General features: G+C 33.0%; 4 protein-coding genes across 10 annotated transcripts; 1 reads left to right on the top strand and 3 right to left on the bottom strand.

Moving 5' to 3' along the window:
* Window positions 1-6,562: 6,562 nt before the first annotated feature.
* Window positions 6,563-11,155, bottom strand: LOC120080821 (nuclear transcription factor Y subunit B-1-like). Its single transcript, XM_039035471.1, has 7 exons — window positions 10,930-11,155; window positions 10,603-10,835; window positions 10,392-10,521; window positions 10,153-10,158; window positions 9,933-10,016; window positions 9,796-9,837; window positions 6,563-6,981 (listed from the first exon to the last, which is right to left on the bottom strand). The coding sequence occupies exons 2-7, from the start codon at window positions 10,821-10,823 to the stop codon at window positions 6,940-6,942; spliced, it is 525 nt and encodes a 174-aa protein (XP_038891399.1). The 5' UTR covers window positions 10,824-10,835; window positions 10,930-11,155; the 3' UTR covers window positions 6,563-6,939.
* Window positions 11,156-15,014: 3,859 nt separating this feature from the next.
* On the bottom strand, window positions 15,015-19,700 carry LOC120080860. Of its 7 annotated transcripts, none has more exons than XM_039035514.1 (9): window positions 19,454-19,698; window positions 19,079-19,161; window positions 18,681-19,012; window positions 18,287-18,404; window positions 18,055-18,176; window positions 16,773-16,858; window positions 15,801-15,910; window positions 15,666-15,698; window positions 15,015-15,367 (listed from the first exon to the last, which is right to left on the bottom strand). In XM_039035514.1, the coding sequence occupies exons 1-9, from the start codon at window positions 19,542-19,544 to the stop codon at window positions 15,311-15,313; spliced, it is 1,032 nt and encodes a 343-aa protein (XP_038891442.1). In that variant the 5' UTR covers window positions 19,545-19,698; the 3' UTR covers window positions 15,015-15,310. The 7 variants fall into 7 exon arrangements, 6 of the variants coding, with proteins under 6 accessions (XP_038891442.1, XP_038891446.1, XP_038891443.1 ...); XM_039035518.1 differs by having other exon boundaries at window positions 19,449-19,668; XM_039035515.1 differs by lacking the exon at window positions 19,079-19,161 and having other exon boundaries at window positions 19,449-19,700.
* Window positions 19,701-36,388: 16,688 nt separating this feature from the next.
* On the bottom strand, window positions 36,389-39,775 carry LOC120080856. Its single transcript, XM_039035509.1, has 7 exons — window positions 39,245-39,775; window positions 38,758-38,866; window positions 38,511-38,670; window positions 37,837-37,985; window positions 37,595-37,746; window positions 36,899-37,013; window positions 36,389-36,781 (listed from the first exon to the last, which is right to left on the bottom strand). Exons 1-7 carry the CDS (start codon window positions 39,715-39,717, stop codon window positions 36,644-36,646), a joined length of 1,296 nt encoding a protein of 431 aa, XP_038891437.1. The 5' UTR covers window positions 39,718-39,775; the 3' UTR covers window positions 36,389-36,643.
* A 22,649-nt stretch (window positions 39,776-62,424) lies between these two features.
* On the top strand, window positions 62,425-62,997 carry LOC120081061. The gene is made up of 2 exons (XM_039035741.1): window positions 62,425-62,501; window positions 62,571-62,997. The coding sequence occupies exons 1-2, from the start codon at window positions 62,425-62,427 to the stop codon at window positions 62,995-62,997; spliced, it is 504 nt and encodes a 167-aa protein (XP_038891669.1).
* The last annotated feature ends 9,092 nt before the right edge of the window (window positions 62,998-72,089 follow it).

Here is a 72,089-nt window from a genome sequence, read left to right as displayed (position 1 = left end):
TGTTTAGACACTTCTCAAATTTAGACATTACTAGAAATAATGTTTAAATTTGTATTAAATATAAAGTTGAGTGAATGTATTCTCTTAATTGAGAATGTTAGAGTTAAAGTTGATGGAATATAATAAGAATTAAATTTGTTATTTATTTTATAAAAGAGTATAAAAAAGAAGTATTAAAAAAATGTGTAAGCAGAGGCTTGAGCAAGGGGTCATGTTCCTTCTGAGCTGGCTATTCTCTTCAATTTTTTAATATTTTTTTTCTCTCTTTCTCTTTGGTATTTGCTAACTTCCAAACAGCAACCTTTTGTGCCTAAATATGCTTTCTTTGAATGATTTGTAATTGTAAGTTATGTATCATAACAATGCAACAACGGGTCTCTTAACTTTCATGAAAGTAACAATTTAGTCTCTGAAATTTAATAAGTAATGATTTAATCCTCATATTTTACGATTTGTAACAATTTAGTCTCCATCATGAACAATATTCATACGATTTGATGAAATTTCTTATATGTATAGATTGATGAACTAATTGGTAGTTGAAGTTATTTATGTACTATAAAGACTAAGTTACGTAACAAATTTATGTACTGTAAAGACTAAGTTACGTAACAAAAACTAACATCAAATTTTGATGAAAAGTTTCATAATAGGGATTAGAACGTTACAAATTGTAAAATAGATAGGACTAAATCATTACTTATTAAAGTTCAGGGACTAAATTGTTATACAAGAACTAAACTGTATTGCCAAATAAAATCCAAGAACTAAGATCTTGTTTAATAACCATTTTGTTTTTGTTTTTATTTTTTAAAATTAAGCCTATAGACACTACTTCTACTTCCAAATTTCTTCATTTGTTATCTAATTTTCACCAATGGTTTAAAAAACAAAGTCCAAATCTTGAGAACTAAAAAATGTTGTTTTCAAAATGTTGTTTTTAAAATTTGAAATTTGACTAAGAATTCAACCATTATATTTAACAAATATGCAAATCACTATAAAAAACGTAGATGAAATAGATTTGATTTTCAAAAGAAAAATAAAAAATGAAATAATTACTAAATGGGGTATAAATTATTAAAAATTGATTGACCATTAATTTTATTATTATTTTTTTTTTTAATAAAAATGAAAAACTATTGCTTGTAGGATTGGCATGCTTAGTCTTAAAATGTATTAATATACTTAAAAGTATCTTTTGAGAGAGATTTTTATTAGGATAAAAATAATTAAAGGGACAAGTGTGTGTCATAGATTAGAAATGTTAGAGGCTTTAAGTACTTTGATTTATGATAAATCTATTCATATTCATGTGGTGGGCCATATAATAAATCCTTTGCTTTGCAGGACCGTATGATTTGTACATGCAAGTGGCAATTGTAGTGAATACTGAAAATTGAGAATCTATCCTTAAATTTACAGTGTGGATTTAATTTGAAATGATGAAAAGTTTAAATGTCTGCGTTCGTACGTGCGTGTGTATTTTAAAGTTTGATGACGAATCAGATGGTAAGATTCAAACATTTAATCTTTTGATCAATATCATGTGTCTTAACTAGTTTAGTTATATTAAACGAATAGATTAAGATAAATGAATTATGTTTGTTGTTGTTTACGATGTTTTTCGTACTTGTATTGACACGTGGGATCCACAGCCAATCTATAATAAAAATAAAATACAAACTGTTTGAGCAGTAGAGAGTGATCAATTGGTTTGCTTTTCGAAATTATGTTCGCATTATTGTTAGTCTACTGTTACCGTGTAAGAAGTATGAATTTGTCATATTTACTATTCCTGTTATTACCATTATCATTACCGTTCAAATGGTAATAATAACGGTAACAGTAAAGGTAATAATAAATGTAGCTAATTCATAATTCTAAATAAACATGGTCAAAAGTAATTAATTACGTTTGCGATTTCATCTCATTATGATTGATCTATGAATGGAATTCCATTACAATTACATCAATTTTCACTATAAATTGATAAATGTGACCTAAGTGCATAACATATCAATCTTAAAAAAAATACCACGAAAGACAAAATTCTCATCTAACTTAGCATTATAAAATTCTCTAGTATCTTTTTTTGACAAAAAGAAATTTAGTATCTTATTTACCGTAAAAGTATAGACTATCAATTTAAATGGATTTTTTATAGGGATTTATTTTGTTAATGTTTCATGATGTAATTCTTTAATTTGCTTTTAATCTTCTTATTTCCTAAAAAAAATTATCTATTACATGGTGGTCAATATGGGAAAATTTCCTATGACCCATTACATATGGTCCATGAGGAAACATCCGTAAATAAGTTAATTACTTAGATTTCGTTTGTTATGCATTTAGTCCTCAATTAATAATGATTTCGTTTTTAGTTTGCTGTTTATAAAATTTGTGCTCAATTTCTCCTAATTTTTCTATTTTGGGTTCACCTATTTTAAGTATTTGAATTCCTAGTCAAATTCAATCCTAAAAACAAAAACAAGTTTCTATGATTGGAAGTAATGATAATAAGCTTAACTTTTAAAAACTAAAAATCAAATGGTTATCAACTGAGACTTTAATTTTTTGAAAATTAAGTTCATAAATACTTCTCAACTTTTCTTTTTATCCAATTTCTATACATGTTTTCAAAATTCGTGTTAAGTTTTAAAAACTATAAAACAAGTAATTTTCAATTTTTTTAATTTTATAATTTGACTAAGAATTTAAGTATGTGTTTTTTTAAGAAATATGAAATAATCAATATAAATTTTAGGGTTAAAAAGACATAAATTTCAAAAGTAAAAAACTACCAACAAAATCTTTATCGAACTAGCCTAAACTAGTTACTTGAATTCCTTCCACTTTTTACTTCTATTGAAATTTCAATTAATCTAAAAATGTCTTTTAATATATATGTTCCATGGCGTAAGATAAGTATTTAAAAACCAATAGTTCTATTTAATTCTCTTAATTATGACAATTTCATATGACAATAGCTCAATTTAATAAATTCAAAAAAAGAATATGTATAAACAATTTTTTTTACTATATAATTTTTAAAATGGATCATATTAGTACATAAAAATCATAATTTTAAACATGATAGGAATATTTATTATAGACAATGAGATTGATAGAATCTTATAATGTCTCAAATAGACTAATAATTGTACGTTCCTCAAAATTATCAAAAACAAGATACAAGAAACCAAGACAAATTTTCCAAATTCCTTTTTGTTTGGTTTATGTTAATATAGTAATTTGAAAATAATACAAACATTCTTGTCATGTTTGAAGAGTAACAAAAATTTGACTCAACAAACATTATCACTGCCAAGTTTTACTCTAATCTATCTTTTCCTATTCAAATCAAAATAATGCCTTAAAATTGTCTTAAATTCGTGTCTTTACAACTTTCTTATTTCATTAAGTTTTTATTGCTCCTCACTAAAATGATAATAAAATTTCTTTTAAAATAGGAAATTTGCAATAAATGGTAAATCCAAAATGTGTAATAAGGGGCATACCTTCAACATTTGAAAAATTGTAGATATGGTAAAATTTTCAATTTTAAATGTTCATTTATTCCGTATTTCAATTTTGCCCTTTTAACAAATCTACGTTTTTTTTTTTGTATATCAGTCAACTAATATACCACATTTAAAGTATATAAGTTGTATATTTTTTCCCCTTTGATATGTATACTTTTTTTTTATTTTTGTTTATAGCAATATGAGTTATTATTCACTTTAATTTTTGTATTTGCTACATTTTTTTTTTCCTTTTGTAGTTTTTTCCTTTTTAAATGATGTTGTTTCTTTCATTTTTAAATATTGTACAATAGGCCTAGGAAGATTCAACCTAAAGTTCACCATACTCAGTTTGGTATACTCATTTTGACAATTTCGTCGTGTTTGGAATAACCAGAGAAAAAATATTTTTTTTAAAAAAAAATCATTTTTATGATTTTTTTTAAAACATTTAAATAACTAGTCATTTTTAATTATGTATCTATATCAAGTCTCTATCAATAATGTATCAAGTATATGTCAGAAGTGTATCAAGTGTATATTAATAGTGTAACAAATATATCACGTAGGTTGAACTTATTTTTTTACTGTTTTTGCAAAAATAATAAGTTTGAATTATGGATCTAATATTTTAAATTTATGTTGTCAAATCTATCCAAAGCCTTTTAAAATAAGGTTGAAGCATAAGGGGAGAGGGTGAAAGGAAGTTAATATTTTGGAAAGGAAATATAATATTTAAGACTATTTGTAAAACTAGGATAATTTTTTATTACATATAAAATCGTCTTCCAAAAGACACATTATCGTAATTTTTTCTTTTTTTTTTTAAAGGACCACATAAATTGTTATATCACCAAAATTACCGCATTCTCTAAATACTAAAAATTAAAAGTATCCATTACTTTCTTTAAGAAAAAATTAATTTAAAAAGAAACCCTTAATTATTTGTTATGTGATAATAAAAATAAGGCTAAACTATAAATACAGTCCTTACCTTTCAAATGTGCTAATAAGATTCTGATGTTCCAATTTGGTGCGTAAACTTAAAAATGGCTATAGATTTTTAAGCTTTCAATTTATGTCTATTTAATTACAAGACTTTAAAAGATGTCAAATAAATTCTTAAAATTTTCAATATTTTATCAAATAAACTCCTAGATTTTGTATCATATAAGCCCAGGATCAATTCAATATTCTTTTAAAAGAAAATTCACAAATCTACAAAACATACCATTTTAAAATTTTAAAGTCCAATAGACAAAATTCAATTTTATATCTAATAAACGATCATTAATTAAATTTTTAAAAAGTGAATATTTAAAAAACCTACCAAATACAAAATTAGAAATATAGGGATTAACTAACCACGAAAGGTAAAGATTAGAGATTAATTAGATCAAAACTCGTAGTTTAACTTGAAAGAGAATATGCGATGGTTGTGAGATGAGAGAGAAAGGGGAAAAGGGTTTAAAGAAATCAAAACAAAGAAGGGATAAAGTGCTTATTGCTTAATTAGGAGAAAAGGAAAAAGAAAAGATTAGCAAAAAAGGATAACACTTGGGTGCATTCGAAGATGCACATATCTTTACATCATTTTTTACCATTCACATAAAAAAATATTAAAATATTTCAAAAAAGAAAAGAAAATCAAATATACCACATGATAAATGATGGTCGGATAATTTAATGCCTGAAATACACCAAAGTATTTTTCTGAAGTTCCGTACCAAGTGTGATATGTGGGAATGAGTTGTCCAAACCAATTGGGTGACCAAAGTGGATTGACAGATATGGAAGAGATCTCCACTGGTTTTAGATAGAGAGAAGATAATGTTTTCTCTGACTCTTATATCTTACATCACGTGCTACTCATGTGACTTCTACTAGCTTCATGACTTATGTCCACACCACGTGCTCCTTCTTTTTCTTCTTCTACACTACACTACAATCAATAATAGTAACCTTGCCTTCAACTTCTTCTAGCTAAGTTATAACATCACAAATGCCTTGAGTTTTCTTTATCCTTCTCCAACTAATGTACTAAGCCTAATGGTAATTTACCTATAATGTTGTGGGCAAGTTCGGACATGTGAGAAGCTAAATTTGAGGATAAAACTAGGAAAATTGCCTCATCCCGAATAGACTCAAGACAAATAAGAAATAAGTTTGCGATGAAAGATGCCAACGAAGAATAGGCAAAAGCTCAACCTCGAAATCTGAGATCAAGACCGCCTATTTCTTTTGGATGAATGTCAAAGAAGAGAGGGTAAAGCAATCAGCCTAGCTCGACCTCAAAAGTCGAGGTCAAGGCCAACTTTGCCACATTCTTTGGAGTCTATTCTCAGTAGGCCCCTTATTTGGCGCCATCGTGTGATCCGATCTAGTCTTTGGAAGTCCTATTCCTAAAACAAGGAAGGAAATATGAGTTATTTTATTACAAGGATGAAGGAAACCCTAGATTTAGTCCCACTATATATATAGAGTATGATAGTTCCACATCACTTTCTTCCTTAAATTGATTTCTCTAACCCTTAGACTGAAAAACTTGAGCATTGGATGTATGTGCCAAACACCACACCGGTCTGTTATTCTAATTGTCCCCAAAATATAAATTCAGTATCGGCAACAAGTGACCCTCATCATCTAGATTTTTCCCATCAATACATACTGCTTCAAATTCAATCTATAATATACCAATTTAATTTAAAAGGATTTTCTAAGTGGTTAAAGAAAAAGTGTAGCATAGTATGATCTCACCAAAATGCTACTTTGATTGGTTGGTTTTGTTTTCCTTTGGTTTGAGATTTGTTGGGTTGGGTTTGGGGGAGCCGAGCAAGATGCTTGTTAAAGATGGCAGAGTCCACAATGCCCTGTCGCTCCCACCAAGTCAATGAAATTTACAGTTGGCCTACAGTCAGATTCTGGTCAAATAATTCTGATGAAATATCAGTCAACAGAATAAATAGGCATATTATGGAATCTGTGCTTTAAGATTTGTATGTACAGAGAGAGAGAGAGAGAGAGAGAAGACAAGTTCATGGTAAAAGGGAAGGGGAGAGGGATATTATGCATCACTTTCTTAATCAGTGGGGGAAACAAAACAAAAGAAACAGAAGTGGGGGAAAGAGGATAATATTTTCCAGTTTCCAAATTACCAAAGCAACTATACTGAATTGAAGTTCCCAAATTTACAATGACTTATAGCTGACGAGACCATCAATAAAATCGAAGCCCACTTTAAAGCCTAAACCAAAATCAAATCCAGAACCAACACAGAAACCCCAGAAATATGTATTATAATATCATCATTTCATAATAAAAGCAGCCAAATCGATTGTAAAGATGCTTATGTAGGTGTTGAAAGCTTCTACCAGCCTCAGAATTCAGGCAATCCAAGTGGAAATGCAGGAAACTCCTATTCATTGTTCTGCATTGAAGGAATGATCATATGCTGTCCCTGCAAAACATAAGGATGCACGAAGAAATGTTAGCCATGTGTTTATAGATAGGTAGATGTCAATGCTGTACATTTGCAATTGTAGAAAAAAAATTATTTTCATCTGAGACCGTCTAAAAGCATTTATCAGACAACACATTCTAGCTCCTACAAGATATTACAAGTTTTTGATAAAGATAAATAAATAAATAAACGTTTGAAGATGTTATAAACTTGTACAAGTTTATATCCAAAATCTCATGAATGTCCCGATGGCATTGAGGCTCATTCCACAAAGAAATCTTAAAAGAAACTAATTGCATAAACTTGTACAAATCATATTTCCCTTGATGATCTCAGCAGTCCATCGTTTCTCCTCAAATAGAATAGGTATTTTTCAAGAATAAAACGATATAAAAATACCATACAAACGTGCAGAACACAGGAATTTCTTCCACACATTTTCTAAAGGGAAAATTTGCGTTGACACAGTAAGTATAGGAGAGGGGAAAGAGTGAATTTGAGATATAACCCCTGATAATAAAAGCCGTATGTTTATTTGATCAAATATAATGTACCAGTAAGCATAAGAATCGAACAGCCAAATTATAATAAACATTTGAGTCACCCTCACGCAGACACCTCAGACTGCATAAAAGTTTCACCCTAGTATTTAAAATTAGCCACCAGATTTCATAATCCTAAACTCAATTAGTGTAAAGAGAACTTTTTGATCCAAAGGAGAGAGTTGGGAAGGGTATAGATATCAATCAAATAAAAGATAAAATTGACAATCTACTAGCTGTTACTCAATTCAAAAATCTCGTCGAAGTTTAAATGAGCATAAAAATGCTAAAATCAAAAGCCTGCTAAAATTTCATATTTCAACACTTATTTTCATTCTTAGCCCTACTGACAATATACAGATTTCCATCTATTTTAACAAGAGTCTACCGTGCAGACCCCTCAATTTTAGTACCAAAAAAGGGAGCTCATAAGACATTCGTTCATGTATGCCGCCATGAGGATTTGTATTCATAACCATTACCCTGGTTCTTCAAACCGTGAAGCTCAAAGTTAGCAAAGGCAGATTATGTCATCATAAATTAATAATCACTGCATCAACGAGACATCAAATCAAAAATTGATCAACCAAAGCCAAGCAACTTCTTTGACTCCTTGGTAAAATGCCATAAGGCTGGTTTCAGAGGCAGGACTCAGTTTAGAAATCTGGCCTGGCACAAACTACTTGATACAAATGTAAGCCTTCTTCACTTAATAACGTTTTAGCAAGCTTGGCATATATCATTTCCAATCCTCTGTAGTCTTGTGCCCAAATATAGCCTGTTAGAATGGAAGTTTGGAAGACTTACAGGGGAGCCCTTGCTTTCATGGGGAAAGGGAGGACTCTAGGTTGATAGGAGTTCAAGTTATCATTCCCATGATAATTAGATGCATGATTGAGAGATTAAAACAAATGTCTTTTCACAATGAATTTGATGTTCATGTGAGTAACAACCTCAGGGTGGTAGCTGGTCCTAATAATTTATCCTCCTTGTAGAGGTCTATTTTAAGTCTTGCAACATTCAACTATCTGAGATTGCCAATAGTTGGTGGGGTTAACTATATTTATAATTAGAGCTTTTTTGTATAGTTCTATAATTCTATTGATATATTTGGAATGAATTTAGGGATTTAATCCCTCCGACTTGTTTAACCCATATTCTGTTTGTATTTTCATTTTGCTAAATTGAAAGTCAAATGTTATAATGAAATAATTTTTTAAAAAAAAGAAAAAAAAAGGATAAAAAAACACTAAAGCCAGTTTGTTCAAAACTAACCATTTAACCATCATCATAGAAACAAATTTACACAACCTCCATGGCCTCCTTAAAAGATTTAATATCATTGCATAAAGAAGAAATTATGATATGACTAACTACAATGGTATATTCTAGAAACTACAAATTTATGAGATAGGTAAACAGGCATATTCTCCTAACTAGGACAAATAGAAAGAATAATAGTACCAATTCAAATTATGTTCAGTTCAAAAGACTGCAGTGAATTGATGTAACGAGTAAGCATGCATATCCTCCTCACACGAGACCCTATTATGACAGGAAGCAAAAAAGCTAATACAATTCATTTTCTTTTCATCCTAGTAAACCAAGAAGGCGGAACTATGAAAGAGCAATAAAACATTGTATTTAAACTTTATTTCAAAATAAATAGATAAAGATAAACCAATAACTATCACATTCAAGAAATGTTAGATAGAACACTGTTACATTCTTCAATTACTGAGAATTTTCTGAGACCATGAAATCTTCTTTTCTGAACAATGGAACTGTAGGACAAGTTAGAATATGTCCAGAAATTCCTCCGAGGGAATGTGTGTAGAATTTTTTCTTAACCATGGGGTGTTTGAAAGGTAGAATAATCAATTTCTTTTTCTTTAATAATATATCTTCATATAAACATTAAACGTATATCACTTAAATATCAACTACCAATGGTTGGCTTTGGCCTGGTGAACATTAGACATGTCGAAAAAAGAAAATGGACTTTGGGGGAATGGATTTGATCTCCATGTTGGCCCCCAACCACCTAGTATGAAATCCTACAAGTTTCTTGAGAAGCTAACTTTGTACTAAAAAAAACAGGTAGGAGATGTATCTATATATGTGGGATACATTCAACAATAAAAGACAATACTGGCAATAACAAGAGGAGAACAATAAACAAAAATTTGAATCCAATTATTAGCAATGAAAAAGAAGGTATTCCTGAACAGCATGCATGTTGACAAGTTTAGAGAAGAGAGATTATTACTTGAGTATTTATGTAGGTCAATGCTCCCGGCTGCATATATTGCTGCACATCGTTACACCCAAAAAAAATCAATTCATGTGTCATGACGATTAATAGAATTTCTCTGTAAACAAAGATTCCAAAAAAGCAAATAAAACCTGGGAATTTTGACCAGGCAAGGCTCCAACTGCATCTCTTTTAGCAGATTCGTCACCACCCCTAGAAGATCCTTTAGCATCACACTGGAAAAGTTTACATTGAACCAGAAAAGTTCAGCCGATACTTTCCTCTCAAAGAAGGCTCAGGTTATAGAAAAGGGGGGGTGTGGGGGTACAATAAACCAGTAGAATACTAGGTTTAAGAGCTGGTTTCAATTACCTCCAACTGAAGCAACACCATTGCCCCCACCAAAAATAGGGAAGGAAAAGAAAACAGAAAACAAATGTGAGCACATCGTAGTGATGAGATCAAACAAATTCATAACCTCATTATAAAAAAGAGATCAAACAATTAATTCAAGTTCTAATTGCTTTATTCATGGACGTCGACAGCAATCCGCATCGGTGATATTAAGTCTACATAATAAAACCAATAAAAAAAATAAAAGACAAATTTACCTCTCTGTATCTAGTAAGGTACGACTTAAGCGGATCAATATATTCCTCAAATCCCAACGTCGCCATTGCCCAAAGCAAATCATCACCATTAATAGTCTTCCTCTTCTCCTTCTGACACTTATCACTCGCCCTACACGCAGCCAATCCAATCCAAACCAATCGAGACATTTAAAAAAAAAAAGAAAAAAGAAAACAGATCAAGAAACCATACTCGCTAGTAACGAAGCTAATGAATTCGGAGACACATTCCTGGACGGTATCTTTAGCGTCTTTAGCGATCTTGCCATTAGCAGGTAAGGCTTTCTTCATGATCCGACTAATATTAGCGATCGGAAGGAATCGGTCTTGTTCACGAACACCACCTGTGTTAGGGCTCTGTTCACCGCCGCTTTCGTGGCTGCCGCCGGCAGGACTGGTGGGAGGCTCCGCCATAAGAGGGAGATCCTGAAGGAATGAAGAGGAAAAGAGTGAGAAAGAAAGGCATGGAGATGGAACCCTAAGTGAGAAGAAATGGAAGAGAATTGAAGAAGAGAAGTACCTGAAGAAGAAGAAGAAGAGAGAGAACAAGAAAATTTTTGTATTTGGCGCGCTTGCTTGTATAAAGGGAAGGAGATTGTGGATTGGTCGAATGTTTTTTGGTTTTTATGAGAAAAAATTGAAAGATCTGACGCTGGAGAAACAAAGAACACAAGTGAATAAAATATGAATTTTTCTTTTTTTTTTTTCTTTTAAAAAAATGAAAAATATTGAGTGAGAACAGATTCAAGAGAAGAGAAAGGAAGAAAGTTTTGATTTTCTTATAGATTTCTTTTTCTTCTTCTTCTTTTTTTTTTTTTTTTTTTTTTTTTTTTTTTTTTTTTTTTCTGTCTTTCTTTTTTGCCTTTTTTGGTTTCATTTTTATCATGGCGGTTGCCTTCACTTTTTACTATTTTTAGAATTTTTTTTTCCTTTTAAAAGAAAAATTAAAATATTAATTTCATTACCTACTTTCAAATCATTCCACTTTAGTTCTTATACTTGATTTATGAAGCATAAATACTTCATGTAAGGCAAAGAATCCGTATCAGACATGTATCAAATACCGATACTTCCACATACTTATCTGACGAGCGATTTGATGTATCTATTTTTACGTTTACTTTTTTTTATAAAAAAAAAAGAAAAAAAGACAAACGACTCATCTAAGTTTTTCATAACCTCAAACTAGGCGACATATTTTTTTAAGTAGGAGAAAATGTACCTTCAATGTATTAATATCCTCGTTTTTTAGAAATATATATTAAAATAATATATAAAAAATGATGTATCTTTCACCGTATCCGTATCTTAGTTTTTTAGAAATTGACGAATCGTCGTATCCAATCATATCCATATCGTGTAGCCGTATCTGTGTTTGTACTTCATAGCTTTTGATAGATCATAAATTTAGTATTATTGTTGGTTTATTGTTGAGTTTTAAGGGGAAAAAAGCTTTGTTATCTATTAGTATTCTCACTATAAATTTTGAAAATATAAACATTTGTTTGATGGGAAATTCTTATATATAGAAAAATATTTATACTTTATAGAAATTCTTACAAATATTTTTAAATATTTTTTATATTTAAAAAAGTTCCAACATTTATTGTATTTCATTATTTAAAAATTATTATTATTATTTAGCCAATTTTGATATAAATTATCTTCAAACAACTAAAATATTTATTAAAAATACGAAAATAAAGTATAAAGGCTAAAATTGAATAAAATACAAAATACTAATACTTTCACGGGCATGTGCGCCTTTAATCCCTACGTGGTACCATTCAGCAACTATACTCATATTTGCTAAATTGATTGAATGCCTTTTTTTTTTTTTTTAGTGCAATTGGTAGAGATTAATATCAAACCTAATACTTCTCTAATAAATTGTAAACTAAAATCAGTCGTGCTTGCAAATATATATGTAATCTTAGTAAGAAAATAATAATAATAATAATAGTAATATATTGTGTTTTTAAATTTACAGTACTATAAATATTTATATTTATTTTAAAGTTCGTCAATGCAATCCAAATTATTGGATTAATAAGTTGGGTATAAAATTTAATGATGATCAATGAGTTGGTTTAATGAATGAAATTAATATAAACTCAGTTGTCAGTTAAATGGTTGTTATTATCCAAAACTAAACTTTTTTTTTTCAAAATAACTTATTGTTTATGCTGACTTTGTCATACAAAAAAAAACATATTATTTAAATATGACTTCAAAGTCAATATTATGTTGAAGAATTAGGATATTAATGTCAAATAAATAATAACAGACTTTTTTTTAGGCTATTTTCACCAATACCATAGATAATGTCTATTAATAGTTATATACATCTCAAGATTTCTAGTTTGAGCACCTTTCTTATTTATATAATTGTATGGTTTAAGCTTAAACGTTATCTTGGTCTTTATACTTTCGATTTTGATCCATTCATTTTTATTTTTATCTAATTTCTTTCCATAAAAAATTTTAGAAGGTCAAATTTCGTAAATTATGGTTATAAATTTATATTAAATAGTTTCTATTGCATTTACTGTTTGTGTTAAAAGTTTAAAAATAAATATTAAAATTGACATTTTTTTAAAAGAGTGAACCAAAACAATTTTTTTTTTTAAAAAAAAAGTACAATAAAAAAATATTTTTAAAAAAAGATCGAGAAAGACAAATAAATAAAGTATTTAAGCCTTTTATTACATAAACGTGATATTGTCCGGAAAAAAAAAAAGACACTTGGATTTTATTTTATTTCATTTTATTTGGAAAGCTAAACTTCTTTTAAGGAATATTACCTACAAATATTTACAATTTTAAATTGTAAAATAATGACAGACATATAATATAATATTTCAAATTTAATTTCTTTAAATTCTTGATGCCAAACATAATTATAAATAAATAAAAATATTTCAAATATTAGTAAATTAGTTTTGATAACTAGTACCACGAAAAGAAACTATGTTTTTTTTTTTTTTTTTGCAAGGACATTGTAATTAAAATGTGTCGTGTGAAAATCGAACTTCTGACCTCAGAGTCGTTGATATGAACACTATGCCAATTAAGTTACACTCATAGTTATTTTTATATAGCACAAACTACACTTACAATTTCAAATGTATATTAAAAAAAAAAACAAACTTTTTATTAAATAAACTAATTAAATTATATTCAATTGTCAACATGAAGTTATGATTCCTCAATTGTTTGCCTCTAAATTGTCAATCTACTCATATTTCATTAACTAAACATCGTTATTCGTTTTAAAAATTCGTAGAATCGTTGACATGAACACATCTCAACACTTGAAGTCGGAGGTTTAAATATTCACCTCTACCTTTGTTATAAAAAAAAAAAAAAAAAAAAAAAAAAAAAAAATAGCAATAGTTACCTAAATTCCTAACATCTAATTTATTTATTTATTTACTAAAAAAAAAAAGAAAAGAAAAGAAACGTCATTGATTGGTGATATCAACACTGTGTTAAAAGGTATTATTTTCCATTTAAGCCTTAAAAAAAAGTATTACTTAAATGTTTATGTTATAGGGGTTATCAATCAAATAATACATGTACTTCTAAATTTTTAAATACTTAGAATCAACCCAAGCTTGATGCAAAGGCCAAGATTTAAAGGGGTTTTCTTCTTCCTCCTAACATTACGTACAAAAGTGAGAGATTTAGTACTTTTGGCTTAAACATTAATATCGTCTTAATTATTTCAACTATGCTCACGTTAGCTACTACGATATTTTGCAAATAATTCAAGGGTAAAGAGGAACTAAAAATAAAATAAAAAGCAAAAAGAAACAAAATCAAGGGTAAAGAGGGTATAAAATGTGGAGAATTAAGAAGGAAAATATTTAGATGGTCCTATATCCAATCATTAGAATCCTTTAATCATTTTCCAATCTAAAAACATAATAACGATATAAATTATACTTCTATTCTATAATGGTCCTAAACTTACTTCAATTTAGTTCTCTTTCAAATATTTCTATCTTAATTCATAAACTTTTGTACTTAGCTTAAATTGTAGAAATATGATATATGTACAGTTTTTTGTTCATTTACTTAATTGATAAAATATCTATCTGAAGTCACATCTAGTATGTTAAGGATTAGATTTCTTGTTGATTTGGATTCTTGAACAAAAAGGATTAATATTTTTTTTTTCTAATGTAGAGTTAAAAGATTAAAGTAGAACTAGAAACTTTAAAAATTAAATGACTAAAATAAAAAATTTAAAAATGAGGAACCTAAATAAAATAATACTTTACGAGATTTTAAAGAAACAAGATTTAAACTTAAGTAATAATACCAACCAAGCATTACCCTAAGAAGCATGGACAAGTTAGTTTGGCTGGTGTGTGCATGCCCGACACGTGTCTCGACACATGTCGAATTGGACATTCCAACACTTGTAGGACACATATTGGATACTTGTTAGTGCAACAAATATGTTAAACATGCATTGAATACTTATTAAGTAGATTAAAAAGACATATATTAGAATAATAATTAATTTTGAGTATGAAATACACCAAACCAAGATTTTTATGTGTAAAAATGCTTAATACATCAACCCATTTACTTTGATTTTTTTTTTTTTTTTTTATAAAAATGATATATATTTTAAATTGTATATTTTAATAAATGTGTCCTGTTGTATCCTAGATTTTTAAAAGACATGTCATCATGTCCATGTATATCTATGCTTCGTAGGCATTACCATTATGTCCATTTGTTTTTCCTAAATCCTAATTCCAGCCTTAGCATACCCCCCCTCCCCTGAATTTGTTGTCAATTTTATTTGCAATTTACAAACACACATCTATCCTCAAATGCAAATAATTCACCATATTCTAATCTACAAGAGTTGTTTATAGCACCTTTTATATGAAATAACCAATGGGGAATGCTTCTGCAACAGCTTTCTCCATTATATCCTTCTGTTCCAAATACAGAAAAATATCTGCATTAGTCATGTCACAGTTACAATTTCCAAACAGAGTATTTGATGTAACTATGGTATGTTTGGGAATGATTTTGAAGTTGTTAAGATCACTTTTGTCATATTCAAAATCAGCGATTATTTTTAGTGATAAAAGACATGTTTTGGAATGATTTTAATCACTAGAAGCATGTTTCAAATAAATTTTGAAGATCATAAAAGAAAAAAAAAAAAAGTGATTTTAGCCCTTTCAAATTCACTCCCAAACATGCCCACTAGTAAGGGAATTGTTTTACCTGGACTATGCTTGAGATCAAACCAGGAGCATCCTGTATTAATCAGAGAAAAAATCAGATAAATAAAGGGAAAGCATATTACTAAAAACCAAAGGAAAAGAAATTTGTCTTTAAGGAGTTGAATCTTTTATGAACCTTAAACGACTTCTTGTTCCATGATATTTCACTCCATGTTTTCGAGTTGAGCAAGTTCCATATGCTAGGGATGCAAATAGTATTCACATGCTCCAAGATTCTCAAGCTACCTGTCTAACACGTACACTTCAAACTCCTTCCAGTATATTTACTAAATTGCACGCACTTTACAAAGATATCAAAGCTTCTACAATTCAAAACAAACTTGAAATGGTGATGATGGAGCTGTTGTAAGAGAAACAATGGATGGACTTTCAGAAAGTTTGGTAATTGACATGACCTTCTTTCCTAGAGGTTGAAGGTTCGATCCCCATTCCCGAAGTTATACTAAAAAAAATTGAAAAAATGTACTACTAGAACAAATAACAAGGAAGAAGCAGCTATGACTTTTGTCCAGAAAATGGACAAGATTCTATAAAATCCCAAATCCATTTGTATCATCCAGAAAAAAATTTGAAGCAAAACAGCTCCAACATTGATTATATAAAGTACTCTTTTGGAAAATTCTCCTCCACGCCGTCTTAATTCTTAACGTATTTGCTTTATCTCCCTCCATCTCTTCAAAGATCTGCCCAATGTCACCGAGGGGTATATGCCCAGTTTATGTGTCACGATGATAAACATATAGTACTTAATATAAGGTTATGCAAGGGTAAAAAATTGTTCCAATTTATGGTGCTTTTAAGAAAAAGTGGCAAGTCTATTCTAAAATAAAGCAACTAATGAAATCCGCCTGATTCGAAGGCAGGTTGGTTTGTTCTGTTACGGAAGGAATTGATGTAGTGGAATAGGAAATAATTGGACTAGCAAACTAATAGTTAGCTAATTAAGGAAGTTCTAGTATCTAATGTTATCAACTTACCGATATGAAAGAAGAGCCGACCCTGTACAGCCGATGGTTACAACTTACATTTTAAAAGGCCAAAAGAAAAGCAAGTAAAGCCATAAGAGGAGGAAAACTCGGAAGTTTACTTGTAACAAATGCTTCTTCCCATATTTCATTACTTGACCAAGTAGGTGCAACTTCTCGAAATGAAATGCCATTGCTCGAACAAGCTCTACAAAATACCAGTTAAGACTTATGGAATGACTGAGCAAATGACAGAAGGAAGTATGCATTCTAAGCACCAAAAAAAATAGGGAAAAAGAAAAGAAACGGGAACAGGAAGAGAAGAAAACAGAAAAACAGAAATAAAGAAAAATACAAAAATATGTGATCCATATTCTTTGATTAAATAAGTTGCATCATCATCCACGTTCAATTTCCACAATGTCATAATTAAAATTTTCTTCAATGGACATTTGGTTATGACATATGAAATGGTATAAGAAAAATAAGTTAAGAAGGTTCAATCATAAAGTTTAAGGATTCGTATGTAAATTGGAAAAGGAAAATGAGAACAAAAAGAGGTACTTGGATAAGTATAGAGCCATAGCCAGTTCCATGTGATCTGATAAGAGTTTTGTAGAATAGAAGTATTATTTATATCGTTATTTTAACAATATTATTTTAGAATGTTGTTAAAGTATTCCATGTCTTAATTCCTGCAGTGCTAATGTTTTGTATAATTGTAAACCACTGCTTTATCGTTACATGGATTTTTGCTTCTAAAAAACTGTCTTCAATTCTTTGGTGTGCCTAGTGTAATCAAACTAAATTCTATAGTTTTCTGCTAGTAAAGTTTCCCCACTGATTCAAAAAGCACTAGGTGCTCTTCACCAAAGGTGTGGGGCAAAGCCAACCTTTGTAAAGGACCCGTACCTGGTGCTAAGCACGTGCTTGACACCTAAGATGCATGAATTTCTTGTTCTTTTTCAAGGAAACGTTGGATGCATATTTCTACAAAACAATCTCTTGAATAAAACCCTCATTTCTTTGATGGCTAAGGGCAAGGGTTGAAGAAACCCCCTCCCACAAAATTAATCAAGAAAAGTCCTCCAATGATGGTTATTAATCATTAAAAGGGTATAATGCTTGTTTGCACTATAAAAGAGCTTGTTAAGCTCTTAATCGCCCAAATGTTGGTTAGCTAAATCAGAACTGCGATTGGTAGACAACCAAACAAATTCAACTAATTGGCAAGTGTTAAAACTGAAAAGCCTGTGCTAAACAATAAGTTCAGGTGCATAACATCATGAAGACCAAAACGGACTTCTTATCTGATACTTTAAAGAACTACATCTTAGAAACTAAAAATAAAACTCCAAGATAAGGCAGAAAGAATAATATAAAGATGAAATAGGTAGGACATACTCGATGACTAATTGGCGAATAACTCCAGTCAGAACGCCATCACTAATGGGAGCTGTCTGCAGTTCAAAGGAATATGTACTTTTGGAATCAGGCACGCTTGTTTCTTTAGCTTCATTATTATCCTGTAAAGATTTTCCATAGAACACTATGCACATAAAATTTAAGGGGACAAGGAGAAAAAAGTTTGTTTAAAGAAGCTAATGCATCAGCTTCAAATTTTATGCTTACTCACCTTGCGGCAAACAACAAAAAAGTTTGTCACGCAGCCTTCAAGTATCTGATCACCATTATTTGACAACAAAAGCTCAGTCACAGAAGGAGGCCTCAATTTTTCCAGAGACTTCCTACACCTAATAAAGTTCACAAAGAACCAAACAACAACAAAAATACAATTGAATACCCCAAAAAATGGCTAAACAAACCAAGTCAAAATCATAGCTAAAAACTATTCATATTTCATGTTCCAATGAGAAACTAATCTCTCCATTCCAACAACTCGTTTTGATATTTCAACTCTTTGAATTTGAATCAAAACACAAACTGCTTCTTGCCCTCCCATTATTTCCAAGATAACAGTGAACTACATTCAATCCAAATAATCAAAGTTGTACAGTCTACAGTCTCACCTAACCCAATCTGAGTACTTCGCGGCAGCAATATCCCTCCCTCGACCCACCACGGCCAGATTTGCACCATTTTCCGGGACACCAAATTCATGAGGAACATAACTACCAACATACACGTGCACATCAAGAGCTTCTTCAACCCTTTCTACATCCACAACACCGTCACTTTCACCCAAATATTCCAAATTCACACTTAAAAGCACTGTAATTGTCAATTCTTCTCCCTCAATTCTCTCATTCAATGCTGTTGGCAACACTTTTCTCATTGAATCATCAACAAGCGTCCGAATAGCTGGCTCCCAAGGAATAGAATCTACCCACGACGGTTTTACCTGTTTATTGATCGTTCTGTTAGATTCAGACAAGAGTAGTGGACTTGCATTCGAAAGAATCTTCACCGATTGAGTCAGTCTTTTCATGTGCCTATCCCAAAACAGAATGCTCGACGCATTGTTATGTGACCGAGTAGTTGTATAAGCGCCTGGAATAATTGAAAATGACAGTCAAAACAGCAGCGAAACACTATCCCTAAGATTTTCAAATAATCAAATCGCTTAGCCAAACCAAACGACTTCACATTACATTTGTTTTCATGTGGTCATCCGACGCTTCCCTAAAGACTCCACTACACCTTATTAGAGACAACAAACACCATGGATTTGAATTACGAACAAAATTCCTCAGAATTCAAACGTTTGTTTTGACTTTCACCTATGAGTTACAGCCGAACATTTCTCGAAAATCAGAAGACAGCAAAATATGAGTTACCTTACCAGGATGAGTTTCGAGGAAGGTGGCGACCGGAGGAGCTTCGGAGCCTTGCAGTACGACGCCATTGCTGAACAAGAATCGGAAGCTCGTCATGTTCTTCGATTGATGCGATCACTCCGAAACCAAATTATCGCAAATTTGTTGGGATTTGATTTAGAGACGATGAAGCTTTCAATCGTCGACTTTTTTTTATTATTATTATTTTTTCTTTTTTCTGTTTTCTTTTTTTTTTTTTGGCGCCCCGCCAATTTGCCATTTGTCTTTCTATTAAAAAAGAAAGTTACGTTATATATTTATTTATCCCAAAAAATTTTAATTAATATTGGACTTTCGACTTTTTAAAATTCACAGAAGACAATATATATAGAGAGAGAAATTTAATTTGTTGGTGAAAATTTAGTTTTAAACAGAGGAGGAAGAAAGTGGATACTCTCACGTTGGTTAGAATAACAAGCAAATGCCTTCTTATTTATCCCTATCTTTCTTTGGGGATTTGGATTCTAAGAGTACCTAAGTTTTAGAAGGGATGAAAGAAAGTCAAATGTGGGTTTGATAGTCTTTTCACACATACGCCATTGTCCGGTCGGGTGTGGCAAGCGTATGTGTGGAATAATAATAATTTGTTATTACTAAAAAGATTTTATTTAATTTGTAAATAAAAAATAAAAAATTTCTTTTTCTTTAAATCATCCGTTTCTTTTTTGTTATTCCATTTGAATGATCCGCTTTGTGCCTATGTACACACGTTACCTTTTCTTTGCGTATTCTCAAGACCTATAAATTGCTTTGAGTACTTCAAAAGGGAAATACAAAAATCATTATCGCAGTCCTTACTTCCCCGTTTTGCTTTTCATTTGCCTTCACTTTTTCCAAACACAGTCTAAAAGGGTGTGAGATTTTCGATTGTCTTTCAATGCAGTTCCAATCAAGATAGGTTTCTTATCTGGATTGTTTTATCCTGGGGACGGTGTGGCAATGCGCAAGGGGCAGAACCGCGTAACATCTTAAAGAGAGCGTGATCCACGACTCAGTCTTTCACAAATTTCTATTTTGTAGGTTTTGTTCGCTGCTGCTAAATCCAAAGCTTCCATTCCTGTCACAGTTCATCGAAGCTTCCGTTCTTGTCACTGATCGTTGGGTAATTGTTCCAACAATTTTAAGACTGATAGATCTGTCGCTGTTCATGATGGTCGTACCAACATAAAACAAACATTTTGTCCACTAATCTCAACCGCCCTTTCCATTTTGAATGGGCACACTTCAAACACTGTGAAAAAAGTTGTTGCCGCTTGTATCACGATATGGATATGATTGGATACGACGATTTGGGAAGAAAATGATTTTCTTTACAAAATTTTTATTTTAAATGGTTTGACTGATGATCTATATGACTATTACAGCACGATGACCACAACAAAAGAAGTATGGGACACCCTGCAAAAAAAATACGATACCAAAGAGACCGGTTCGAAAAAGTATGTCATCATCTGTTATTTGAAGTTCCAAATGACAAAAGAAGAATCTATAGAGGCTCAATCCCATGAATTGCAGAAGATTGCACATGAAATCATCAATGAAGGGATGCCCCTAATTGAGCAATTTCAAGTTGCGGTTCTTATTGACAAGTAATTCCCTATGTGGAAGGACATCAAAAACACATTGAGGAATAAAACCAAGGAATTTTCCTTGGAAAGTCCGAAAACACACTTGAGGATTAAGGAAGAAACCCAAAAGTAAGAGTAGAGGAAGGAGGTAAATGTCGTACCAAGAAAGTCAACCCCTAATATTAAAAATCCTGGACTAAAGCCAAAGGGAAACAAGATGAAAATTCATATTCGTGGATTCGACAACCAAAAGAGTAAAAAAAATATCATAAACCCCCATCAAGAGAAACAGTACAATTTTTTTACTTCAACTATAACAAGCCTGGGTATATGGCCAAGAACTATAGCAACAGGTGTCATCATACGCATGCTATGATGTGAACCTGACTGAAGAAGAATTAGTTGTCATGATCATAGAAGTAAACGTGATTAGGGGTTTTGAAGAGTAATTCCTAAACGCTGGCGCTACGCGTCATGCCTGTCATGACTATGATTTATTTAAATCATATTTTGAAACTAGGGATAGAAATATATTGTTGGGTGATCACCACTCAACAATAGTTGCTAAAATCGGCAAGGTAGAGTTGAAGTTTACCTCTAGACAGACTGTCACTCTGAAGGAAGTTCTACACACCTCGAAAATAAGGAAGAATCCGGTCTCGGGTTATCTCCTCGACAAGGCTAGCTTTACTCAAACCATAAGGATTGACTTATATGACTTCACTAAAAATAATGTCTTCGTAGGAAAGGGTTATGCAACAAATGAGACGTTCAAACTAAACCTTGACATGAATAAAACTCAATCTTCTACTTATATGTTGTGTTCTTATGGGAACAAGGAGTTGTTCCGTATATTGATTGAAACGGTCTCATTTTAGTGAAGGGGTACCTAATCACCCTACAGTGGCTTTTACCGTGCCTCACTGAAACATCATTGCAAAATAGATGTCACATAAGGTGCATTATATTATTTTGCTAAATTTGATTGGGTTTTTCAATTGGATAATGTTAGAATCCTAATGTAAATAATTTGTATGTTTCAGTAAATTCATTGTGACTTCCGCAACATTAAATTTACTTGTTATTGACAAACCTACCAACAAAAACTACACAACTTGGAAAAGATTGACTATAACCTGAAAGTCGGGTTAGCTTCATATTGGAATCTTTACCTGAAAGTTTCCTACAATTTCGTAGCAATGCTATCATGAACAAGATCGACTATATCCTAACCACTTTGCTTAATGAGCTACAGACTTTCCAGTCCTTGATGAAAACCAAGGAACAAAAGGGTGAGACAAATGTTGCTTCATCCTCTAAAACTAAGTCCATGCCTTCTTTTTTTGGCACCAAAAAGTGGAAGAAGGAAAGGTAACCCACCAGTTGCTGCAAGAATGCCAAGGTTTCAAAGGGAATCTGTTTTCATTGCAACCATGAAGGACACTGAAAAAGAAATTGTCCCAAATACTTGGTAGAAAAGAAGAAGGACAAGCAAGGTAAATATGATTTACTTGTTTTGAAGACTTGTTTAATGAAGAATGATGATTCAGGTTGGATAATAGATTCAGGCGCCACTAATCATTTTTGTTCTTCATTTCAGGGAATTAGTTTTTAGCGGCAACTGGAGGCTAGGGAGATGACGATGCATGTTTGAACTGGGCACATCATTTTAGCTGTGGCAGTGGGAGGACTTCAACTTACTATACAAAATAGATATATTTTTATTAGAAAATGTATTTGTTGTTTTTTATTTAAAAAGAAACTTAATTTCTGTAAAGTGTTTAATTGAACAACAATATTCTGTACATTTTTTTTGTGAGTAAAACGTTTATTTATAAAAATGGATTAGAATTTTGTTCTGCAAAGCTAGAAAATAATCTTTATGTGCTAAGACCGTTAGCAACTACAACCCTCCTAAATATTGAACTGTTTAAAACTGCAGTAACTCAGAATAAAAGACTTAAAATTTCAAGAAAATGTCCATTTTTGGTACCTGAGAATTAGGACACATAGATTTCAATAGGATTGAGAGACTGGTCAAGAATGGACTTCTAAGTGAGTCAGATGAAAAATCTTTACTTGTGTACGAGTTAGGTCTTGAACGCAAAATGACTAAAATATCTTTTTACTGGAAAAGGTCATATGGCCAAAAAACCCTCAGAACTTGTACATTCAGACCTCTGTGGTCCAATGAATGTTAAGACAAGAGAAGAGTTTGAATATTTATCACTTTTACTGATGATTATTCTAGATATGGGTATGTTTATATAATGCAACATAAGTTTGAAGCCCTTGAAAAGTTCAAAAAGTACAAGGTTGAAGTTAAAAACGCATTAAATAAGACCATTAAAACATTTCGATCTAATTGAGGTGGAGAGTATTTGGGTCTAAAATTCCAAGACTACTTGATAGATTCCCCAACTTTGAGCACCTGGTACACCTCAGCAGGATGGTGTATCAGAAAAGAGAAATTGAACCCTGTTGGACATGGTTCGGTCTATGATGAGTTATGCTTCCCTATCGGACTCCTTTAGGTTATGCAATATAGAATGCAACTTATATTTTGAACTGTGTTCCATCCAAAAGTGTCACTAAAACACTTTTGGAATTATGAAATGGTCGTAAAGGTAGTTTACCCCATTTCAGGATTTGGGGTTGCCCAAAACGTGCTTGAGATAAATCCTAAGAAATTGGAACCTTGTTCAAAATTGTGCCTATTTATAGGTTACCCTAAAGGAACGAGAGGTGGTTACTTCTGAAGGAAATGTGAAGTTCCGTAGTAGAAGTGGGGATCCACCTAATTTTCAATTTTTTACAGAATACAAATTTTACAGAACCAAAAACATAAAATTATGCATTAATTCTAAAATTTACAGCATGCAAAAAATAAAGATGAAGTGAAGAAGAAATCATACCTTTGATGAACACAACAATTTCTTCACTGATTTCTCTTCTCCACAATCTGGTCACTAACTCTTCAAAGAGGGCACTACCATGAGATCTTCCTCCGTATTCTCTATAAGGGATGAGAATAACAAGAGTGTATGGGCTCTATGTATTTTGGGGGAAAGGGAGGGTGATTTTTTTTACAGGAAAAATTATTTTGTGTGTGTTATTGGAGAATCCTAGAGAGAGCTTTTCAAAATCAATCTTTTGAGAAAAGCAGAAAATGAAAGATACTGGGAAAACCACATGACACCCACTTCCCACTCTTTACGTGGGATGAGGAGAGAATAAAGGGGAGGGAAGTTATTTTCCTCCCTTTAAATTTAAAAATTAAAATTAAAATAAATTAATTTAAATTTAAATAAAATTATTATTATTATTATTATTATTATTATTATTATTATTATTATTATTATATATAATAACTAACTTATTACATATATATAACTATATGTTATATCATATATAACACATAACCTATAGTTTTATATTGTATCAAATACAATATAACCTATAGTTTTAATTCTGTCACAGATTTGTGGTATTTAATATAAATCACATTTATACTAAATTTAATTATACGAATCCAGTCCGTATAATTAATATTTGAATCATATTCAAATATTTATTTCCTCTCAAATAAATTTTATATTATAATGTATCAAATACATTATATTAATGATATAATATATAAATAATTTTCTCTCAATTAATTTGAAAAATTCAAATTAATCCAAATTTAATTTGATTCTTAATAATCTAAGTTGAACTACCAAGGGAATCCATCTCATTTCCTCAACTTCTTAAAATGAGACAATTTGGAGTAATATTATCTAAGGAACGGTGTCCTAAGACACCTCAAGAAGTTGAGGAAATGAGACGGATCCTTATGCATCGGCTGTTGGTAGCCTGATGTATGTGATGTTATGTACTAGACCTGACATCTGCTATGCAATAAGGATAGTCAGTAGATATCAGTCTAATCTAGAATTTGATCATTGGACCGCCATTAAAAACATCTTTGAATATCTACAAAGAACGAGGGACAAGATATTCATGTATGGTTCTAAGGATCTGATCCTTACAGGATACACAAACTTTGATTTTCAGACTAATAAAGATTCTAGGAAATCTACATCAGGATCAATGTTCACTCTTAATGGAGAAGTAGTAGTCTAGAAGAGCACCAAGTAGAAATGCATTGTTGACTCCACTACGCTGAGTACGTAGCGGCTTGTGAAGCTGCTAAGGAAGCTGTGTGGATCAGAAAATTCTTGACAGATTTAGAAATAGTTCCAGACATGTCAAAGCCCATCACCCTTTATTGTGATAATAGTGGTGCTATGGCTAATTCCCGAGAGCCTAGGAGTCACAAGCGTAGGAAGCACATAGAGTGAAAGTATCATCTAATCCAAAAGATTGTGCATCGAGGGGACGTGATCGTCATGCGGATAACTTCGGAGCACAACATTGTCGATCTATTTACAAAGGTTCTCATGACTAAGGTGTTTGAGGGTCACTTGCAGAGTATGAACTCAATACCAAATCTTAAAACAAGGAAGCGAACTCAATACCAAATCTTAAAACAAGGAAGCTTACTAGTAGATGCCGTGAATATGTTTTTATAAGATATGCAGTAAATAGTAAAGCCTATAGGTTCTATGACCTAATAAATCAAGTGATTATAAAATCCAATAATTAACTTCTTTAAGGATAGATTTTCTTTCAAATCAAGGAATAGTGGGGACTCGAGACCTAGTAGTTTAACATTAATTAGAAATCAAACTTCAAATGAAGAAGCAAACCTAAAGCCCAAAAGAAGTAAAAGAACTCATACTGTCAAGGACTTTGGGGATGACTTCCAAAACTTCAATATAGAAGAAGATCCTAAGAACCTAAAAGACGGCATGTCCTCAGTAGATGCCAATTTATGGAAAGAAACAATAAATGATGAAATGGACTCTTTTGAGTCAAATAGGACTTGACTTTTGATAAACCTACCCCCTAGTTGCAATGCAATAGATGTAAATGATCCTAAGAAAGTAACTCAAACCCGATGGAACAATTGGTGCACAAAGTCAGACTTATAGCTAATGGTTTTAGACAAAGAGAAAATATAGACTTCTTTGACACCTTTTCCCCTATGACTAAAATCACCTCAATCCGTGTGTTGTTTTCCCTCGCTGCCCTAAACAATCTTGTAGTTCATCATATGGATGTAAAAACTGCATTCCTAAATGGTGAACTTGAAAAAGAGATTTACATGGAACAGCCTAAAGGCTTCATAGTCCATAATCAAGAGAACAAGGCATTCAAATTAGATAAATCTCTTTATGGACTGAAACATGCTCCTAAGCAATGGTATGAAAAATTCAATAATCTAATTACATCTAAAGGATTCAAAGATAATGAAAGTGAAAAATGAAGGAAATCGAACAAGAGATTTCCATGAGCAGCGGAAAAAGGATTATTCCAAATTACAATCATGAATAAACAATACAAATTACAGTTAAATAGAAACAAGCGGTTATACAATTAATACAGAAATTACAGCATGAATAACTACAAATGCACAAAGCGAAAACTCTACGAACATTTAAAGATGTGTCTCCACGCTCCTTTGCGTATGACCGCTCGAACAACAGTAACCTCGAACGCTCGATCTACACGACCGCGACATAGCACGAACACTTCGCGCTCGTCCTCAACGATCGCCTCGGTCACGACTGAAGGAAATCGGAACTAAGATTTCCATGAGCAGCGAAACACGATTATTCCCAATTACAATCATAAATGAATATAACATTTACAGTCAACTTCAAACAAGCGGTTATACAATTAAAATGCGGAAATTATAGCATGAACAAAAAATGAACAAAAGAGACAAACTCTATGAACAATGGCAGATGTGTCTCCATGCTCCTTTGTGCACGACCGCTCGAATGACAGCGACCTCGAATGCTCGATCTACATAACCACAACACAGCACGAACACTTCACGCTCGTCCTCAACGATAGCTTCGGTCAAGAACTCCTCAACAACACGAACGGCCTCTACAGTACCACGAACGGCCTTCAAAACCTCGACGGTGTTGAGTTGAGTCTGACACCACCAACAAGGTGACCTTGGTATTCTCGGTGTGAGAATTCAGAGGGTGGGCTCTGTTCAGACTTGGTATGAGGTAGACGAACGGAGGAAACAACGATCGCGTACACGACTGGGAAAGTGGGAAATGGCGAAGACCTATCGTATAAGTCGATGCCCAATTGTTTAGATAAAACTAAGCGATCGTCTAGCAAAATCTATGCGATCGTTTAGCTCGATCTATCACCTACAGACTTTACACGATTATTTACCTTGGGCCAGTGATCGTCTAACAAAACTATGTGATCGTTTAGTAAATACTGTACGATCGTTTAACTCTACTCTGCACGACCATTTAGCTCGCCTAGTCGTCGTTTAGTAAATCCGAATTTACTTGACGGCTTCGTGAGTTTCTTTTGCACAGAGAGAAAACTCAAAACCTTTTCAATCTTTTGCAAAAACTTTCTTTTCAAAATAGGAAACCACTTTCCTTTAAACTCACAGTTACCATGATTCAATAACCACCCACTACTTTGGTTATTTAAAAGAAAAAAGATTAATTATCCAATAATTAATATTATTATAAACATAAATGATAACCAACTTATTATACTATATTTATACCTATAGTTTTAATATTTCATCTCATAAAACTTATAAACCATAGTTCTTTTTCTATTCCATGGTACTTAATGTAAATCTCATTTACATCAATCCTCCACTAGATGTATCTCATATACCATACCGATTATATCATATATAATCAAAATACCTCTTGTCAATTTGAAATTTTCAAATCAACACCAAGAACTGATCCTCAACTAAATCCATTGAGCTACCAAGGGGACCTCATAGACCTGTAGCTCGAAGCTCCAACGGTACGTGAATAACTGACTAAACTCTTTAGTAATGGGATCCACTATCCGTTAACTGCCAGACACTCCATTAAAGACCGACAGCTAAACTCTCCTTACCATAGATATATTATGTGTCCATCTTAACCAATCAACAGTGCGACGACCCTTTACAGATCGCTCGTAAGTACAGCTGGGCCAATAACTGTTATGCCCCTATAGTTACATCTGTCTCCTTAAGTACCACTAATCCCTCTAATGAACATAAGTCATAGTCCTACTATGACTGAGTCTTCTCTTCCAAAGAGAAGTCGTGACCATTATGTTCAAGCCCCGGAATCAGCCCTTAAGGGAGCAATCTCTCTACTTATCCCTGCTTTGGGAAAGAAGTGAATTCCATCTTGTGGATTAAATTCCCAGCTCCCAGATCAGACAAGTCCCCAAAAAGATAGGTATGTTGCAATCTGGCCACTCTCACCCAAATTAGTCAACAAACCGCCCTCAAAGGCAGGAGTTTCCAAAACACTCAGGATTGAGGTCGTGTCACCTATGGTCATTTAGGTGAGATGTAAGTCTCTAGTATCAACGGCGTTATATACAGAGTCTAGTCATCTCGTGGTTCAGGTCTTATATAAACTCTTTATATAGGACACCCCTGCTCACACGTTTTCACATGAATGGTCAGGATCGACCATCTATAGTAGTTTACAACACTTGCAAACCTCTACAAAGCGGACCGTATCCGTAGTGTCACAAGGATCAGATATCCCACCTTAATCCTTATACTACAGAACTGTTTAGGTATCACTTAAGGCATGATCTACTTGTATATCACATATACATTCTTAAGTTCACATAAGATAACCAAGGAGGTTGTTTATTGAATATGAGTAAATGATAGAAATTAAATAACACTTATTTTATTCATTAAACAATGTGTATCTTTACAAAAACAACGAGACTCCGAGAGAATTAGGACACCAATCCCAACAATGACCTCCTCAGCAACACGAACGGCCTCCACATAACCTCGACGGTGTCGAGTTGAGTATGACACCACCAACGAAGCTACCTTGGTACTCTCGTTGTGAGAATCTAGAGGGTGGGCTCTGTTCGAACTTGGTATGAGGCAAATGAAGGAGGAAACTCCGATCGTGTACACAACTGGACAAGTGGGAGATGACAGAGACCTATCGTATAGGTCAATGCCCAATCGTTTAGCTAAAGCTATGCGATCGTCTAGCAAAATCTATGCGATCGTTTAGCTCATTGTTTAGCTCGGTCTGTCGCCTACAAACACTACATGATCGTTTACTTTGGGCAAGCGATCGTTTAGAAAAAGCTATGTTGATCGTTAGTAAATACTGTACGATCGTTTAGCTCGCCACTGCACGATCGTTTAGCTCGCCTTAGCTGTCGTTTAATAAATCTATATTTACTTGACAACTCCGTGAGTTTCTTTTTGCCGAGAGAAAAATCTCAAAAAACTTTTTATGAAAAACTTTTCAACAGTTACTAAAATTAGGGAAACTATTTTCCTTTTATCTCACGGTTACCATGAACCACCACAATAACCACCCACTCAATTAGTTATTAAAGAAAAAGAATTAATTATCCAATAATTAATATTATTATAAATATAAAGGATAACCTATAGTTTTAATATTTCATCTCATGAAACATATAAACCATAGTTCTTTTCTTATTCCATGGTACTTAATGAAATCTCATTTACATCATTCCTCCACTAGATGTATCTCATACATCATACCGATTATATCATATATAATCAAAATACCTCTTGTCAATTTGAACATTTCAAATCAACACCAAGAACTGATCCTCAACTGAATTCATTGAGCTAGCAAGGGAATCTTATGAACCTGTAGCTCGAAGCTCCAACAGTACGTGAATAGTTGACTAAACTCTTTAGTCATGGGATCCACCATTCGTTAACTGCCAAACACTCCACTAAAGATCGATAGTTGAACTCTTCTTACCACAGATATATTATGTGTCCATCTTAACCAATCAGCAGTGCGACAACCCTTCGCAGGTTGCTCATAAGTACAGCTGGGCCAATAACCGTTATGCCCCTGTAGTTACATTTGTCTCCTTAAGTACCATTAATCCCTCTAATGAACATAATTCATAGTCATACTATGACTGAGTCTTCTCTTCCAAAGATAAGTTGTGGTCATTATGTTCAAGCCCCAGAATCAGCTCTTAAGGAAGCAATCTCTCTAATTATCTCTACTTCGGGAAAGAAGTGAATTCCATCTTGTGGATTGAGTTCCCAGCTCCCAGATTAGACAAGTCTCCAAAAAGGTAGGCATGTTGAGTTGGCAATCTGACACTTTCACCCATACTAATCAAAGGACCGCCCTCAAAGGCAGGAGTTCCTAAAACACTCAGGATTGAGGTCGTGTCACCTATGGTTATTTAGGTGAGATGCAAGTCTCTAGTATCAACCACGTTATATATAGAGTCTAGTCATTTCATGGTCCAGGTCTTATACAAACTCTTTGTATAAGACACCCTCACTAGCACATCTCCACATGAATTTTCAGGATCAACCATCTATAGTAGTTTACAATACTTGCAAACCTCTACAAAGCGGGCCGTATCCGTTGTGTCACAAGGATCAAGTATCCCACCTTAATCCTTATACTACAGACCTATTTAGGTTATCACTTAAGGCATGATCTACTTGTATATCACATATACATTCTTAAGTTCACATAAGATAACCAAGGAGCTTTGTTTATTGGATATGAGTAAATGACAGAATTAAATAACACTTATTTTATTCATTAAACAACGTGTATCTTTACAAAACAACGAGACTCCGGGAGAATTAGGACACCAATCCCAACAACAAATGCATCTACCATAAGTTTGAGAACAATTTATGCACTAGCATATGTTTGTATATAGATGATGTGTTAATTTATGGATCGAAATTTCACGTTGAATGATGTGAAATCTTTGTTGAGTGCAAACTTTTATTTGAAAGACTTAGGAGAAACAAATATAATCTTAGGCATAAAAGTGATTTGGTTTGAGAAGGAAATTTCTTCGGATCAATCTTATTATATATAAAAGATTCTAAAGAAATATAATTACTTTGAATGTAAACCAGCATATACTCCTTATGATCCTAGTGTTAAGTTGTTCAAGAACACCGGTGATGGTGTTAATCAATTTGAGTATGCAAGTATCATAAGTAGTCTCAGATATGCTGTTGACTGCACTAGGCCTAACATAGCTTATACTGTAGAATTACTATATAGGTTTACAAGCAGACCCATTATAGAGTATTGGAATGTTGTAGAAAGGGTTATGAGGTATTTGGAGAAAACCTAGAACCAAGGATCACATTTTTAAAAGTTTTCCACTGTCTTGGAAGGGTTCAACGATGCTGACTGAAACTCCATCTCGGATGATTCAAAGACTACTAGTGGCTATATTTTTAATATAACAGGTGGAACTGTTTCTTGGAAGTCCAAGAAACAGACTATTTTAGCCCAGTCAATGATGGAGTCAGAAATGATAGCACTAGCAACAGCTAGTGAAAAAGCAGGTTGGCTTAAAAGTCTACTATCAGAGATTCTCCTATGGAAAAAAATCGGTACCAACAATATTGATCCATTGTGATAGTACTACCGCAATCGCAAAAGTTCAGAATCGTTATTACAACAAAAAGAGACAATAAATACATCGTAAGCACAACACCATAAGAGAGTTCCTCACTATTAGTGCAGTTATAGTGGATCACATACGAACTGATGAAAACTTGATAGATCCTTTGATGAAAGGACTGACCAGAGAGAAGGTTTTCAAAACCTCATGAAGAATGAGACTCATGCCTATAGAAAGATTAATCACTTATGAGGAAAAACCAACCTGTAGACTGAAGTTCTCAATAAACAGGTTTAGAGGGTAATAATTGATCACAAGTGATATGAAATGAATCATGTTAAAAACAATGTAGAGTTCCTTTCCTATGACCTAGAGTCTCAGCATGATATCCTGAAGCATATGAAAGATTGAACTTAGTTCTTAATGAGATTTATACTTGATGTCAACTAGGGACCTAGCTACAGGAGTACTCTTGATAGACTTACCTATGTGAATGTGGAAGTGGGTGTCACTTCCTATGGAATTTTAGGCAAATTCTATGGAGCGTTCATTAAATTGGGATACACATGCTAGGCCTTAAAGCGCAGGCTTTCGAACTACACACTAATAAATGTTTTGTGTGAAACTTTATTAGAGATAGAGTTCAAAATCAAGAGTTACTCTAATATATTCTAAATCATCTTCACTATATAAAAGTTCAAGTTGTAAGACACCTTCATTTATGCACAGTATTGTACAGACTGGTATTGCTCGATGAAAATGTTTTCCTGTATTTTAAAATTTTCAAGTGGAGGATTGTTGGTGAAATTTTGGTTTTAAATGAAGGAAAAGGAAAGTGGAGAATCTCACATTGGTTTGAACAATAAGGAGATGCCTCCTTATTTACTTCTACTTTTCCTTGTGGGTTTGGGCCCCAAGGGGTACCTAAGTTTTAGAAGGGGTAAAGAGGTAGGCAAATGTGGTTTTGATGGTCTTTCCACAAGCACACACTGATACAGACGGCGGCGGTAGTGCACGAGTGTATGTGTGGAATAATAACTTTCTTTTTCTTTAAACCATATAATCTTTTTTTTTTCGGTGAATTGTCATCTGACTTTGCCGTGGTCTTCAAGGTTTGTTGCTCCCTTTGAACGGTTCACTTTGTACATACGTTATCCCTTTTTTATGCATCCTCAATGCCTATAAATTGCACTGAGTGCTTAAACTATTATCGTAGTCCTTACTTCTTTGTTTTTTTTTTTCCTTTCCCTTCACCTTTTCGGCTTTTAATGTAGTTTCGATCGAGACAGGTTTTCAATCTAGGTTGTTTTATCCTTAGAACAATATCGCATCTTCTACGAACTACTTGCACTAGGGGCAGAGCCACAAAATGTCTTAAGGAAAGTGTGATCCGGACACTGCCTTTCACAAGTTTCTGTTTTGTAGGTCTTGTTTACTGCTACTGAATCCATAGCCTCCATTCCTGTCATAGTTCACCAAAGCCTCTGTTCATGTCACAGTTCAATGGAGCCTCCATTTCTATCACAGTTCACCAGGCTTCCATTCCTGTCATTGATCGTCGGGTAGCTGTTCCAACATAATTTATATTTAATATATGGATTTAGGCCACGTTTACCAATTGTAATGGAAATTGATGTAATCATAATGGAATTCCATTGATGGATCAAATGTAATGAGACAAAATACAAATGTAGTTAGATTGCTTTTGATCACGTTTACTTAGAATTATGAATTTTGTCATATTTACTGGTATTTTTACCGTTACCATTACCTTTGAGGGTCAAATAGTAATGGTAACATTAAAGGTGCCAAAATTCATAAATTTTCTTCTGAAACAGTAACAAGTAAATATACGACATAATTCCTAGATGCAATTGGATTAAGCACGCTTTGGCCATCTCAGTTTACATTTTTTTGTTATAGATTTGGAAGTTGGCTCCATGTATCAATACAGATGTAAAACAAAGTAAACAACACCAAAGATAATCAAATGGGACCACTTTTCACATTACCATTGATTTATTACGTTTTCATTGGGGTAACGTGGCTTTAGTTCAATAAATACTTATAATTATTATATTTTTCTTTTTTTGTAAAGGCATTAAACTAATACGTGGGACTGGGGAATCGAAACTCTCACTCAAGATTAATAGTATAAGTACTATATCAGTTCAACTACGCTCATTTTGACGAGCATACTATATTTGTAATTTGACCAAAAAGTTAATATATTACAATGAGTGGTCTTTTAAAATATGCTGAACGTGAGCATTTGTTTTAAATTAATACAAGTAACAAACCTTTTCTCTTTTTCTGGAAAAATTATCATTTGGTTTTTAGAGGCTAAATCCCTTTTATGTTAAAAATTTATCCAAACTTATTAAATTTAGTTTTCATTTGATCTTAAATTTCAATATTTTACACTTTTATATTCGAGTTTTTACCTAAAAAATAGTTGTAAGAAATTAGCAAAAACTAATTTAATTGTGTTAAATAAACCAATAGAAATTAACACCAAGATAAAATGTGGATATTCAATGAAAATTCAAGTTGTAAAAATGTAAAGCTTGAAACCTAAGGATCAAATGAAAAAAAAATTCACAACTCAAATCAATTGTAAGATTTTAAAACTTAAGACATGTTTGAGAGTGATTTTGAAATGGTTAAAATCGTCTTTGTCGTTTTCAACATCATTATAAAACATGATTTTAATCATTCAAAATAAATTTTGATGATATGAGAATTGCAATTAAGAGTATAAAATTAAAAGTTAAATTAATTTTAAGTGATTAAAGATATTTTCAAGCGATTTTGAATATGAAAAAAAAGTGATTCTCACAATTTTAAAATCACTTTCTAATAAAACACTTAAATGACGAAATAGAAAAACTCATAAAACAAAGGGGTATTTATCCTTTTTTAGTTCAAAATAGCTAATGAACTTGTTTGGTGTCCCGTCATCCTTCTCCATTTGGGTACAAATATTTATCTTAACTTTTATTATCAGACTTAATATTTCTATTTTTTTTTTTACTGCACAGGTAAAAAACAAACAAAAACAAAGAAAAAAAACCGTTTGAATTGATTTTCTATGGATTTATAAACAACTTTTTTACATTTAGAAATATTTATTTGAACACTTAGAAAATCAATCTAAATACACCCTAAGACACCAAACAAATACATCATTGATATTGATATGATTACACTTGAAGTAATATGTAAATCCTAATTAAGTCTCACTTATATCTCCCCGATTGATATTATCGTTATTATTACTATTATTATTATTGTTTTGAGTTCAACAAATATGTAGAGTGAAAAATTCAAACCTCTAATTTCTTGATCAAAAGTACATGTATTATATCAATTGAATTATGTTAATAATAACTCCGGCGTTTGATAGTTAATTCTACTTAAACATATACTTCCTTTAAAATTGACCAAATATTTTATTTCATAAAATTTGTTTTAAAAAAACAAAACAAAACAATTTCGAGGAAAAAAGCATATGAAAGAAAATTATAACATTTAAAGTATCTTTTTGCCATTTCGTGCAAATGAGAAACAAACATCCTTAACAGAGCATTTTGTTTGAATAGTCTTTTGACAGAATGCTATAAAAATAGAGACAACAATAGAACTTTCATAAATAAATACAAAATTCCAACTAAGAATGCATTTCATACCTACAAAATGAAAGTATCACCCAATTATCCAATTTTAATTTTAATTTCAAAATTAAGATTTATTTTTCAATAACTTACAAATTTGGGTTTTAAACTTGGAAGTTTATTTCTATTTAGTAAAAATTACATATCCAACTCCTATAACAACCATTTTGTTCTTTTGTTTTTGTTTTAATTTTTAAATATTAAATTTATAAATAATACTTCCACCTATTGATTTCTTTATTTTGTTATGGAGTATTTTCAGAAATTAACCCAATTTTTGAGAACTTAGAAAAAATAGTACTTAAAACTTATTTTAGTTTTCAAAATTTGATTAAGAATTCAATTGTTTATTTCATATAGATAAAAAAGATCACGATAAAAAAAAATTGTAAAAAGACAAGCATACTTTTAAAAAACCAAATGATTATCAAATAAACCTTTAGAATTTCATTAAACATAAAAATTAAATTTATATCTCTTTATATCTAATAGAACAATTAATTATTAAAAATTTGAAATTACTCCAAACTTATTATTAAACACAAAATTGAAACTTTGGAAACTTATAAAACACTTTTAAAAATTCAAATCTAAATAAACTCAAACCAAACTTTAGCCACTAAACTTATAATTTAACCTTATTATTTATTTTATTATTTTTTTTCCAATCAACTTCATGAGCGAAAACCACTAATATGAAAAGAAATAAAGAGAGAAATTGAGCAAGAACAATATATATATTTTTACAATATGTGGAGAGAAAAAATCGAACCTCTAACTTCAACGTTGATTATACAAACTTGACAATATTAAAATAACTGAAAACAATCCCATGGGTACAATTATTGAAGCTTTACTGACCATTAGACAATATTTGCCTAAAAAATCAGGATTATTGAATCATACTGACAAAAAAGCATATAAAAAAATGAGCCGAAAAATGGATTGGGTTTATATTAGGTGTTTTAAACTACAAATGGATCAGAGTGAGCATTTCTCTTGCTAACATAGTTCATTCCCATTTTTTAAAAAATAAAAAAATAAAAAAAGAAGACCTAAATGCTTTCATTCAAAATCAAGTTGTAACTTCAAATATCTTCTAATCAGTCAAATGAATGATGAACAGGAAGGAAATAAGAAGACAAGGCTGAGATCCATTTCTTCAACAAATAATTGTAAAACTGTTTAAAATACTCTATAAGCACTCTGCATCCTTAGAGAGCGACTCGGATAAATTAAAATTTTAAATTATCGGAGTCGTATGGCAGAATTTTCCAAATTTACATAGCTATGTACATTGTATAAATTGCAGTGGCGATATGCGTAGCTCGATACAGGAAGCTAAAACTACCCAGTTCCAACTCCAAGGATCAGGAAGCAAACAGTGCTAAAGATTAGCAGCTGATCTATGAATAATGTCATAAAGTGAGAGTAAAATTTCTGCACCGATCAATGCAATGATCAGCCATTCCAAAAAATCTGATTTCCTGTTTTGCAGAATCTCTTGTAGGAAGCGAATATTATGCTGAAAAAAGGAGGGAATATAAAGTCATTGGGTGGAGTTCAAAATGATTTTATATGAAAATATCGACAGAAAAAGAATCAAGAGGCACATATTCTCATCTTAAGCAGATGGTACTACCTCCACAAACTTCAATTTGAAATCCAGACTTGCAAATCTCTGTGTTAACTCAAACTCGTCTCTGAGATATTCCCATATTTGAGCATATTTTGCATCCTTCCACGCAATGTCAGATCTGATAAAAGGAAGAAAAAGAATTAGATTCTATACAGGAATCAGGATAAGCAAAAAGAAACAGTATGCACACTAACAAGTGCGCAGATCATACATATGTTGCTAATGGAGAGAGGGAATTGTTCGCAGAATAGAATCAGTTTTCAAGTTTTAACAGTGTTGTAATATCCACAAGCAACAACTCAAGGAGTAAGTATTAGGGAATATGAATAACACTTCCCAGTGTAAAGTTTGGGGCCGAAAGGACATTGAACATAGAACTTCCTATTCTTACATTATGTTAAATCATTGATTGACCCAAAAGCTTAAGCTGATAGGTGAAAGTAAATTTAATGTTATATCAACACCCTAATAGAAAGCAGTACAAGAACGAGAATCGGTATAAAATGACAACTCCAAAACAAGAAGCCAAGAGCAGCACTAAAAAGTGATACTAGCCAAGCAAACAACATAACATTACCACTTGAAAAGCTATTTTTCTTCTTGGTCAATCATATAAAAGTACATTTGTCTCTTGTGCAGGTAAATAATAAAATTCTATACATATAACAAACGAATTATTTACTGCAGGAAATTACTTACCTCTCAAAAAGTCCAAGCTTGAGAATGACATCAGCAAGATTTGAATTCGCCTTTCCCACCAACTGGAAGAGTTTCTTTCTCTTCATTTTAAACTTCCCAGTTGCTTCCATTTCACGGTTGATGTCAGTGAATTCCGCAACCATCCCATCAACCTTTGAAGCAAATGTTTAAGAGTATGGTTGGATCATGCCAAATATCAACATTAATCAGCATAAATATGTATAGTCAGATAAGGTAACTACCTGTCGCCCATAGTAATCAAGAGCAATACTCTGACCAAGAACACTACCTATGGTACGTATGCCATCAATATTCAAGTATTGCAGCATTATGTAGTCCAATCCCCCTTCCATCCATGTATTTAAGGCTGGCTTCTCTCTAACCTCATACTCTACAAACTCATACAACTTGACATTCAGACAAATATACATGTCCACTACAGTATTTTTAATAAAATACACCAACAAAATAGCAGGGCATAAAGCCTAAAGGAACTGCAAGAAGTAAAGCAGGAAACATAATAAAAAGGCAGCAAGAACGTCATGAAGCAATGTTGTCAAGGCTACTTTTAATCAATTGGAACAGAAAGGAACGTATAACTTTTCAAGATAGACATAATTATTTTGAAAATCTTTTAAATTGTGTACGGCATATTACATCTAGTCAAAGTACCTCTCGTTGATATTTTTTAAGAAACTACTCTAACATTCTAATCAACTTAGGAGGGGCCATTTCTTATAAATGGTTCTAGGAAGGGAGGATGGCTTATCTCCTCCTTTCTTACTCCCATTTCTGATAAATGAATTTGAAACCTTAGTGCTTTAATTTATATATCACTACAGCCATCACCAACAATAACATATATAATAAATGAAGTAGAAACAAATCCGTATTAAAATACATTCGGATTCCTTACCATCCTTTCTCATTTCAGGCAGCAATCCGGATGCATGTTTCTCTACAATTTTCAAATACCCATCAACCTCATGTTCACGAACGTTAAACAGCACTATAGAGCCATATTGAAAAACTACCATGAAACAGCAATCACTTCCACTTATGCTGGCGCCATGAGTCTGAAAGGAGGAAAAAAATGAAAAAGGTCTTCAAAGTGTACTCATCCAACTAATCATGAATAATAGTCCACCATAAAGAAAACTTACGTTCACATTACATAGATCCCCAAACTTAAGGACTACATAATTAGTCATACGAGATGATGGCGGGATAAAGTTACGTTTATTCTGATCCACCAAGCTCCTCAAATCCACACTGAATCAAAGAAAAAAATTGGAATGGAAAACATTATCAGAAACATAGTATACAAATCCCCATGTGATGACTTAAACTTTATGAAAATCTTTAGTTTACCTTTTATCATCCCAAAACCATTAAAAAAACAATGAAAATATATAGTCATCTAGAACAGCAAAAGGTGAAGGGGAAAATGTAGACCAAAAGGCCACAACCTTAGGAGTTAGGATTGAATTACGGAATATCAGAGCCAAAGTTCACAGACACTTTCCGTAATGCAACACAGTTCAATCAAAATAGAATGACAAGGAACGTGAATTTCTTTTCATTGAATGAAAAATCAAACACACTTGAGCATCCAGGCAATAAAACAGCAAGAATGAAAGAAATTGCAACCTAGTGGAGAAGAAATAAGCTCTGACAGGAATAGACGGTCTAGAATCCTCCTCGACTTCATCCCCTTCACCGTCACTAATTCCTTCCCCAACACTTCGAAAACCACCATCTCCAACCTCCGAACACAACACTGGTTCATTCCACTCCAACGTGTGCACTGAAGAAGTAATGCACTTCGCCAACACCAACACACCGCAATTCGATCCTCCGAAGCGTTGAATTCCAAGGCCAAAACACGAAACACTCGATAAACAATTAATGGTAGCACGCAATCCTAGGGTTTTAGGGAGAGTAACCGAGTGAGGCTTCGGTACAGGCGAGAGGAAGGTTGAACTTGAACGAGCAAAAAATGAACGGCCGGAAGAGAACAGAGAAGAGGCTGAAGATGAAGGAGAAGAAGAAGAAGAAGAATGAGCAGAGAGATTTGGAAGGAGGCGTACGGACCTCAGATGGGCGTCAATGGAGCGCCACATCTCTTTGTTTGATGTTTCAGAGACGACGACGGTAAAGAAATAACATTTGTTTGAAAGAAACTCCACCCTACAGAGTTTTAGTTCTCTCATTCCTGGCTGGGCTGGAAGTTTTTATTGGGCCGTAAGGCCCAAGCTATTTTAGGTTTTGGGCCAACCAGAGAAATGGCTAAAGCTATGAAGTTCAAGTCGAAAAATGGCTAAATTTGATCCAAAATATTACAGATATATAGTACAATCTAAACCAATCTGTGAATATGGTAAAATTTATATTCAGCTCTCGGAGTCTTTACTATATCGCTATAGGATCAGTAATAGGTTCTATCACTGATAGGGATTTATGAATAATAAATAGAGTCTATACTTCATAAATTTTCTTATATTTATAATTTTTTAAAATTGTTGCATACTTTTAAGTATTAGTTATATAAGTGTTATTGATTGTGATTACCCTTTTGAAAAATAGTTAAACATTATATTTAACAAAATATTTAAAATGCGAGGAGACGGAAATACCATTAAAGTATATTTTCCAATTTTCACTCAACGATAAAGATTTCTTTTTTGTTTTTAAGAGATTATCAAGGAGGAGAGATAAATGGTTGCTATGAACAAACATAATAATTCAAGTCGGGTTGGGTGGGGTTGTTGGGTTGGGATGTGAGATGTCAAAAATGGATATTTGATTTTTTTTTTTTTCTTTTAACAAAAAGGTCAAAGAATTGAAATCAACTCGAATGTACACAACCGAAACTTTGATGTATATAGGGATGGCAACAGGATGAGACGAGGCTAGGGATGCAGCCCCTATCCCTGTCCCGTGACGATTTTTAATCCCCGTATCCACTCCATTCCTCATTTTGAAGAGTCGGGGTTGGGGTCAGGGAACCACGTTCGAAGATACGGGTCTTCGTGGGGAAAAATTTCCACATTTATTTATTATTTAAAATTTATATTCTTATTATTATATTTGTTTAGATGAATAATTTAGGAAAAAGTATATCTTAATACTTTTATTATAAATTTAGAAACAAAATTAATTTATTACATTAGAAAATTAAAATTTACAAAAATCAACTTTAAAACAGTAGCTAAGTTTTCTTTATTATTTTTTTATTTTTTTAAGCTATTGTTTTAAATAGTTTTTCTAATATATATAATCTACCATAGGTGTATAATTAATATGTTTTAGTGTTTTTTTCCCCTACCTTTCACATATATAAATAACAAAAAAAAAATAATAAAAAAATCAAGGGACAGGGTCAGGGTTAGAGACAGGGCAAGGATTCCCTCCCCATCCCCACCACTTATAAGTTATTATATATATTACATATATAATATTATCATTATTATTATAAATTCGGGTTGAATTAGATCAATTCGAAATTTAAAAAATGTAACTCAAAATCCAACTGAACCCAAATAAATATAAAAAATTTAATCCAATCTAATCTAAAGTTTAAAAAATTTAGTTCAAATTATTCAGATTGTTAAATTATTTGAACACCTCTAATTTAGTCGTTAGTTTCTCCCTAATAGCTAAAATGATTTTATTATTATATTTTTTTTAAGGTACTGGCCACAGTTTCCCTCAGGTCAGGTTTTTCTCAAAAGGTTAAATTACACCAAAGTGTTTACTGTTTACCCATCCATTGAGCTATTTTAGAATTTAGGTAGGGACACCTTTATACCATTCCATTATCTAAACTACTTGTAGCATACAAAATATATGATTAGACGGTTTTCTTTTTTAACAATTTTTTTAGTATCTTTTTATCTCATACAAATTTTGATCTTAAGATGTCTAGTAATTAAATATTTAACAAATTAATAGACATTAAACTCTAAATATTGTACTCGACTTTCAATTTTATGTTAGATAGATTCCTAACTTTAACCTATTTGAAATTTTAAACAATCAAATGATATCCCACACAAACACATATTTAAATATTATGTTCGGTGAAATTTTAAACTTTTACTTTTGTGTTAAATTATTAGACAAAAAGTTAAAACTTGATAGCTATAATAAACATAAAATTTAAAGTTAAAAAATCTATTAAAAATATAAAATTGAAACTTGAATATATCAAATATAAAAATAAGAGTTCAATAATTTGTTAGGGATGAAGTAGACATAAAATTTGAAATTTGAATACTAATACTAAGCTTCTAAGAACTCCTTATATATAGATAAGAGAAAATTTATATACTGATAATATGAATATCGAAGATCAAAATATTAATATTAAAATTTCAATTTTATAGATATATCGATATAACATTGATAATTATTTAAATGATAATTATGTTGTTTTCTTTTTTCTCTAAAACTAACTTATATATATATATATATTGATATTAATATTTATATCAATGGATCTTTAATACGTATATATTATTGTGTTGGCAGCCACCAAAGCAAGTTGCGTACGAAAGAGGACAACATGTCATATCAATTCCTCTCCTTTTCCCAAAACTTTTCCCATTTTCAAAGTTTCTTGCTATTTCATTTAGAGCACATTTTCAATGTATGTTTTATCACAATTTTAGAAATTGAAATACAATTTCTTTTATTTCTTAAAACTGCATTAATTTTATGCTAAATTATAAAAAGTTGTCCATGAATTTATGTAAAAAATATTTCCGAACTTTCGAAATTTCAAGACTACCTTAAACTTTTAAGAGGAATTCAAAAACATTAGATGAAAATCACTAAAATTTTGTGTTAAAAGTATCTTTAAACTTTTAAAAGTTAATATCTTCAAACTTAAAAAAATAAAAAATATCCTCACAATTATTATATGAACAGAAACTGTTATTAACTCATTACAAAGTAACTCCAAAATTTCAACAAAAAAAATACCTTTTAAAATTGTTTCTATAATTTATTTGAAATTTTCTTGAGTTTGAAAAGAACCAACTTTAAAATAAATTATATCAACATTCTCATTTTTTTTAAATATATATGGATACTTTCATTTTTCTTCTATTTATTTATTTTTAATTCTTACACTTCTCACCATTCATAATAAAAACCAAAATTTTAAATTAAAACATAAAATCCCACGAAATCTTATAAAATTCTAAAATTGAGATCTCCCCTTAAAACATACCAAAATTCACAAAATTCTAATTATTATTATTTTTTAATTCTTACACTTCTCAAGATATTTTTTTAACATTTTTTTAAAGTTTATTAGGATTTTTAAATTTTTTGAAAGTTTAGGTATTTTTCTTTTAAAAAAAAAAATTAATTGTTTTCATTCAAAACTAACAACAAGGACATTTTGTTAACTCAATTGGAAGTTTGAGGGTATTTTTGAAATCTTTGAAAGTTCAAGGATATTTTTGACACAAATTGTAAAGTTTAGGGATATTTTGAAGCCTTAATTTTTAAAGTTGTTAGTTATCTCATGATTTTCAATTAGGAAAAAAGAATTGACATTTACATTTTAGTACAAAAAGTTGTTGTAGAGCTTTTTAAGTTCAATAATATGTGAAATGAGAAATTAGAATATTTGATCTCTTAGTCAATAATTTGTACTTCACGAATGTTTAACTATACTCATTTGTTGTTGATTTATTGTCAAACTCTTTTGGTTATTTTGTTTTAATTAATTAAAAGTGTTAATTGCATTGGTTTAGAAGTTGTTTTTGTTTTGTAGGGTAAAGTTATCTAAACTCCAACCTTAAAGTTATTCGAAGGAGATAGAAATGAAATTCGAAATTCCATTTGATAATGGTTTTGACCTTATTTAATATTTTAAAATTAGGATTATAAACATTATTTTCACTTAAAAGTTTTTATATTTTGATATCTACTTTTAATATTTTAAAAAATCAAGGAATATTAAAAATTAAAACCCCGTTTAGTAACCATTTTGTTTATTATTTTTGTTTTTTGAAAATTAAGTCTATGTACATTATTTCAACCTCCAAATTTCTTCTTTTGTTATCTACTTTTTACCAATGATTTAAAAAATTAAATCAAATTTTGAGAACTAAAAAAAAAACTTTCAAAAAGTTGTTTTTATTTTTAAAATTTTACTAAGAATCAACCTATTATACTTAAAAATAATGATGCAAACCATTGTAAAAAAATGTAAATGAAACAGACTTAATTTTAAAAAACAAAAACTAAGAATTAAATGGTTATCAAATGGGGCTGAAATAAACAACTTTAAAAAAAAAATTGTTTTTCCTTTTAAAATTCAAATAAAAATTAAAATATTGAAAATCATAGTAAGGAAAATTTAGAGGATTAAACTTCAAAAACACAAAATAAAGTCCTTATCAAATAAGGACCTTTGTTTTTCTCATCATCTTTTATTTTCTCATATGGTTTTTTTTTTTATTATTATTTTTTTTACTTATGATTTTCATCTCTCTTTAAAAAAAATATTTGGAATCTTTGGTCAAATTTTACCAGGTTAAAAAATGAACATTTTTTTTTAAATTTAAAAAATTAGCTTGAAATTTGAAAATATATTTACGAAGTATGTCGAGGAGTGGATTTTGACCTAGTAGAATAAAACTAAAAAAATAAAAATAAAATAAGATAAATCGAGATAATATAAAATAAGATAAAATAAGATAAGATATGATTTAATCTAGCTCATATGAGATTAGGAAAAGTCATATACTAATTCTAAGGGGTTAAATCTTATATCTTAATCCTAGTAGGATTAAGATCAAAACCTTTACAATTTTTAGCGACGAAAAATATTTAGTCACAATTTTCGAGACGAAATATCAATTCATTGCAACTCGTGCGACAAATTACATTTTTGTCGCTTAAATCTTTCGATAATTTCTTATTTTCGTCGCAATTCAGGACGAATTATCTTTCCGTCGCAACTCAGAAACTCAAAAGGCATGTGGGTGGCAACAGAGTTTTTATTTCCACCTGTTGCCACCATCTTTAAATCCATTTTAGGTTTTCTTTTTTCACAAAGGGCATATAGATGTTGATTTTGATGGTTTAGGGGTGCAAGTTCTTCCATTTTCACAAGGGAAGGAGGTGGTTCTTTCAATTTTCAGAAAGGAGCATATGTTTTTCAATTTTGATCTTTTATTAGGTTTTGTATTTTAAGGTATTTCTTCAATTTTAACTTGTTCATTTCATTTTGTTTACGGTTTTATCTCCTTTTTTTAGTTTTTTGTTCACTTTTTATTTAGAAAATATCGTTGGAGCTTGAATTGTTTTTTGATTAAGCAATTGGAGGTATGTAAAATTTTTCATTATGTTTTTTTAGCTTAACCTTTGTTATTGAGAAATTTTGTGTTATTTTAGAGTCTATTTGTGTGATTTAAGTTTGATTTAGAGCTTATTGTTAGATGAAAGTGTGATTTTTAGTTTATTATATGTCCACAGTATGATTATAGAAGTTATTTATGTTGTTGAAGTTTGATTTGCATTATTGCAAAACTAGAAGTTTGTTGTTGAGCTTTTAAAAGTTTAATATTGGATTTTGAGTGTCTTATATGTTTAAAGTGTAATTTGGAGAATATTTGTGTGATTAAAGTGTGATTTAAAGTAAATTTTTGTAAGTAAAGTTTGATTTAAAACTTATGGTGAACGATCATTTTGATTTAGTTTAAGAGTATATGTATAGTATGTTTGTGACAATGGGAACTTCTTCATATTTAATTGTTTAAGATATTTGGAAAAGAATTTCTTATGTTTAAGTAATTTGAAAATTTTGTTATTGTGATAATCATAATTTATGATTGGTAAATGTGATTCTACTTATGTTTAAAAAGGAGGGGGAGAGGGATGCTTCATTTTTAGTTGTGATAATAATAAATATTAACTTTGTGATTGTTATGCTTGTAGTTTTGACCTGTTGTACATTTGACAATATCTTAAATAACATTTTTTCTTTCATATTTATTGAATTGTTACAAAATACAAATATTATGAAATTGGAACCAGATTATCACTTATGATTTATTGTTTTTTTTTTAATTCTTTTGTATGTTAGATTAAATAACAAGTAAGCGGAAGTAATTTGAATCTAAAGTACTCTAATTACATTAATTTTAAGGATTAAACATGCTTATTTAAAACTACAAAACAAAGTTTGTAAAACAAACCTTGATGTAGCTCACAAGTGAAGCAATCCACTGGTTGTTTTTTTTATCACAAACACTTTGTGAATCACCGCTAGCGTCTTCCCCGCGATTCTCTAACCTTAGAACAGATTGTGGAATCCAAAATGGTGATGAATTTTAAGGGGAAAATGGAGTTGGAGAAAACTTGTAGCTATGGTTTTGAGAGTTAAAATTCAGCTTCAAAAGCCAATTTTTCCAACTTCAATCTCAGTAATTTCTTCTTCTATTTAAAGAAGTAATCATGCATAACAAATTCACCTTAAAGTGACAGCAAATTGAGGATTAATTATAGTAGGATTTGAGATGTTTTAAAGAGGTACAATGTGGAGAAAATCCACTAATTCTAAATTCGTTTAATTTCAAAATTTCAAAAATCAATTTTAAATGAATTTTTCTTAATTTTAAATAAAATTAATTCATATAATTAATTTTAATAAAATTAATTTTAAAATCAATTTTAAATAAAACTAATTCTAATAACTAATTTTAAATAATTAATTAAACAATTTAATTAATAATATTAATTTAATATCAAATACTAAATTAATAATAAATTTACACCAATCCTGGCCATGAATCCCTATTCATGTGTACAATATTTAAATCATATTTAAATATTTCCAACTCTCTATATTGTTTAATTCATAATTAAATGATAAGTCGTCAAGTATATCAAATATAATTAACACTTACTTCCTCAATTAAATTTGAGCATTTCAGATTTTCTCATCACACTGTTCTAAGGTTTAGTCCGATATGAGCTAGCAGAGGGACCTAATGGACCTACAGATCATGAGCTCCAACGATCCGAGATTAATCCGTTAAACTTTTTAACCTAGTTAACCAACATTCGTTAACTACCAGGACACCTCATCATAGCTTAGTATGTGCACCTTCTCACTGTAGATATATTGCTGTCCACTTGATATAAGCATGATTTATAAGTCGATCCTTCACAGATTATTCGTAGTTATAGTTTGGTCAAAATGACAATTTTACTCCTTTAATTACATATTTTTCATTAAGTCCCACTGATTCTTTAATGAACAATTGGTTTGTGGTCCAACCACCAAACCGAGTCTCTCTCTAGTAATGTGAGGGTCGGACCCTTTGTTTAAGACCCGAAGTCATCACTTAAGTGAACAACCTATCTACTATCCCTAGAATCGGGTAGGAGTGAGTTCCATCTTGAAGGACTACATCTCTAGCTATCTACCTAGTCTTATCCCTAAAATGGTAGGCTTATTAAGTCGGCGAACTCGAGCCGCTCTCACCTATGCAAATTAAAGGATAATCTCGAATAAACAGGAGTTCATAGTTAGCTCAGGATTAAGATCGAGTTACCTGGGTCATCGTATTGAAATAGTCAGTCTTAACAGCAAATGACGTTATAAAGAAAAAGTGACTATTTCGCGGTTTGGTCTTATACAAACTTATTGCATATGACGCCCCCACTCGAATGTCTTCACATGAATGATTCATAAAAGTGGACCGCATCTATAGTATCCCCAAGATGAGGTGCCCAACCTTATCCCTATAATATAGACTGTTTTGGCTATCACTCAAACTTGGTTCACTTTTATGTCTCCACAGATAGTTCAAATATTCATATTATAACCAGGCGTTCTCAGTTTATTAGATTTAGGGTTTAAAAATGCAATTCACATATTCAATAACAATTTTACTAAATAAACCTCAACAATAACATTATTGTAAAATAAAATATGTTTATCGTTTACAAACCACGAGATTTAGGACATAAAGTCCAACAAACTCCCACTTAGACTAAAACTTCAGTGGGGTCACTTACAAATAATGTTGAACTTGAGTGAAAAAAACAAAAATACAATAAACTGGGGTATCACATATCTATGACTTCTCCCACTTGCCCTAGATTTACATAACTCGTAGTCTTAGACTCATTAAATGACCCTCAAACATTTTAGTCGTGAGGGCCTTTGTAAACGAATCAGTAATATTGTGCTCCGAGGCTATCTATTTAACGATCACATCTCCTTGTTGCACAATCTCCTTGATGAGATGATATTTGCGTTAAATGTACTTCTTGCACTTATGGCTTTTGGGTTCTCTAGAATTTGCAACTACGCCATTGTTATCACAATAGAGGATGAAAGCCAGATGCATATTTGAAACCACTTTCAGATCTGTTTGAGAACTTTTTGAGCCATACAACCTCCTTTTCCGCATCACATGCAGCTACGTACTTAGCCTCCATGCTGGAGTCAGAAATACAACCTTGCTTTAAATTTCTCCAAACTACTGCTCTTCTGTTTAAAGTGAACACTGCTCCTCGGTTTGAAAATCAGAGTAAGTGTATCCTATAAGGATCAGATCTTTTGCACCATACACGAGCATATAACCCCTTAGTCTCCTAAGATACTTGAAGATATTTTTAATAGCAATTCAATGATCATATCCTGGATTGGACTGATACCTGCTGGCTCTTCCCACTGCGTAGCATATGTTAGCTCATGTACATAACATGACATACATCAGGCTCTGTTGATGCATAGGGAATACGTCTCATATCCTCAACTTCTTGAGGTTTCTTAGACATTGTTCCTTCGATAGATGAATTCCATGCCTGAAAGGTAGCAAACCCCTCTTGGAATTTTGCATCTTATATCTAGACAACATCTTGTTTATATATGATGTTTGAAATAGGGCTAACATTCTGTTATTGCAATTTTGAATGATTTGGATTCTAAAAACATACTAAACCTCTCCCAAATCTTCCATTTGGAATTTGATTGCTAACAATCGTTTAACGTCAGTCATGAATCCTACATCATTCCCAATAAGTAGGATATCATCTACATACTATTGGAGTTGATGCCCTAAATCTCGTAAGCTCCTATATTTTATAAACCTTGTATAAACAAACATATCTGTGATTGATAATATTTGATATTTTATTCATTTTGTCTATGAAATATGTGATATTGTAGTTGCATTAACCATAGACCAATAAACTAACATCCAAGATTATCGTTGTAACTTAAACATGTATGTGGAAACATTTTAGTTGCATCTAAATGGTCTGTAGTATATGGATATGGCTGGGTACCTTATCCTAGTGACACTACGAGTATAGCCTGCTTTGTAGGTGTTACGAGTTATGTAAAGTACTACAAATGATCTGAACCTGATCATTCATGTATTAGACATGCGAGCGGGGATATTCCATACAAAGGAATTTGTATAAGATCGGACCACTAGGATGACCATAGGTAACATGACCTTAATCCTGAGTGAGTTGTGAACTCCTGCCTATGAGAGTGGTCCTTTGATTTGTATGGGTGAGAGTGGCCAGATCGTCTACTCAACAAACCTACCATTTTGGGGATTCGTGTGATTGGGAAGCTGGGAACTTAGCTATATAAGATGGGATTCACTCTTTCTCCGAAGCAGGGGTAAGTAGATAAATTGCTCCCTTAAGGGCTGATTCTGGGTCTTGAACAATGTGATGCCACACCCTCTCCTGGCCCAGGGTTTAGTTAGTGGGACTATGATCTATTGTTCATTAGAGGAATAAGTGGTACCTAAGGAGTTAGATGTAACTATAGGGGCAAAATGGTAATTTGGCCTACCTGTACTTACGAACAATTTGTGAAGGGTCATCGTAATGTTGATTGGTTATATCCAATGGACACAAAAATATATCTGTAGTGCGACTAGTGCAACTGTCGGTCTTTAGTGGAGTACCCGACAGTTAACGGATGATAGATAATATGATTAAAGAGTTTAATTAATTATTCACGTATCGTTGGAGCTTCAAGCTACAGGTCCATAAGGTCCACTTGGTAGCTCAAAAGAGATTTAGTTGAGAATCAATTTTTGGGTTAATTTGAAATGTTCAAATTAATAAGAGAGAATTTAATTATATATGATATAATTGACATAATGTATTTGATACATTATAGTTTAATTGGAGGAATATTTGAATATGATTCAAATATATTTTCTATGAATAAAATTCATAGTTGTTAAATTTAATATAAATATGATTTATATTAAATGCCATCAAATAGAGAAAAAGAACTATAGTTTATATTGTATATGATGTAATATTAAAACTATAGATTATAAATATAATATGATAAGTTGGTTATCATATTTATTTATATTATTAATTATATTTGATAATTAATTCATTTTTCTCTTTAACCATCTTAATGGGTGGTTAAGCAGTTTTTGTGGCAAATTGGGATACATAAAATATGATTTTATTTTTTCCATAATGTGTGTTACACGATTCTGAGATACATGACAAACAAAACAGAGCCTATGTGATAGACTTTGTCCACTACACGATTGAATCACTTTGCTATGCGATTGCTTGTTATTCCTTCAATCGTCTTCCTCTTGCAAATTCCTAAACTCCCTCTTAACAAAAATAGTCAGATCCCACCACTCTTGAGTTCTCACCCCGAGAATACCAAGGTCACCAAGTTGTAGTGTCCTTCCTTTTTTATTCGAGTTTTTCTGCTGTTCGAGGAGTTTGTTTTCGTGACAGTACGGAGGATTTACTTGAAGAAGAGTTCTTCAAAGGTATAATCTCTATACCCTTTTATAGTTCAAAAGCATGCTGTAATTTATGTTATTATGCATAATTTGTACTATTTTACTGTAAATGTTTGTTTCAATCAAAATGAGTTTTGGACGATCCGCTTCTGTTCATAGGTTCTCTGTAAAACGAGTTCCTTCACATACAATACTAGGAAGGTTATAGTGGTTTTGACAATTTTCTTGTAGAAACAAGGTTAGTTAATATTCTATTCAAAGCCATATGATTTGATCGTAGTATCAAATCTTATGTTTCAGGATCTAGATGCTTGTTTGAACCCATAAATGGATCATTTATGCATGCAAACCTTTTGCTCTTGACCCTTTTCAAAAAACTCTTCTAGTTGAGCCATGCAAATACTCTCTTCAAGATTACCAATCAAAAAGGCTGTCTTGACATCATTTTTTCAAATTTCATAATCATAAAATGTGGCAATGGACAAGAGTATTCTAATCGACTTTAGCATGGCAACAAAGGAGAAGGTTTCTTCATAGTCCACCATCTCTCTCTAGGTATAACCCTTTTGCCACCAATCGAGCTTTAAAGGTCTTCACCTTACCGACTTAGTCTCATTTTCTTTTGTAGATCCATTTACAACCAATAAGTTTTACCCCATCCAGTTGATCTACAAGTTTCCATACCAAATTAAAGTACATAAACTCCGTTTTGAGGTCGACGAATTTGATCCATTGGTCTCGGTCTACATCATTCATTGCCTGTTCATAGGTCAATGGATCCTCAATGCCATCATTGGGTATNGAATTTGATCCATTGGTCTCGGTCTACATCATTCATTGCCTGTTCATAGGTCAATGGATCCTCAATGCCATCATTGGGTATAACGATCTGAGTTTCTGTTAAATCCATGTAACGGTCAGGCTAATGGACAAACCTCCCATTACATTGAGGAACTCTCAACTCTTAAGAAAGAAGTGACTGACCAAAATTACTGGCTTCATCAACAACTTTTGTTGAAGAACCGACTTGATCAACAACTCTTGTTGGGTTACCTGTGCTTCTTTGAAAATTTTACTCAATACGAGTTTACTGCGAGGTTGATGATCTCTCATGTGGTCTTCCTCTAAGAATGTAGCATTTGTCGAAAAAAATACTTTGTTATCTTAAGGATCATAAAATAGACTACCTTTCGTTTCTTTAGGATATCCTATGATTAAACACAATTTTGAACAACGTTCTAATTACTTTAAATTTTGTATCAACACGTGTGCAGGGCATTCTTAAATCTTGAAGTGATGTAAACTTCCTTTACGTCCTCTCCGAAACTCATATGGTGTTTCAAAAACACTTTTTGAAAAAACCACGTTCAAAATGAATACAACAGCCTCTACGACATATCCCCAAAACGAATAAGGCAATTAAGCATAGCTCATTATTGAACGAAACATGTCTAACAGGGAATCATTTCTCATTTTCAATACACCATTCTTCTGAGGCATACAAGGTGCTGAGAGCTGAGACTTGATTCCATGTTCTATCAAATAGTCTTAAATTCTCAAGTCCATATACTTTCCATCTCAATTTAATCAAAGTGTTTTAATTGTTTTACCTAACATATTCTCAACTTCTGCCTTATACTCCAAAAACTTTTTAAGGGTTTCGGATTTGTGATGCATTAGGTAACCATAGCCATACCTAGAATAATCTTCAATAGAACTGATGAAATACTCAACCCCTCCTCGTGTTTTGATATTCATCGGACCATAGAGATCTGAATGCACGAGTTCTAAGGGTTCTTTGGCTCTAAGACATTTTTTCTGTAAAAGATCTTTTGATCATCTTACCCTCAAGACATAATTCACATGGAAGTAAAAAGTTATCTTCTAACTAACTTAGGACTCCCCTCTTAACCAATCTTCTAATCCTATTGAGATTAATGTGGCCAAGTCTCAAGTACCAAAGATAGATACTAGGAGAAACTTTTTGCCTTTTATTTTAAGTTTTAGATGTTTTAAACATATTGGTATTTAAAATAGCTTTTGCCTTGGTTGGTCTTAACACATATATGTTGTTTTCAAGCTTTGCAGAACAAATTTGAACACCTCTTGAGCTAACAAACACTTCATTAACTTCAAAAGTTACTTTGTACATTTGTTTTAACAAGAGATAGATATTAGATTCATTTTCATATTTGGAACCAAAAGTACATTTTCTTGTAAAATCAATCTATCCCCAAAAAATAACTTTAAGTCTCTCACTGCTTTAACTGAGACAACCTCTCCTATTCCCACTTTGAGAGTTGTCTCGCCTTTTCTAAGCTGTCATTAAGAACCAATTTCCTCAAAAGAAATGCAAACATGGTTAGTGGCCCCTGAATCTAGTATCCAGGTAGAGTTATCATTCTCCACTAAAAATGTTTCAACAACGAGTAAATCATATTCACCTTGTTTGGTTTCTTAGTTTTCTTATTGGTATGGTATTTTAGGCAATTACTCTTTTAGTGCCCATCTTCATTCAGTGGAAACAATTTCCTTTATCTGTAGCTTCCTTGCCTTTGCAGGTTATAGGAGCCTTACCTTTCCCTTTTCCCTTCTTTTCCATTTGAGTACTCTTACTCTTTGAAGTGGAGGGTCCAGACTTAGTTCCTAAGGATGATCCCTTTTGGAACTTCTTTAAGGTAACAATATTTGTTTCCCCTTCTTGCCCTTTAGTCTTCATAAGAGACTGGTATGTTTGGAGCTCGTTCAAGAGAGTAGTCAGATTGTACTCAATCTTGTTCATCATCACATTTATGCGTGATTGTAGGAAACTCTTCGAAAGAGACTCCATGATGAAACTAAGTTGACTTTTCTCATCAATGACAACACTATTTACCTTCACTACATTAAAGTGGACCATCATATCTAGAACATAGTATCTAACAGAGGTTTTTTTTTTATGCAGAGTTGTAAATATATTTGAAAGCATCGTACCTGACAAATGAGGACGGTTGTCCAAACATTGCTTGTAACAAATCCATGATCTTCTTAACGGTGACCATGCTCTTATATTTCTTAGTTAGAACATAAGATATGCTCACAAAGATATAGACTTGGGACTTATCATTAGCCCTAATCAATCTACCATAGGATTCTCGAATATTTCAATTTGTTGACGAGTCGGGATTCGGAGGTCACTTCTCTGTTAAAATGAACCTAAGATCATTGATTACTAGTATCGTGTTTGAATTTGATTTCCAAGTTACGTAGTTGTCTCTGTTTAATTTTTCAGAAGTGAGTAATTGAACTAATGAGCAAGACATGCTGAAAATATAAACAAGTTCTATTAGTGAATTGCTATTAAACCCCATCAGGTTTTAGAAAAGTAATAATGTACCCATATAAGTCATTAATTTTGCAATGATACTTCAGTGATTCAAAATAACCGCTACAGAGGGACAGTCAACTATTCCTTCACTAAACCAAGACATTCTTGACTAAACACTAATATCAGAATAACTCTTATTCTTATAGCATTTAGTTATCGCTTATTTAGTCAAGAACTTACCAACACTTAGTAATTCTTGTAAGTGTAACCCTCATTTTTTCAGATCCCAGAGATCGATCCTAACAAGATACCGAATGAGAAGACAATGTTGAGAACGGACCTGAGAGACCCTATTCATTTTTGAAATTTTGTTTCAACTTCCATATTACGGCCTCCGAATGGGTGGTCGCTCTAGAACGACAAGCAAATGGAACATGGAAATCTTGCAGTGCAACCTAATGGAGGAGACCGTGGGATGTGTTGACACAATTTCTTCTCCCACTTACTATGAACAACTTCCCCTATTCACTTTGCTATTGACCCATGCAAACACTTTCCGAATGGAGGCCACGCCCAAGGCGACAAGAAGCGGAGCATGGATCTCACAGTGTGAACTATTTGGGACGTGAGAGCTAAAAATAATATATCATATATTCTATTTTCTCCCACTGAAGTGTTCTAGACAGTTTGGGTATGCTTTTACTACGTATTTTCTGGTAAATTAAACATATCCTAAGTCTAGGTGCTTATCTGAGTATAACTTTTATATTGGATTTCTACGATGTCTAAGTGATAAACTCTTTAAAACCTCACATCGCTCACACATGCTCATAAAATCGGGTTAATCTAACTCAAGTACCAGCTCAATCCCAAGTAGCAGGTGTTTGTAAACCGTCGACTTAAATACCTCCGACCTTAGACAAGATCTTTCTGGGTGAGTTTTCTTGTAACCTTAGTTTTTCAAGTTGTCGACCTATTTTAACTATTAAAAAAAAGTTTGTGATTGTTAACACTAAGTGAGCATGCAATTATCTTTATTATAGATTTTAAAACTCTAATTCATTCCATAACACTTATAACTTAGACAATACCTATAACATACATAAAATATTTTATAAATCAATATAACAACTTATATTAATTCTCATGAAATCCTATACGTGCATACTATATATTATAAGACTTATAACATACTTTCAATGCATGGAACATGCTTATCCTATGGTGGGATTTTAAATCTATATGACATACTTTATGCACAAACAAATTTAATTTAATTAAAACATGCATTCATAATGCATAATTAACTAAACACACTAAAGTGGACCGGTTTTGGCATCCTAGGCTATCAAACAACTAAATTATCACAATAATAATTTAAAACTGGCTTAAACTACTCCCGGACACTTCGAACCGGCCCAAACAAAGTGAAAATAGCTCGAAACCGGACCCCAACGTTTCAGATAGGGAAAAACTGGCCAGAATAAGGCTGAACCAGATTGAATCGATCCTGTTGGATTGTTCTTCCTCGCGTGCGCGTTTCTGGAAAAATGATGAACAACGTTGCAACGCTTCGCCTTAGGTCCCAACTCCCTTTTTTGACTTTGCTCTAAATTTCTTTAAATTACGACCTAATTTTAACTCTAACGACTCTAGGAAAATTACAAACCATTATTTTTGTTAGGTTTTATGCTCTAAAACTCATAGATAGTAAATTTTATAAATTGACCGTTATTAATAAAGAGTTATAGATTTTAATTCAATAAATGTTATTGTTTATGTTGTTTGTCTATTTTCTCTAAATAACCATAAATCCAAGGTTGCCTCATGAGTTTTGAACTGTTTGTGGAGACATACAAGGACCAATGTTCAAGATACAACCTAAAGGGTCTATAGTATAGGGATAAGGTTGAGTACCTTATCCTGATAACGTTATGGATACGACCCAGTTTGTATTCGTTACAAATGTAATGATCAACGTGTTTGGGTAGTTGACATGCGAGTAGAGGTATCCTATGCAATGAATTGCATAAGACTGGACTATGAAATAGTAACCACTAGATATAACACCGTTAACTAGTGAAGTTCCTATTCAATAGGATGACCTAAACAACTTAGTCTTAATCCTAAGTATATTATGAACTTCTGCTCACGAGGGACTGTTCTTTGATTTGTATGGGTAAGGGTGGTTAGTTCGCGGACCCAACATGCCTCCCATTTTGGGGACAAGACCGAGTGGAGAGCTGGGAACATAATAATACAAGATGGAATTTGAAGGATCCATTGAAGGTCCTTGATCGGAAGCATGAGATCGGACCAAATACCCAAAATTTACAGAATATAAAATTTACAGCAAAAACATACAGATTATGCATTTAAAAGAAAATTACAATGCACCAAAACAAAGATGACAGAAAAGTAAAAAGATTGAAGAAACCTTACCTTTGAAGAAGTATTCTTCACGAAATTTTTTGTCTAAATCTTGTCAAGAATAGTTTCGAACCCTTTAGCCTTCTACGAGGACAACACCACGAAAGATTCCTCTGTATTCTCTGGATGAGAATCTAGAAGTTTTGTGGGCTCTGACTATTTTGGAAGAGAGGGTTTTAAGAGTATTAAGGGGAAGAGATATGTTCCAATTTTCTAACAGAACTTTTCTATGTGTCTCTATCACTTGTGAAAAATCACCACAAGGATTAAGAAGAACTAACTACCTTTTTCCTTTCCCCTACCACGTTTTTTAGAGAAAAGAGGGAAAGGGAATTACAACTCCCTTCCAAAAAGATTTAAAATAAATTATGTTAAATTAATTTATTTTTATAAATCAACATATATTTATATGATAACTACTTTACCATATAATATATATTGAGCTATATGTTATATCAAATATAATATATAACCTATAGATTCTATAGTGTATCAAATACAATATAACCTATAGTTTATATTCTCTCAACAATGACATTTAATATAAATCTCATTTATATTAAACTTAATTATATGAATCAAATTCATATAATTAATATCTGAATCACATTAATTTTTTTTTATTTCCTTTCAAGTAAACTTTCAATTATAATGTATCATTTACATTATAATAATTATATCATATATAATTAGATTATATTAATTATATCATATATAATTAATTCCCTCAATTAATTTAAACAATTCAAATTAATCCAAAAATTGATTCTCATTAATTCTCGTTGAGCTACGGAGGGGACCTCATGGACCTGTAGCTTGAAGATCCAATGGTACGTAACTAATTAATTAAACTCCTTTAATTAAATTATTCACAATCCGTTAACTGTCGGACACTCCACTAAAGACCGATAGCTACACTCTTCGCACTACAGATATATTTCTATGTCCATTGAATATAACCAATCAACAGTACAATGACCCTTCACAAATTACTCGTAAGTACAGTTGGGTCAAAATTACCATTTTGCCCCTATAGTTAGATCTAACTCTTTAAGTACCACCGATCCCTCTAATGAATAATAAATTATAGTCCAACTATGACTAAATCCCTCTCAAGCTAGGAGAGGGTGGTGTGCCACATTGTTCAAGCCCTAGAATCAGCCCATAAGGGAGCAATTTATCTACTTGCCCCGACATTGGAGAAGGAGTGAATTCCTTCTTGTGTAGTTGTGTTCCAAGCTTCACAATCAGATGAATCCCCAAAATGGTAGGCTTGTTGAGTCGACGATCTGACCGCTCTCACCCATATAAATCCAAGGACTGCTTTCATAGGCAGGAGTTCACAACTTACTTAAGATTCAAATCATGTTACCTATGGTGATCCTAGTGAAATGAAAGTCTCTATTATAAACGGCGTTATATAATGAAGTTAAACATTTTGTGGTCTGGTCTTATACAAACACCTTTGTATAGAATATTCTTACTCACAGGTCTTCACATGAATGATCAGGATCAGATCATTTGTGCCATTTTACAACAATTGTAACATCTGCAAAGTAGACCAGATTCATAGTGTCACTAGGGTAAGGTATCCAACCTTATCCATCTACTACATACCATTTAGGTTATCACTTAGACACGATCTACCTGTATGTCTCTACATACATGTTTAAGCTACAATGATATTGGATGTTAGTTTGTTGGTTTGTGGTTAATGTAACTAATTTTTAAATAAAACATCACATATTTTATTACATAAATTAATTGTCTGTACATTACAATTACAAATTATAGGATCCTACGAGATTTAGGGCATCAACCCCAACATAATTCATTCCTTCTTGTCTTAAGGGTAAGTAGATGAGTGTTCCCTTAAGTGGTGTCTTCGATGAAGGAAATTAGATTCGAGATTTCCATGAGCAGTGGAAACAAGATTATTCCAAATCACAATTATGAATGAATATAACATTTACAGTCGACTTCAAACAAATGTTTATACAATTCAAATGAAAAAATTACAACATGAACAACAAATGAACAAGGAAGAACTCTACGAACAAATGTCGGCTCGTCTTCGTGTTTCTTGCTCATGAATGCTCGAACTACACGACTGCAACACCACACGAACACAGCTAGAACACTTCACACTTGTCCTCAACGATTGCTTCGGTCACGAACTCCTCAGCAACACGAACGTCCTCCGGAAAACCTCGACGGTGTCGAGTTGAGCCTGACACCACCAATAAGGTGACCTTGGTATTTTCGATGTGAGAATCCAGAGGGTAGGCTCTGTTCGAACTTGGTATGAGGCAGATGAAGGAGGAAACACCGATCGCGTACACGACTGGGCAAGTGGGAGATGACGGAGANCTCTTATACACATCTAGATGTGTATAAGAGACAGACCTTGGTATTTTCGATGTGAGAATCCAGAGGGTAGGCTCTGTTCGAACTTGGTATGAGGCAGATGAAGGAGGAAACACCGATCGCGTACACGACTGGGCAAGTGGGAGATGACGGAGACCTATCGTATAGGTCGATGCCCAATCGTTTAGATAAAGCTATGCGATCGTCTAGCAAAAGCTATGCGATCGTTTAGCTAATCGTTTAGGTCGGTCTGTCGCTTATAGACTCTACATGATTGTTTACTTAAGGCAAGCGATCGTTTAGCTCGCCACTGCACGATCGTTTAGCTCGCCCAACCGTCATTTAGTAAATCTGCATTTACTTGACGACTCCGTGAGTTTCTTTGCACAAGAGAGAAAACTCAAAACACTTTTTGCCAGTTTGTAAAACTTCTTTTCAAAATAGGAAAACCACTTTTCTTTTAAACTCACGGTTACCATGAATTCAATAACCACTCACTCACTTGGTTATTAAAGGAAAAAATATTAATTATCCAATAATTAATATTATTATAAATATAAATGATAACCAACTTATCATACTATATTTATAACCTGTTTTAATATTTCAACATTCAGGACTTAAACAAGGGGTCCTACCCTCTCATTGGCTTGAGGTGGGTTTCTATTTATTGGTTGGACCATAAATAGATTATTCATTAGGGAAGCATTGGTACTTAAGAAGTTGAAGATAACCCAAGGGTAAAACAATAATTTTACCCAATAAGAGTTACGAACACTCATGAAGGACTAACTTGTTGTTATTAGTTTATATTCATGGATACAGAAATATATCTGTAGTAAGGAGAGTGCAGCTGCAGGTCTTTAGTGGAGTGCACACACAGTTAATAAATATTGATTAACTTGGTTAATGAGTTTAGCTAATTAATCTCACATCGTTGGAGCTTCTGATTTACAGATTCACTAGGTCCCCTTGTTAGCTTACTAGAGGATATTTAAAAGTGATGATTTGAATTGTTCAAATTAGTTTGAGGAAACCATATATTATTGTGATTAATATATAATTGATTATGAATATGATCTATAATTCAAATTAAATTGAAAAGTAATATTTGAAAAAAAATCAATTAATTAATTCAAGTGAATTAGATTCACAAAGAATTAATTAATAGAGAGGTATTACACATATACATACAATGTTTATGATAATTATATATATATATATATATATAACTAGATTTAATGTATAAATAGTTATTTAGTTAATGTACAAATGAAATTAAATAAGTGTTATTTAATTTTGCTAATTAATTAAATAAATTTTATTTAATTAACTTGGCCAATTAATAAATAAATATTATTAATTAATTAATTGTGGAAAAGAAAAATAGGAAAATAATTAGGAAAAGGATTAGGAAAAGGACTTGATCTTCTTTATATAAATACCTCCCTATTGTCTTTGGGAGACACTGACAATACACAACACAAAAATGTTATTGTGCAAAATTTTTCCTAAGCCACAAAAAGAATCCTCTCTACTCTCCAAAACCCTTTTCTCCTTTCCCTCTCCCAATAGTTGGATACTATCTATCCCTCTATTGAATCCTAGAGAATAACGAGGTTGCTCTTGTGGTAGGTTCGAGGTTGTTCAAGAAATCATTCATGATCAAGATCATTGGAGGAGTTGTTCGTTGGAACTTCGAGAGGATTGTTCATGAAGCTTGGGAATCTACAAAAGTAAGAATGGTTAAGATCTTTTCCCAAAGCATATTAATTTACATGTTTATATTCTGTTTTAGTATAATGAAATTGTTTATGTAAAAATCGGATTGCGGAATGCAAGATGTTCTTACACAAACGCTTCCACTATAGGATTCGATCCCTTCACTTTGCATATTAAAGCCCATATAAAAGCGGGAAATTACAATAATTCCAACAAATTGAAGCTTAATCTGATGCCAAAATCGTAATATATCCAACTTTAGCAACCACAACATTCATCTCATGAAATTTCACCCACCAAGCTTAAATTAATACAAATTGAGTGCTTAAAACATGCTCTGATACCAATTGCTGGAGTAAAAAACAAGCAAGCAGAAGCAATTTGGATCTAAAGCACTCTAAATATATTAATTTTAAAGATTAAACATGCTTATTTAAAACTGTAAAATAGAATTTGTAAAACGGACCTTGATGTAGCTCAAAATTGAAGCAATCTAATAGTTGTTCTTTTATCATGAACACATGATTTATATATTCACCGAGTTCATTGCATACTTGTAAAGTAATTCCTGAGTTCAATCCTGGATTCACTGAGACTCTAGTTGAGCTTGCACTTAGGTTTATTTAGACAAGACAATGTGTTATAGCATCACAATTAATACTCATTTTATTGCATGTTATGATCGCATCAAGTTTTTAGCGTCGTTGCCGGGGATTACAGTAACTAAGTTTGCTAAGACTAATGTCTTTGATTTTTGCAGACCTCAGTTGCTGGTGTATTGTACCTTGTCTGCGAGAAAAGTACAAATGTTCTATAAGTGAAGGGTCCATGCTCGAGCTCACATACGATCTAGAAATTGAGAGAACTTTTCACAGAAGACAAAGAGCTAATAGAAGAAGATGATAGAATAAAGCTCGAATGATGGCAGAAAAGCAAAATCATTCGGAAGTGCCACGAGAAGTGATCAATAATGAAGATGATGCACTTACTAACCCCATTTTATTGGCAAACGATCGCAACAGACCGATTAGGGATTATGCATCACCAAAATTATATGATTTCTCACCAGGAATCATGTGACCAACCTTGGACGGGACTAGATTCGAAACGAAGCCGTAATGCTTCAAATGCTTCAAACAGCCTTTCAGTTTGGAGGAAGGCGTAGCGAGGATCCCCATGCCCATCTAAGAGTTTTATTGAAATCCGCAACATATTTTTATTCCCTAACATCACCCCAGAGGAAGTGAAACTCACATTATCCCCATTTTCCATTTGTGATGATGCTAGAAAATGGGCATACTCACTTGAACTCGATGAAATAACATCCTGGGAACAAGTAGTAAAGAAGTTTATGAAGAAGTACTTCCCACCAACGAAGAATGCAAAGAGAAGAAGGTTAATCACCAATTTTTAGTAAGAAGAAAATGAAACGCTCAACAATACATGGGCGAGATTTAAGAGGCTAGTGAGAGATTGCCCACATAACAGACTCCTTGATTGTTTGCAGCTGAAATTTTTTTATTATGGTTTGAACTCAGCCTCACAAATAGCAGTAAACACTGCTACAACAAGTGGATTACTGGACAAAATTTACATTGAGGCTAAGAGCATTCTTGATAGAATTTTAAAGAATCATGAAGACTGGCAAGAAAGTAGATATGGGTCAAGGTCGAGCAACAGAAGTCAAAATAATGATGTTATCGCCTCACTGCAAGCAGGTGAACACGATGACTAATTTACTACAGGCGATGACCATGACTATATCTAGTACAAGAAGCGGGCAAGTAAATGCAATTGGTCAAAAGACTAATGAAAGTTCATCAAGAATAACGCCCAAAGAGATGGACCACTTGGATTCCATCAAAGACAAAGTGGGCACCAACAAGTAGCTGGTACATCCCAAGCATCAACCTCCACTTCCTTAGAATATTTATTGAAAGAATACATCCAAAAGAATGAAACAGTTCTCCAGAATCAAGCGACTATGCAATATTGAGATTCAAATGGGTAAAATTGTGGGGTAATTTAAAAATAGGCCACAAGGTTCACTCCTAAATACCACTGAAATTCCTCGCAATGTGGGGAATTCAGGTAAAGAACAATGTTAGGTGGTGACATTCAGGAGTGGACGCGTCACAAGAGAGACTATGAAAGGAAAAGCAAGCAAAGCTATTGAAACTCAAGAAGAAGCACAATAACATGCCTCTAATGAAAACACTGATATGGAACAGACAAAAGAAGCTCATGAAGAATCAAGAGATGCATCCGTCACAGCTTCTACGTCAAAGTATCATATGAGGTCAGTTTCAACGCTTTCTTGGAATAATGAAACAGCTGCACATCAATGTTTCTTTAATTGAGGTGACAGAGTAGATGCTAGCTTATGCCAAGTTTTGAAAGACATTATATCTAAAAAGAGGAAATTAGGCAATTATGAGGCAGTAGCTCTGACGCAAGATTGCAATACTGCTATTCCTCCAAATATGCAGGACCCAAGGAGTTGCACAATCCCTTGCTCAATTGGTGGAATGGCCTTATGCGATCTTGGAGCCAGCATAAATCTCATGCCACCATCCATTTTTAAAAAGCTGGAAATCGGAGAACTTACACCCATTACAGTCACCCTTCAATTAGCATATCGATCTCTAGTACACCCAAAAATCAAGCTCGAGCATGTGCTTGTCAAGGTGGATGAGTTCATTCTTCTTGCAGATTTCATTATATTAGACCATGAAGCAGATAAAGATGTCCCCATTATTTTGGGACGACCATTCCTATCTATAGAAAGAACTTAGATTTATGTACATAAAGGGGAAATTACGATGCACATCAATGGCCAACAATTAAAATTCAATATCTTGAAAGCGATGAACTATCCAGAGGAGATTGATGCGTGCGAGGCAGTTGTGTTGGAGGATAAATGGCCTGCGAGCAAGTTTGAATTTAATGAAGATATGGAATTGGAAGACGAAGGCATCACATCGCCTGAATCATGTTATGCGGTAAGAGAAATACAAAGAAATTTCGAGCCATTGAGTATGGAAGAAAGGGAAGGTAAGATCAAGCCTTCGCTTGAGCAATCACCTGTGTTGGATTTAAAGGCCCTGCCTACTCACCTTAAATACACATTCCTTGGAGAAGATGAGACCCTGTCAGTTATTATTTCAGCCTCGCTCCCAGAAGAGAAAGAAGTAGCCTTATTAAAAGTCTTGAAGAAGTATATCAAGGAAATTGGATGGACTCTTGCTAATATTAAAGATATTAAGGAAATTGGATGGACTCTTGCTAATATTAAAGATATTAACATATCTTATTGCATGCATAAGATAAGACTTGAAGAAGGGCAAAGAGGATCCGTTGAACCTAAACGCAGGTTTAACCCTGCGACGAAGGAAGTGGTCAAAAACGAAATTATTAAGTGGTTGGACGCAAATATCATTTTTACAATCTCAGATAGCACGTGGGTTAGCCCAGTGCAATGCTGTTAGTTTAAAGAAGCGTGCAACGAAAGAAAAACAGGATCATTAAGCATTATAATTCATTAATTTTGGCTTTAAATTTAACATGCTCATAAACTAAAAAGATAGTTTCAACACTAACCTTTGAAGTACCATTTGAATCACGATCTTCAACTGCAATCTCCTTTTCCTTTGGTTGTGAGCCACCACAAGGTCTTCCTTACTATTTTCTAGGAGCCTTAGATTGAGTTGTGGGATGCAAAACAAGCTGAATTAGGAAATTTTGAGGAGAAGGACTGGTTTATCAGCCTTTTCAAGAACTATTCTTTAACACATTTTTCAGCAAATTTTGCAACTATTGCATCATCATTTCCAACCAGAAATGAGTTTATTTATTGCATGACTTTCATGCAAAAGATTTTATGCATCAATTACAGCTCAAGCTTTGATTTTGAGGTGTAATTTTAAAGTGCAATGTGAGTAACCAGCTTGCTTGAAAATGGAAAAATCCCACTTTGAGATTTTCTCCAATTTTCAATTAATTTCTTTTTTCTTTTTTATTTTGATTTTGATTTTCAAAATCAAAAATTTTTCAATTTTAATTCTTTAATTAAATTTAAGTTTTTATTAGTTTTACAAAAAATAATTAAATAATTAAATTTTATAATAAAATTAATAATAATTAATTCTAATTAATTTAATATCAAATATTAAATTAATTTATCACCAATTCCACTTTCATGAGTCCCTATTCATGAATTTAATATTTAAATAATACTTAAATATTAATCATTCTCCAATTTTGTTTAATTCCAAAATTAAACTTTTAATTATATCACATATAATTACTAATTCCCTTAATTCTAATTTGAACGTTTCAAATCAACTTATCATGCTACTCTTAGGCTAATCTACTTGTGAGCTAGTAGGGGATCTATTTATCTACAGATTATGGGCTCCAATAATTCGTGATTAATTGACTAAACTCTTTACACCAAATTAACTCACATTCGTTAATTACTGGGTCACTCCACTAAAGCCCAGAGTTGCACTCTCCTCACTATAGATATATTGTGCCCACTTAATATAACCATGATTAGTAAGTTAACCCTTCGCAAGTTTTTCATCATAACGATTGGGTCAAATGGTTGTTTTACCCCTGAGGTTACCTCTTATTCCCTAAGTTCTACTGAGTCCCTTTCAGGTTAATGAGAGGGTAGGGTCCCATGTTCAAGACTTAGAGTCAGCACTTAAGGGAACAACCTCTATATTATCCCTGAAAGTAGGTAGGAGTGAATTCCATCTTACACTCTATGTCTCCAGCTATTTACCTGGTCTTACCCCTGAAATGGGATGCTTATTGAGCTGACACTGTTAAGCCAACCGTCTTCTATGCAAATCTAAGTATAATCCCGAATAAACAAGAGTTCATAGTTAGCTTAGGATTAAGGTCAAGTTACCTAGGTCATCGTTTTGAAATTGTCAGTCTTTAATAGTGAATAAATAGGAGTTCATAGTAGCTCAGGATTAAGGTCTTTAAGAGTGACTTATTTCTTAGTCGATCTTGTACAAACTCATTGCCCACTCCTCATGTCACTACATGTATGAATCAGGATCACTTCGTCTGTAGCACTTTACAACTTCTTATAATAACTACAGGGTGGGTCGCATCCAATGTGTTATCAGAATAAGGCACCCAACCATATTCATATACTATAGATCATTTAAACTATTTACTCGAACCTGATCCACTCTTATGTCTCCACATAAAGTTCAGGTACTCATGTAATAGTTATAGATCTTTTAGTTTATTGGATTTATTTCTAAAACGAAATAAGAAATTCATATATTCAATACAACTTTATTGAATTAAACTTCAATAACAACTTTATTGATTCGCAGAATGAATTTATTGTTTACAAACCACGAGTTTTAGGATATAAAACCCAACAAATGTGTCCTAAAAAGGATAAAATGATTGTTGTACCCAATAAAAATAACGAGTGGATACCCATGCGTACAGTCACTGGATGGAGGATATACATGGACTATCGGAAGCTTAATGCGACAACAAAAAATGATCATTTTCTCTTATCGTTCATATTAGATAGTTTAGCGGAAAATGATTACTTTTGCTTCTTAGATGGTTATGCAGGGTATAACCAGATAATGATCGCATCAGAAGACCAGGAGCAGACAACCTTCACATGCCCTTATAGGACATTCACCTTTCGGTCCATGCCATTCATGCTATGAAACATTCTTAGCACCTTCCAAAAGCGTATGATGGCCATATTCTCAGAATATCTCGAAGACTCAGTTGAAATATTCATAGATGATTTCTCGGTATACGACAAGACATACAAAATATGTCTGACAAATCTCGGAAAAATTCTGAAAAGGTGTGAGGACACAAAGTTAGTTCTGAATGGGGAAAAGTGTCACTTCATGGTAACTGAGGGGAATAGTACTTAGGCATCGATTGTCCAAGTCAAGACTTTTTAGTCTGCAGATAATTCCTTAAAGTTTATACATTATAGCAAAAGAAGAAACTCATACATGATTGCAAGTTCTATTATTGAGATGAGCCCAACTTGTATAAAAGAGGCTCTGATCACATTTTTAGACAATGCGTTCCTGAAATGGCATTTCATCGCATTCTCTATCCATTCCATAAGTCGCCCTACGGTGGCCACTTTGGGAGCCAACACACAGCGGTAAAGGTGCTGCAAAGTGGTCATTATCGGCCTACCTCATTCAAAGATGCCCGAGAGTATGTCATCAAGTGCGATAAGTGCCAATGCACAAGAAACATCTTTGAAATGAACGAAAGGCCTCTGAACGTTATTTTGGAGGTTGAGTTGTTCGATGTTTGGGAAATTGATTTTATGGGACCATTTCCACCCTCTAACCCCTACAAGTACATCCTGGTGGCTGTCAACTATGTGTCAAAATAGGTGGAGGCAATTTCATGCTCCTTGAATGATGTGACCACTGTTTCAAAGTTCCTACAGAAGAACATATTCACCCGCTTTGGCACTCCTTGTGCTATTATAAGCAATGAAGGAACTCACTTCATCAATCGAATCATCAGTAAACTACTGATCAAATATAATGTTCATCACAAAATCGCCATAGCTTACGATCCCCTGACAAATGGTCAAGTTGAAGTATCCAAAAAGGAAATTAAAACAATACTGGAGAAAATTGTCAACTCGACATGCAAAGATTGGGCGCTCAAGTTACACGAGGCACTATGGGCATACCATATTGCATTTAAAACACCTACAGAAATTTCCCCATATCTGTTGATATTTGGGAAAACATGTCATTTGCCATTAGAACTTGAACATAAAGCATTTTGGGCCACAAAGAAACATAATTTCAATATGGAAGCTACAGGAGAGGCAAGGAAACTACAATTTCTAGAATTAGACGAGTAAAGATTGCAGAAATATGAAAACACCAAAATTTACAAGGAAAATAAAAAGCATTGGCACGACCAATGCATTTATAAGAGAAATTTTGAAATCGGTAAAAAAGTATTACTTTTTAACTCAAAATTGCATTTGTTTCCAAGGAAATTGAAGCCGCGTTGGTTAAGACCTTTTATTGTTAAGGAATTCTACCCGCATGGAGCAGTAGAGCTGACGAATGAAGATGGTACCAACACATTCAAGGTGGATGGCCAAAGGATAAAAACCTACTAGGGAGGCGATTTCAACCGCGAAAAGACCTCCATTGACCTGGGAAAACCTGAGTGATGAAACACACAGAGTCCCTGCGCGAAGAAGCGATGACATCTTTTTCAGGGGCATCATATCCTTTTTTTTTTATCCTTTATTTTCTGCTCTTATTATTTGTATCTTTGGTAATTTTATACTTTTCTTCTTTCTTTTGCTGTTGTGATCAATGACTGTTGAATAATTTGGATAAAATATGAATAAGAGTTTTGGGTTTTTTCTTATGCGATGAGTGATGCGATGAGTTTGGGGATACGTAGGAATTATCCCGATGCATCCCTATCCAGCTTATTACAGGTGAGGGAACCATACATCAACTTACCATTAGGGTAATGAAGAGATGCACCGCCTGACATTCCATCAAATCTCATTTATTATGCGTGCATCATAATTACCTCGAATCGTAAGTGTGGCCGTTGGTTCGCTTTTCCCACTCTAGTGTCTATTTAAACCTTACCCCTTCGACCTTCCAAAGCTTCATTTAAACCCTAACTCTTTGAAATTCTGAGGCAAATTAATTTTCTTTATGTTATGTTCTTTCCAGCAAACTAAACCTCTCCGACCAACCTATTTCTCCTTAAGTTCCCAGCTTACTTCACCCCAATGGCTCATCAAAGCACTCCTTCCTCTGTCCGTGCCTCCACTCCCTCAACTTTCTACGAAGTAGTCGTTCCGACTTTAAATGTGCAGCCTATTGCTTTTCCAGTCACCTCCGTGCTAGTTTATGCACCACCACCCACGATGGCATCTCCTTCCTCGTTCAGCCCTGTCCTTCTCCGGCCTGCGCTAGCACTATAGCGCTCTTCATCACCTCATGATCGTCTGTAACTGATTGTGTCCCACACCAGCGAAGCTAGATGAAAAGATGAACGAGAAGTCTATGGAGGTATATTTAAAAAGTTGAATCTGCTTGAATCTCTAGACGATGGGGTCGTGAAGAAGTCGAGCAAGGAGAAAGTTAGTGCTCAGACATCACCGCATGGTTCCGGTCATGCGATGAGTGACTCAAGACACTGGCATCTAATGCACCTAGCCCCATTGGTGTCAAGGAAGAGCCTTTGGAAGAATGTTTGCTGCATTCGAAGAGAAAAAGGGAAAAAATCAAAGCGGCAAGATGGAAGCGGGGCGAGGGGATGTGATTAACATAGAAGAAGAGCCCTTATTGGGGAAGAACGCAAGGGAAGAATAGAGGAAACGTGATGAAGTGATTTTCCCCGCTTCGTCTACGGAAGCGTTGGTAGAAAAATTCAAAAGCAAGGTCGAAAAAGTAAGAGATGGCTTTAAAGAGATAAGGAAGGAAGCAATAAAGCGCAATTTAAGGAAAATTCAAGAAGAAAATAGATTGTTGAGAAGAAACTCCAATGTGAATTATGCAATGAGGAGCTCGAAGCACGCGATAAGTCATTAGACAGTGTAAACCGTGCCACAATCAAATTTGAAAAAGAATGGTGCAAGGAGAGTGATGAGAAGAAGAAGGCCCAAAAGGAGAAGGCTCAGCGCATAAAGCGCAATTTAAGGAAAATTCAATAAGAAAATAGATTGTTGAGAGAAGAATGAAAGAAGAAAAAGGTACAGAAGAAAAAGAAAACAGAAGCAGGTGGCACAAAAAAGAAGGAAGTTGTGCCAAAACAAGAAACAAGAAGAGAAGACAAGGGCAAGGCGTCAGTGGTAGATGAAGAGAGAGTGCCTAAGAAGAGGCCTCCATCCTGATTGAAATCAACTTCTTCCCTGAGAGTGCACCATTACCCCCTTCAGCACTGACACAATCGATGCATTGGGATGGAGAGATTTTTTTGAGGGGGCTCGAACGGTCAAGCCATCTTTAGTGACCGCATTCTATGAAGGGAAGCCTCACAAAAATAACTACCAAGCAGATGTTGGAGAAGCGACAATTGGATTGGGTGTCAAGAAAATTAACCATCTGTATAATTTGGAAGATATTCCCAATGCCTAAGGTAGTAGAATCATAAAAGCTCCAACACCTAAAGTGATGAAGGAAGCGCTGAAAGTGGTTGCACTACCTGGCACAGAATGGACCACTTCAGTAAAATGGGTCAAGATTTTGTTGCCTCACAGCTTAACACCTGAAGCAAATGTTTGGCAGTATTTCGTCAAAAGAAAACTACTCCCAACAACGCATGATCACTCGGTCTCACAAAAGAGAGTGATGGACATATTTTCCATCATGCAGCTAATCCCAACCAACATTGGTTGCCTGATTGCAGATTGAATATGGTCATGCTTCTCAAGACCTAGGGGGCAGCTATTCTTTCCATCGCTTGTAACAGAACCATGTGTTGCACAAGGCTAGTTTTAGGAGGAGGAGGGTGTTGAAGTTAGAACTACACTACAAGAAATTCACTCCACCGTCTCATGCGACTGCCAACTCAATCTGAGAGCCTGCCAAAGCAGCAAGTCAAGTGATGACCCCAAAAAAGCCAAACGCTTCCAGAACCCTTTCAAGGAAAAAAACGGAAGGTGACCATTGCCCTAAAAATTGAAGAAAGGGTGATCGCATCACCCTAAGAAGAAAGGTCTCTGCCGCCTTAGCCCAGAGCAACCTCCCCCGAAAATGATGATCATGAAAAGTCTCTTAGGTTGAGCGTTGACCTTAACAAGTGCCCACCGTCGCTCGAGAAGCCCCCTACTCCTGAAGTTCACCCTCTTTCTATCACCCCCATTGCCTCTAAATTACCATTACCACCCCTTCCCCTATATCCAAATCAAGTCCACCAGACACCACAGCTGATGACCCAAGCTTGACTGCACCTAGATTAGAATTGGACTGTAGTTCAGGCATTGGTGAGGCCAGTGAACATCAAACCAATGAAGAACGCAATCACGATGAAGCCAACGCACTAAAAGGAATAGACCCTAACGATGAATGGTAGTAATTCCTTCATGATAACCTTCGAGAACCAATTCTAGAAGGCCGTGATGAGTTGTTGCAGCAACAACAATCACTCCAAACGCAGATGAATGATTTTAAGCAATAGCAAGAAAAACTTATTAAGCAACATAATAAGTTGAGAGAACTTGTTCAAGGCCAGTAGAGTGTAACATGCAACATCATTCGGCAACAGATGCAGAGGCAGCATGACCAATTCCATTTCATGATCCAATTCTTTTAAGACGTCGTCGCTCGCCATGTGGTCAGACCACTTATTCCCCTGCATCTCCAAGCACCTCTACAATTTCCTAACGTAGATCCACCACAAAAGCAAAACAACAATGGGCGCAGGAGAAAATTAAATTTTTGGGTGTTTCTTTCTATGTTTTTTTCCTTCTCCTTTGTATGAGTGCATTGCATTATCAATTAAAATTTGAAATTTACTATGCAATTGTCTACTTTCCTTTGCCTTTTCTTTCTGTTTGTATCTTGCTTATACTTTCGATCACCTAAGTTCGATTTTTTTGTTGTGTTTAATAATGGCCTCTAAGATGATATCGTGTATCAATGCATTAATAGCTCAATTACTGTTAGTATTAACTTTTAGGATTTTCCTTAGGAAACATTTCCAGAATTTAGTATGTGCGAAAGCTTTACTTCAAAACTCTTTTGCAATATCTTTCTGACTCCTCATATAATTCAATTTTCAGCAATGAGGACCCTGATGCTCTCTAAATTTGGGGGTGGGTTGTTTGATCGAAAAACATTCAATTCTCTTTGATTTCATTCATTTAAAAAGAAAACATTGAGATCAATTCTTGCTCGTAGTTGGATGTCTGTATGACACCTGTGGGGGTAAGCCAAAATGAAGATAAGAATGGTGATCAACACAAGAAATAAGTGGTCGTAATCCACTGTCATATTAAATTAAAAGGCATGAGCTAAGACTGAAAAAAGCATCTTGCTTGTAGTTCGATGTCTACATGACACCCGTGGGGACAAGCCAAAACGAAGGTGAGGCGTTCGAATTAGCGAAAGATCAAACCTAATGGATATATCAAGGAGAACTTTATTTGGTTTGAAAAGTTTTAAACCAAAGCACATTTCTGAAAAAAGAAATATAAGACAGTTTCGGAAATGATTAAGAGATTTTTTAAGAATAAAGCTTGCGGAATCTTAAGACTAGAAATACTTTCATAGGGAAAAGAGTAAAACTCAAGAAAGCTTTGGTCTAGCAAAATGAGTTGAGCACTTTGAGAGGTTTAAGAGATGTAACAAAGCGATCGAGTTTGCTAAGAGTCTTAAGTAGATGCTTGAGGACAAACATTGTTTTAAATTTGGAGGTGTGATAACTTGTAGAAATACAAGTTATTTTGCCTCTTTTATCTAAAACAATTAGGAAAAAAGCTCTACAAATGCGATGATTTACTAAGAAAATTCATAGAAATAATTGCAGCATGTTGCCGCACGAATTCAATGCCTAATCTGTCTATTTTAAAGCAAAATTATTTTGTTTAGGTGCAAAATGACTGATGATGCAATCAAATGAGAAATCTCAACAGTTGCACATGATCGCATAGCGAGGCAAGTCGATGACTCTAGGTGATGAGACATGGCGTGAAATCTGGGCGGTGGAGGTCAAATCGAAGATTGAGTTGTTGGTTGATAAGAAAGCTTCGCTGTAAAGCCAATGAATTTTTGACGTGCAGTAAGCAGCGCATCAGGGTATAGAATTTAATGCACCTTATCAATACAATCATAAGTGAGAGAAGAAAAGCTATCCTTTTTGTTTACAA

The sequence above is a fragment of the Benincasa hispida genome, chromosome 7, assembly GCF_009727055.1.
Source record: "Benincasa hispida cultivar B227 chromosome 7, ASM972705v1, whole genome shotgun sequence".
Lineage (NCBI taxonomy): Eukaryota > Viridiplantae > Streptophyta > Magnoliopsida > Cucurbitales > Cucurbitaceae > Benincasa > Benincasa hispida.
Note: the sequence above shows the minus strand (reverse complement) of the source record. Positions and strands in the feature narration are given on the sequence as shown.

Excerpts from the sequence above, each read along its gene's own strand:
- LOC120080821 (XM_039035471.1), bottom strand. The coding sequence starts at position 10,823 with ATGGCGGAGCCTCCCACCAGTCCTGCCGGCGGCAGCCACGAAAGCGGC. Across the intron at positions 10,522-10,602 it reads ATTAGCTTCGTTACTAGCGA|GGCGAGTGATAAGTGTCAGA; the intron begins GTATGGTTTCTT and ends GGCTGCGTGTAG. Across the intron at positions 9,838-9,932 it reads TGCCTGGTCAAAATTCCCAG|CAATATATGCAGCCGGGAGC; the intron begins GTTTTATTTGCT and ends AACGATGTGCAG.
- LOC120080860 (XM_039035513.1), bottom strand. The coding sequence starts at position 19,544 with ATGACGAGCTTCCGATTCTTGTTCAGCAATGGCGTCGTACTGCAAGGC. Across the intron at positions 19,162-19,453 it reads CTTCCTCGAAACTCATCCTG|GCGCTTATACAACTACTCGG; the intron begins GTAAGGTAACTC and ends CAATTATTCCAG. Across the intron at positions 15,699-15,800 it reads GGAACAAGAAGTCGTTTAAG|GATGCTCCTGGTTTGATCTC; the intron begins GTTCATAAAAGA and ends TGATTAATACAG.
- LOC120080856 (XM_039035509.1), bottom strand. The coding sequence starts at position 39,717 with ATGTGGCGCTCCATTGACGCCCATCTGAGGTCCGTACGCCTCCTTCCA. Across the intron at positions 38,867-39,244 it reads GCTTATTTCTTCTCCACTAG|TGTGGATTTGAGGAGCTTGG; the intron begins GTTGCAATTTCT and ends TCTTTGATTCAG. Across the intron at positions 37,014-37,594 it reads AAGCTTGGACTTTTTGAGAG|ATCTGACATTGCGTGGAAGG; the intron begins GTAAGTAATTTC and ends TCCTTTTATCAG.
- LOC120081061 (XM_039035741.1), top strand. The coding sequence starts at position 62,425 with ATGGAACAGACAAAAGAAGCTCATGAAGAATCAAGAGATGCATCCGTC. Across the intron at positions 62,502-62,570 it reads ACGTCAAAGTATCATATGAG|AGTAGATGCTAGCTTATGCC; the intron begins GTCAGTTTCAAC and ends TTGAGGTGACAG.